Here is a 72,089-nt window from a genome sequence, read left to right as displayed (position 1 = left end):
TGCAAATTTTTGTTATATGGAGTACAATGTATCTCAAATTCTACATTAGGAACAATTTTTTGTCAATTGCTGAATTCGTGGCTCTGATAGATTTTGGTCATATGAACTGCTACAAGATTGTAAGAAAAATGGTAGATGGATATAGTTTGGATTAGATGTTTAACATTCTGAAGATGTATCTCAAATATTAGGTAAATTAGCTTGTGCTTGAGTTAATGATGGATTGTGTTTACTGCTATCATTGCTGATGAACGGCTTCTTCCCCTTCTTTTTTGTCTATTCTCAGGTAGTGTCATTATAACAAGTTTACAGCATATAATAAAAAATGACGGTTTGAAGGGGTTATATCGTGGACTTTCACCAACAATACTTGCTTTACTTCCAAACTGGGCTGTAAGCAACCTTTTTATGCTTAAAGCAATTAATTGGAAGCTACTTGTTGAAATAATGCAATGCGCCATTTGATGTAATTTTGATTTTCTGCTAAGTAACAGAAACTGTCATTTCATATGTAGGTGTATTTTACACTTTATGAGCAACTAAAAGGCCTACTCACTTCACATGGTTGGTTCTTTTTCTTGTGATTTTCTTAAGAGTTCTTACTTTACATGTGTTCTGCCAATCCAGCTTCACTTGTTTTGATTTCTATTAAAAAATATACACTTTGATTTGCAGAGGATAATGGTGGGCAACTCACAATTGGGGCAAACATGGTCGCTGCTGCTGGTGCTGGGGCTGCCACAGCCATCACAACGAACCCTTTATGGGTTGTCAAGACGAGACTCCAAGTAAGTTTGTTGTTTATGTGTCAGGATGTAATGTTTCTTGTAAAATGTATCAGTGGTTGTCTCATATTTTGTTTTTTTTTTCTTTGCTTAAATCATTATCATTTGTTTCTAAAATGTAATTATAAGTAGTGACATAACCTTGATTTTGATGCACACATACACTTAGAATTCAGAGTTAAGTAGCTGTAGTTACTAAGTTTTGGTTGTTGGAGTACATTCTCTTGTTGCAACAGAATATGCTTCTCTACGTTGCAGTCTTCTGGAAGTACCCAAACCAAGGTTTATGACTGGGTGTTTGGAGGATCAAACTCCTTATCAATGCTTTGACAGAAGCATGGGGCCAAGCTGGCATATATTTTGAACCATAAAAGTAAGCCTTTTCTGGCAAGTGGATGAGAGTGATCAGTTGTTCTGAATTTGTATCAGAACATTTAACTTCCTTTGAAGTTTCAATGTTGAGTAAGGCCTACTCTGAATTTTTTTCCCTAGTATAGATTTTACCTCCGATAAAACTGGAAAAGTAATTATTTTTCTAACATTTATAAATGAGTGAGCATTGATTTGGCTTTCCCATTTCTTTGTGAGTTGGGACAGCGAGACTTTACCTTCTTTTATTATAATCAGAAATTCTCTACTATGTGATTATTTTAATGTAATAGTCACTTCCAAGGACATATAATATATTATCTGTTGCTTTGCTGCACCTCCTTAAATTGATATTATTGAAGGATATATTATGACAAATTGTACGGATGTTGACTGCTTTCAATAATCATTGGAAGTTTTCTTCTTCTTTCAAAGTAGTAATCCTTGTCCAAGAATTTTGGAAGTTCTTATATAAATTGTGACTGGGTGCCCTTGACAGTGCATGTTGGAAGAAACACAACTTGCACTAGGCCTATTGGAATTGGCATGGTAGTACCCCAACTTTAGAAATTTGCAGTAGTCCCTGAGAGTTCAGAGTTTGGCTATAGTTCATTAGATACAACCAGTGCTAAATTCTTGTCAGTTAAATTTCATATACTTTGCTGACATCTGCATGGAAAGCATGTTTGCAAAAGGGTTCAGTGTTTAATACTTGTCACAGGGTGTTGGGCATCATAATTTTACCTTTCTTTCCCTCTTGGCATCAATTTCCCCCGTTAATTTTTCAATTAAATTTATTGCCTGATAAATGATAGCAAGATGTAGATTTGTTGCTTACCTTCATGTGATACTGCCACTGACTTGTTGAAGCTGCCTTTGATGCTTTAAAACTTACAAAATCGCCCTGCCCCACCCTCCTCCCCCTCACCCCTAGTGGGCTCAATGAAGGGGGGGAAATGAATAAGGAGTAAGATACAGCAAAAATCTGACTCACTTGGTTTTAGAATGATTTGTAAGCGATGCAGACACATTAACATTTCAATTTTTCATTGTCTTGCCTGCAAGGATGAATTTCCTGATTCAAAATTGGAATGTTGGATTCAATATCTCGCATATAGTCATGCAATATTTTGATATTATAAACTATCATGCTTATCATTGTGGATATATCAATATGGTTATTCTTTATGCATTCATTGTTATTCTTTTTGCTCGTTGTTTAGACACAGGGAATGAGGACCGGTGTGGTTCCCTATACAGGTGTACTTTCTGCTTTACGAAGGATTGTACATGAGGAAGGCTTGCGAGGGTTGTATAGGTCAGTGGTTGAGTTCTACTCTGCTGGGAATAATTTGCAGGATAATTGCTTCAATTGTAATCTGAAAACAGATTTACTTTTTGCTTTCTATTTAACTGTTGGTGTCCTAATTTTATTTCCATTGTTGGAAACAGTGGAGTTTTGCCTTCTTTGGCTGGGATTAGTCATGTTGCTATTCAGTTTCCAGCATATGAAAAGATCAAATCCTATATGGCAAAAAAGGGTAAATGATCAATATTATCTCATTATGTGATTTCCAGGTTGTAGAAATAAGATTCTCTGAATCCTCTATTGTACAATTTAGCATCCGTTTGGTTGATACTTCTGTTTGTTGTTTTTTGGTTTTTTTTCTTTTTCTATTTTAATAGTAGAAAGAAAAAAAAGCAAAAAAATAGAAAATGAATAGAATATCAAAGACAAATAGTAAAAAGCAAAAAGAAAAATGAACCAAAAGGAATATTTGTTTCTGATTGTAAAAATTTATCTTTTCCTTTTTGGTCAGAAAATACAACTGTTGACCATCTAAGTCCTGCTGACGTTGCAATTGCCTCTTCAATATCGAAAGTGCTTGCCTCTATTATGACTTACCCACATGAGGTATGCTTTGGTTGGACTTGCTCTATTTACTCAACTGCAACGGAGACACCATCATTGCAGAAACTCTCTTGTTCATGGATCGAATACAGTACATGCTTATTTTTCTTCATAAATTTATCTTACATTCCAATTTCATATCAACAGGTCATTCGATCAAGGCTTCAAGAGCAAGGGCAGGTCAGAAATTCCGAGGTCCATTATGCAGGGGTGGTTGATTGCATTAGGAAGGTGTTCCAGAAGGAAGGTCTTCCTGGCTTTTACCGTGGCTGTGCAACGAATCTACTGAGAACGACACCATCAGCTGTCATCACATTTACCAGTTATGAGATGATTCACCGATTTCTGGACCAGGTTTTACCTCCAGATGCAAAGAATTCGGAGGCTCACCCTAAACCTGATGGCCAGGTGAAGTCCCAGCCAGATACTAGGGGAAATATGGAAGAAAACAAACAATCACAAACACACTCAAATAAGATAACACCTTCAATCCCTCTAGGAAACAAATAACAACTGACAAATCTGACTGTTGGTTTTTTTTTTTAATCTTTCTACCATTTTGTTAGAGGAAATTTTCCCTAATAAGAAAAATATGAAAGTGTGTTAGTCAAATGTTAAAAGTGAATAAAAGTGTAATTTTTTATTGCTTTATTTGTTAGTGCAAATTGTACTTGACTTGTTGGGGAATAAACCAACGATTTTGATCCTGTTAACTTGTTTCCATTCTTGTTCGATGATTGATTAATGGGTTTAGACGACAAGTTAATAAGAAAGGTGCAATCTGGAGAAGGATTGACCATGGAATATAAAAAGGGTATAAGTTTTCCAAAACTCGAATTTAAGAGCTCTTAAATCGTGTTAAATTGGGATGATTAATTGTCTTGAAAACTTAAAACTCATACAAAATGGTTCAAGTACTATATTTATGTTGTAATATTAGGTAGAGGGGAGTAATTTTTTGGTTAAAACTGAATTAATCAAAAATTTTCAGTGAAAATGGTTTGGTTAATTTGATTAATGAGCTTGATTAATTTGGTTGATTTTGATTTTAAAATTTTTTTCGAGTAACTGAATTAGTTCACCTATAAATGACTAATTAAAAAGCATAAATTATGGGAATTATACCCAAAACCACTTAATTAAAAATCAAAACCAAAGTGAATTTTTTTGACATCCAAACATTTAACTCATTGATTATTGCATGATCTCGTTTAAAGAGTATGGATTTGAATCTTTTTTTTTAAAAAAAAATAAAAAACAAAACCAAGCACTCTACCAACTAAACTAATGTGTTTTTTTTTTTTTTTTTGGATTTGGAGAAAGAACCTTACTTTTTAAGTAAAAAGATCATGTACCAATCGATAAATCAAGTGCGAATAAAAAAATTATGCACTAATTAATAAATTCAATGCTCAAGTGCAACTAAACTAAGGTATCTCGTTTTGTTTAAATTGTTGTAATTTAACCTTTGTAATTAATTAAACATCAAATAAAGTTTGCAATTAAGAAATAAATTTTTGATTATATTTAATTAATCAAAATTTTAATATAATTTCCATATAATTAGTCCTTATTATGTTTATCATGTAATCAAAATATTAGATAAATACTTTTTAATTTAAATATCTTGAAAAAAAATATGAGAGAGTAATTACAGTTTAGGTCAATATGTGATTTAAAGTAAAAACAAGAAAAAACGAAGTAATGAAAATAATAAGAATATAAACTCTGAAAGAACTTTAAATTAGATTAAATTAAAAAGTAAATCATTTGAAAATCTAAAATATTTTATTGAGCTTGGCACCAAATCATATGCTAACATCTTAAAAACAATAAATTCGAATGGGTGATAATGAAAAAAAAAAGAAAATTTTTTTAATTAATTTGTAATTGTATAATAAATGATCTTGTAGTTAAAGTATTTATGAAAATTATGAATCATGTTCTAGAGATTCAATTATTACCATTTATATTATGTATTTTAATTTTAGTATAGATCGTGTAAAAATTATTAATAAATTAAATAATCAAAATTTTGTCTCTTTTTTTTTCTTTTTTTTGTCTGTTATTGAGAAATAAATTTATTGATACTTATTATCTTCTTTATAATCTACTACTAATGCGATTTCTTTTGAAAATTTTGAGATTGATAAGCGAGGAATGAAAAATAATTAGGAAATGATAGGAGAAAAAAAATACATAAAAGCTCAAAACAATTTTAGTTATTTGTAGTCGAGTTGTTGTTGTTGAAATTTTTTAAATTTTGTAGTTGTTGGAAGTTGGAAATTTGGAACAATTTCCTCGCATATCTTTATTAGAACACTTCAGTGTATTGTTATTTATATTTGTTAGAACATTTTAACGTGTTTAACTATATTTGTTGTAACATTTTAATATTATTAGGTTTGTTATATTATTAAGATTTCATAATTTAATTTTATTTACCATGTGATTAGCCTAAAATAATGAAAATAAGAAAATTGGGTTTGACTGTATTAAGGCTCTCGTGGTTAAAAATTTTTTTGATTAATTCAATTTTTATCCAAATTAATCAATCTAATTCAATTAAAATAGAATTTTGATTAATTCAGTTAAATTTTTATGCCACATGTTATGACCCAAACTCGGGAGTCCGTGACAAGCACATGAGCGAAGCAGGCAAAGCTCGCGAGACCCAAGTAAGCTTCAGAAACTTGAATCTAATCATACATCATTAGCCAAGGGTTTTTCGCCTAAAATATTTTCATAATATGATTTAAATTCAAATATATAAAATTATATTTGGCACATTATTCATACTATTGGTCCTATTTAAGTGCTAGAGGGGGATGAATAGCACTTAAAAATTTTAAGATTAGCCTCTTTTTGAATTGTAGATTTTCTAATCAATTGGAGGAAGAAAGATTTAAGACTTATATAGCTAAAAAACACCTAATAAGGAATGGTAGAGAGAAGTGGACAATGCAACAGTATTTATAGTGGCTTGATCCTTTTGACCTACATTTACTATTTTGATCTCTCAATCAAGGATTTTCAACCTAATTTCACTATACTAATGGAATTAACAGCTTCACTAAGCTTTTACAAGGTGAGTTTCTAACCCAAACTCTAATCCCTTACAATGATTTTTTAGAGTACTTCCCACACTCTACATTTCTAAGAAAAAGAAGTACAACTAGAAGTCTTTACAAATCTAGAAAAATTACTAGCACACTCAAACACTTCTTTTGGAATAAGAGTGAAGAACAAATGCTTTTGATGAAGGATATTTGGCTTTTTGCTTAAAATGGCTCTTTTCTCATTCAATCTATCTTCTTTGACCGTTAAAGCTCATTTTATATTTAGGGAGTCAAATTTTTCTGTTGAAGATAGTTTTTAGCCGTTAAATCAACTTTGATGCCATTCTAGCTGTTATTTTGTCCACGAGTGTTTAAATTCAAATGGACAGACAAAATTCAACTAACAGGTTACAAGCAGCTCTAATCGATTACAACTCCTCTACCTTGTACTTTGCGTTAACCGATTACAGTAGACTCTAATCTATTAAGAGACCTCTGTCTTCAAGCTTCTTTACTTCAGTAAACTTCTTTTAATTGGTTAATTAGATCTTCACGTCCTTCAGCCATAACCGATTAACACAAGCTCTAATCAATTATAAAATTTCTGAATTTGAATTTCATCATTTTGGCTCCCTTCATCGGTTAGACTTATTTCAAATTTGAATTTTGGCACTTAGAGGTTCTTCAAACCTTGTGCTCTAACCGATTAATCCCATGCCTTAACCAATTAGCACACCTCTGTTTTTCTTTGTCCAACTAAACCGAATGCAGAAGGTCATGACAGACTTAGCAAAGTGATCAAATTGGATGGTGACCTACCGGATACCAAAATTGGTCTGTTAATGGACGACCTTTGCCACTTAGTTCTATGGTCTATTTATTTACACATGGTACAATAAAATGGGTGAGTTATCTAATACTCAGTGAGAGGTGCAGATAAATCAAATAAATATAAACATATATATATATATATATATATATATATATATATATATATATATACTTTAATGCACTATCAAAGCAACCAAATATTTTAACAAGCATCTCCAATGTTAGGGGCATACCAATCATCCCTAAGAATCCCCACAAATAATATATCACTAAGCTTTTACTTAAAGCCATTCAAAGTTATACTCCATAGGCACACTCTAGTTGACAGAGTGTCATATCAAATCAAGTCTATTTTTCCTCTTAGGGGCTATGTCACATTATCCATGACTCAAATCAAATTTTAGAGTGGTTCTTCCCTAGACATCATCAAATCACACACAGTGGCCAATTGGAAGAGTCAAATCACGCTTAAGGCTAAGCTATTGGTGGAGAATCAAATCACGTGCATGCCAAAGCAATGGGTGGAGAATCAAAGTCATCATCCAAAGTAATCTCCCAATGTACGACATCACTCGAAGTAATCTCAAACGGGTGGCATCAAATATAAAGTCATTATCTAGAGTAATCTCAACGAATGGCATCAAAGCATCATAAATGGGATTAACACCACCATCCCTGCTTATCACCATCCTTGTAGGCACACATAGTCTCAAGGCATAAGACTTTATTCTGTTGGCTTTATTAGTTTTTGATGATAATAAAACATTCTCATTTATGTGTGTCTAATGCCTTTACTTGAGTGTGCAGGAAAGTAATATATGAAATTAATTTATTGACTCTTCAAAGAGTATTTTTTAAAGAAAAAAAGGGATAAAATCAACAAGATGTAACTAAATAATAAAGAGGAAGCTTACTGGTGAAACAAGGAAGAACATTGGTTGACCAAATTTCAAATTGGAGAAATGACGGGTTGAAGAGTTTGAGAAACAAAACCAATTTAGTCAACTAAGTCAGTCGACTAAGTGCTCTCTGCCAGAATCTGCAAACCAGAAACATAACCAACTTAGTCAACCAAGTTAGTCGACTAAAAGCTCTTTGTCTGCAATTTGAACTAGAGCACTACAAGACAGATTAACAGCTAGAACTCATCTTCAATTGTTTTCAACGGATATGAACTGCTAAACTGCCATCAGTTTCATCTTCACGTATAAAAGGGTCTTCCAACAATAAGAAAGAAGTTTTTGAAGCCTTGAATGAGATTTGAGCTATCAAAAGTAGAAAAAACCAGAAAAGCCTCACTACACCTTACTGCACTTAAACACCAATCTTTGTAATAGAATTCGGCACTTCATCTTGTACCATCTAGATCAAGTAAGTGATCATAAGTACTTCTTTATTACTTCTCTTGTATTCTTAGAGTAAGGGAGTCACTCTAAGGGGTTGTTCAAGCTTGGGATAGTTTGATTGTTGTAGGTTGTGGTTGAGCCTTAGAAAACCACATTGGGTTTTAGTTGAGCTCGTGAAAAACTAGTGTAAAAGGTTGTGACTGAGCTTGGTAAAAGCCATTGTTAAGCTTGGTGAAAGCTTGTGAATTTCACCCGTCCATAGTGAATTTGTGGGAAAACCCTTGGTTGGATAATCAAGGTAGTGGATATAGGTCTTGGACCGAACCACTCTAAATTATTGTGCATTTTATACTCTGTTTTTGTTTTCTTAAGTTCTGGAAATTAGTTTCTAATATTGTCAAAAGCCAAATTGTGCTATTCACCCCCCCTCTAGCACATATTATCGAGACCAACACATTCAACCTCAAATCAAATCAATGTCTAGAATTATCAACATTGGTTGACCATCTATCGATAGATTTCACAGATCTATTGATAGATTTTGCGAATCTATCGATAAATGCTTCTCACTTCGGTTTCCATTAATTTTGTATGGCTATCTATCGATAGATTCGATAGATTCCGTAAATCTATCGATAGTTTCTAGGCATCTTTGCTTTACAAAGTTCTCAAGTAGTCATCTGTTGATAGTTAAGAGAATTTATCAATAGATGTTCATCCAACTTGTTTTTCCAAGTCTTTTATCTTGCATCTATCGATAGATGTAGCCGAGTTTCCAAATTTTCACTTCTCTAAGTCTCCATATTCACACCTAAAGCCCCCAATTCATTTTCCATCTGATATCCACATCTCAAACATTCACATAACTCAAAATTCATTAATCATATACTCAAATAATTGATCAAATCTTGATCCAAGTATCAAACTTTAAAATTGGCCAAATATATTATTAAAAATTTGCCTAAGTGTCAATAGGCATATTTTCATATACTCAACATTTTTAATCTATCATTGAAAGTCCTTAAGACACAATATATTTCATAAATCATTCTCAATTAACTTAGTTTAGACCAAAAATTGCAAGTGTTACATTCTCCATTCCTTATAAGAAATTCATCCCAAATTTAAATCGTACACCACATATTACAAATATCTTAAACTTAAAAAAGATGGGGATATTTCTCTCACATTTCCTCCTTGAGTTCACATGTATCTTCCTCAATCTAATGGCTTTGCCATAACACTTTCACTATAGCAATATCCTTAAAGCGAAGCATTTTTCCTTGCTGATCCAATATGGCTATAAGTTGCTTCTTATAATTAAGTTCGTCTTGTAACTAGACCTTATCATATTGAATCATATGCAAAGGATCGAGAACATACTTCTTAAGCATAGATACATGAAAAACTGAATGAACATCGAACAAATTTAGCTATAACGCCAAATGATAAGCAACAGCGCCTATGCGCTTTAGCACCTCAAAGGGTTCGATGTATTTAGGGCTCAATTTCCCTTTCTTTCCAAATCTCCTACCTCTTTTGGTCAATAAAACCTTTAAGAACACATAAACTTTAACCTTAAACTCCAAAGGTTTTCTCTTATTATCAACGTAAGATTTCTAACGACTTTGAGATGTTAGCATCTTTTCTTAGATTATGTGGATGCCTCGTTCAACTTCTTGGACCATTTTTATTCCTAAGAGTTTTCATTCCCCAGCTTCAAGCCAACCAGCAGACGATCTATATTTTTGTCCATATAAAGCTTCATATGGTGCCATATCAATAATGGCTTGATAGCTGTTGTTATAAGCAAACTCGGGGAAAGGCAAATAATGATCCTATAAGACTCCAAAGTTGAGCACAATTGCTCTTAAATTATCCTCGAGCATCTGAATGATGCACTAGGATTGGCCATCTGTTTGTGGGTGGAAGGTTGTACTAAAATCCAATCTGATTCCTAAGGCCTCTTGCAATTTCCACCAAAACTGACTCATGAACTATAGTCTTTTGTCGGACATTATCGTTACTAGAACACCATGTAGCCTTACAACCTCATTAATATAAATTTAGGCGTATTAAGCTACTCCATACTTGGTCTTGACTCGTAAAAAGTGGGCTAACTTTGTTAGCTGATCAATTATCACCCAAATAGCATCATAACCTCTCTTAGCTCATGGTAAACTTGTCACAAAGTCCATAGCTACATGTTTCCACTTCCACTCAAGTATCGATCACGGTTGTAATAGTTCGTAAGGTCTCTAATATTCAGCCTTCACTTGCTGACATGTCAAACATTTAGAGATGTATTTAGCCACATCTCTCTCTAATCCTAGCCGCCAGTAAACAAACTTCAAATTATGATACATCTTGGTGGCTTTGAGGTGTATTGCATAGGTTGCAACGTGAGCCTAATTCAAAATCTCATTTCTTAAACAATCCATATTCAGCATGTAAATTCGTGCTCAATATCTCATTAAACCATCAATACCGTACATAAAGTCCCAAGCTCTATCTTCGCTCATGTCTCCAAATATTTTAACCAAATATTCATCTTGGTCTTGAACAATTTTAATCCGATTTAATATCATTGGTTAGACCCTAAAATGCACCAACAAGGCATCCGAATCATTAACCTTAAAATGAACTTTGCTCCAAAGATCGTTTCTCTACTGTCACATATGCTAAACTCCCCATTGATTTCGGACTTAAGGCAACCGCCATCACATTTGCTTTGCCGAGATGGTAGAGTATGGCGCAGTCATAATCTTTCAATAACTCCAACCACTTATGCTATCTCAAATTCAAATCCCTCCGCTAAAATATATACTTTAAACTTTTATGATCGATATATATTTTACAGGTTTCACCATAGAGATAATGGTGCCAAAATTTTAAAGCAAATATAATTGAAACCATCTCTAGGTTGTGTGTAAAGTAGTTTTGTTCATGCCTCCTTAATTGTCAGGAGGTGTATGCTATAACTCTCCCATATTGCACCAACAAGCAACCCAATCCAACCTATGATGCATCGTAATGCATGGTACAGCATCTGGATCCACACGACAGGTTTAACACAGGCGTAGAAGCGAGATAGGCCTTGAGCCTTTGAAAACTAGCCTCACATGCATTGGACCAATCAAACTTAACTCTCATATGAGTCAATCTTGTCAAAGAGGATGCAATCTTAGAAAAATCTTGCACAAAACGTCTGTAATACATAACTAAACCTAGAAATCTTTTAACTTTAGTTATAAATGTCAACCTTGGCCAATTCTCCATAGCTTCCACTTTACTGGGATCAACTTACACCCTTTGTTCAGACACAATGTGTCCCAAGAAACTAACTTTATTCAACCAAAATTCATAAGTAAAAAATTTAGTATATAATTTATGCTCCTTCAGCGTCTGTAACATGATTTTCAAGTGCTACACATGTTCTTTCGGGCTTTTAGAATACACCAATATGTTGTCTATGAATACAACCACAAATTTATCCAAATATGCCCGAAACACTCTATTCAGTAAATTCATAAAGGCTGCAGGGGTGTTAGTGAGTCCAAATAATATCACCAAAAACTTATAATGTTCATAGCATATGCGAAACATTGTCTTAGATATATCACTTTCTCGAATTTTCAACTGGTGATACCCCAACTGTAGATCGATCTTAGAAAAGCACACTGCACATTGCAACTGATCAAACAGATAATCGATACTCCATAGTGGATATTTATTCTTTATAGTGACCTTTGTAAGTTGTCGATAGTCAATGCACAATCGAAAGCTACCATCTTTCTTCTTAACAAATAGCATTGGACCTCCCTAAAACGAACCATTCGGGTGTATAAAGCCCTTGTTCAACAAATCCTCCAATTGCTCCTTAAGTTCTCTTAATTCAGTTGGTGTCATCCAATAAAAAGATATAGAAATTGGCTTCATATCCAGAATAAAATCAATACAAAATTCAATCTTCCTCTTGGGAGGCAATCTAAGCAATTCATTTGGAAATACATCCGAATGGTCACCTACTATTGGTATGTAATCCACACTCCTATCATCCATTGAAGCATCACTTGCCATCGTCAAAAACCCTAGGCCTTCTTACTTTGGCATTTGTCTAGTGGCCATATCCAACATAACTCTCGTAGACATTGGACTATCATGTCCATAAATCACAATCGAAGGTTCCCATGGGAACTAAAATTTCACAAGTTTATAGTGGCAGTCCACCTTGGCAAAACAAGATGCTAACCGGTCTATTCCCAATATCATCTCAAAGTCCAAAGTTAGCAGCAACACTAAGTTTGTTAACGTATCCTTGTCCTTAATACGAACTACACAGGACTTATATACATACTCATCCACAAACACCTCTTCTAGACGGGTAGTCATAATTAACGGTTCATTCATACTACTACAAAACGTATCCAGCATTGGCACAAAGTGTGGTGACACAAAGGAATGTGTTGATCTGTGATCAAATAAAACCAAAGCTTCAATACCACAAATAAAAAGTGTACCTATGACCACTGCATTGAAAATCTGAACATCTTGCAGTGTCAGAGTAAACACCAACGCTTGACTTTCACCATCATTACCCGGTTGTGCCGATCTACCTCAAAATGATGAGGCTACACCTTTGCCTTTGTCACCTCTAACAGTCCTCCCAGTTGGTGCCATTTTAAGCAGAGTATTTGCCAATTGTTTCATATATCTATAGTCAACCTCTACTGACGGCCTTTGCATAGGGTAATTTCTCATCAAATGCCTAGATTGGCCACATCCAAAGCACAACCCAGTTGCTTTGTGGCACGGTCCACCATGTGTCTTTCCATAGTAATTATATAAAATACCATTTTGTCTAAGGCCCATGTTAGATGGTCTGCTAGATTACTCTTGTCTAGAAGGTGGGCTAAATGAATCACTATTCTAAGGTGGCTTGTGCGTAGGAGTGGTAAACTCTGATGGCAAAAAAATGTTGGACTCTTAGTCGAGCTAGAATCTCTATGACCTTGTTAGCCTTGTGTTTGAGCTCTTTGACCCCTACCTCTTTCCAATTTGGATTCTATTCTCTTGGTTTCAATCATTCTAGCAACATCCACCACTACAGCATAACCTCCAGGTGGCAAAAACTCTAAACAACGGCTTAATTAGTCTCATAATAAATCTTTTAATCCTTTTTTTCTCAGTTAAAACCAAGTTAGGAGCATATCTAGAAAATTGGGTCAATCAGACATCATACTCTGTCATCATCATGTCAAGTCTGTATCAATGTCTCAAATTTCTGTGCCTTTTTGTCGTTCATGCTCTCAAGCAAGAAATGGTATAGAAAAGCTTGGACAAATTCCTTCTATGTCATTAGGGTTGAACTAAATGGTCCACTCCTTTTGAGTGACACAAACCATATTTTGGCCACATCTTTCAATCTTAATCCCACCAATTCAACTGGCTGAGTTGTGGAGCATCCCAAAATTGAACAAATATAATTCATATCCTCCAAAAATCTTTGCGGATCTTCCTCCACATCTGAACTAGTAAAAGACAGAGGCTTTAACTCCATAAAATCCACCAAAATAACCTTAATAGTTGACAACTCTATGATATGGAGTTATTTGGACTTAATGTTTATTATAATTTAACTTAATTCTTGCAGTAATGCATAGAAATTAATAAGGTTTTATCTAATTATTTTAAGTTAATTAATTAGGTGAGTCAATATAATCTTAGTTAAACTTGTTCTTAAATTGGTGTTAATGTGCCTAAGATAAGTTATTATTAATTTATTTGTGCTTTTGTAGGTGTTTATTAAAGAACTTTTAATGGAAGAAGGACTTTTAATGGAAGTAAGAGAGAAATTTGAAGGCGTAGACTTCTATTGCATATGTCTCGATATTTTGATCATGCCTTTCGCTACAAAACTCCAAATGAAATGATTCTTAGACTATTAGAAAGCTAAGAGAGAAAGAAACAACGTTTATGTTTACTACTTTGCCCAATTCGGCTAGAAAAATGGTCAAAAACTTTGTTGAAGTTGACTCATTATAGTAATCCTAGAGATAAGCTACGTCTAACATAGTTTGATGAGGAAATCCTAGCTAGAATTGACTTCTTTCTTCACTCAACTTGGCCCAACTTCAAAAACCAATAAAAGGAACTTTTTGGAGAACTTTTGGAGGCACGAAACACTAAATTTAGAGTGAGATTCAAGCCATAAAATCATTGAGAAAAGTGTCTTTGAAGTTGAGAAAAAATCAAGGGATTCAAAAAGATTTGAATATCAAGATTGCAACTCTTAGGTTTTTTTTATCTTTTTGTTGTTCTTTTATTTTCTTGGTTTTGGTTTTGATGATTAAATTTAATTTGATAATGCTGTGTGACTTAGTGGGGGACTAATTTAGTTATCTAAGATTATAATTGAACTCAATACGTAATCTGAATTATTTATCTCTCTTTTCCTTATGTTTTGATGGTTTTAAGTTGTTTATTCTATTCCATTCTTAATGCTTCTAGTTGATTGGCCACCAATTAAATTGATCTGGAAACCTAGGTTAAACCTTGACAAAGGAAATTTAGGTAGACCTTGAATAGAATAGCATATGATCAAATACATTTAATTGATTAGGTGGTTTGATTTGCATATAGGGTAAACATACACCTATAAGCCATACGTAGCCAAGATTAGAGCTTGAATTTAATAAACCTTTCTTCAATTTAATTTGCATAGTTATATAGTAAGTTAATTAAGAAAGATATTTTTATAAGAAATTCGACAGAGACTTATAAATAATTTAAGACTTTAGGTTAGCAACTTAATCTATTAAAGTAAGTTAAGAGAGAGAGACAATATTCAGATTAAGTATTGAGGGATATCATAATCTTAAGTCTAAAAGTCAATCAAGTCTAATAAAGTAATTTTGCTGAGTAAATTTAGATTAGTTTTAGTTTTTAAGTGGATTTAATTATTATTTTTAATTCAACTTTTATTGTTGGATAAACTTAGGGTGTATCAATTTTAGCAATTAGAAATTAGGAATTAAAATAATTCTTTGAGGGAATGATACTCTACTCATTATTATATTATCTTTTCGATATGTATACTTGCGTGGGTAAAAAATTAAACAACAATAGCCCCTCTCTAACATTCACACTAAGGCACGTAGTCCAAATCTTGTGAACTAGAATTCACCTATTCCTCAAATTGTGCTTGTCTTCTATTGCGAAACTCAGCAAATTCATTAGCCAAATTTTGTAGCCCTATTGTTAAATTTTCTAGGGTGACACCTCCTCTAGGAAGGTAGTCATCCCCAACTCCAATATTCTCTTCACTTATATGCATATAATTGTGTTCCACATCTCGAGCGCATCTAACTGCTCTACTTTTGCCACGACTCGTTGATGTGGACACTCATGGTTGTTCCATAGGCTCCTCTGAGGCATCTTGCTCTCTTATGGCCTTTAAGGTAGCTTTCCTATTAGGCAGCATTCTATACCTAGATGAAGCAAGACCAAGTTCAAAATCCCAAAATTCATGGTTCAAAGGGCTAACTTGCTAAAGACTTAGGAGTTCATGTAACCTCTCATTTATAATCTATGTTGTAGTCACAAATCATTAACAAGACTCTACACTAATCTCGTTACTCTGCTGACAGACATAAGATGACCTAGGACACTATAAACTTAGGTGCTTTGATACCAATTTTGTCACGATCCAAACCTGGGGATTCATAACAGATGCACGAGCCCAACAAGTAAAGCCCACGAGACCCAAGCAAACCTCAGAAACTTGAATCTACTCATATATCATTAGCCAAGGGATTTTTGCATAAAATATTTTCATAACATAATTTAAATTCAAATACATAAAACCATCCTTGGCACATCGTTGATAGACCATACTTAGTACAATATTCAAAAGGCCATACATTGGCCAATAAACAGGTTTGCATTTTGCAACCTTTACACAAATTTAAATAGCACGTCGTGCCTACGTACACGATAGCTAAACCTAATGTGGAAACTCATGACAAACTCAATGAAGTGACTAAATAGAATAGGGACTTACCATATGTCAAAATTGATTTGTCGATGGATGACCTTTGCCACGTAGTCCTGTAGCCTATTTGTTTGCACATGTTACAATAAAAGGGGTGAGTTATCTAATACTCAATGAGAGGTGCAAATAAATCAAATATATATAAACACATATATATACTTTAATGTACTATCAGTGCAACCAAATATTCTAACAAGTGTCTCCAATGTTAAGGGCATTTCAATTATCGTTAAAAGTCCCCACAAATAATATATCACTAGGCTTATCCTTGAAGCCATTCAAAGTTATACTCCATAGGCATACTTGAGTTGCTGGAGTGTCATATCAAATCAAGTCTATCTCTACCTTTTCGGGGTTATGTCACATCATCCATGACTCAAATCAAATCTTAGAGTGGTCTTTCCTTGGACATTATTAAATCATGCATGGTGGCCAACTAGCTAAGTCAAATCACACTCAGGGCTAAGCCGTTAATTTAGAATCAAATCACACGCGTGCCAAAGCAACGTGCAGAGAATCAAAGTTATCATCTAGAGTAATCTCTTGACAGATGGCATCACCCGGAGTAATCTCAGACGATGGGCATCAAATACAAAGTTATCATCTAGAGTAATCTCAACGGATGGAATCAAAGCATTGTAGGCAAAAATTACAGGTGGGATAAACACCACAGTACCTACTTACCACCATCCTTTCAAGACACATGATCTCAAGGCATAGGACTTCACTTAACCTCAAATCAAATCAATGTATGAAATTATCAACATCGAATGAAACACAAATCTACAATGAGGTCATCATGCCTTAGTTATCATCAATACCACATTTCATATCCAAGATTTCTCTTTTGAGCTTTAGACTTTTGTAGCTCAATCTCATCTAGATGCCCTTTAAATCTCTAAGGCATCAACTACTCAATATCCTTAAAAGAGTTATTTGTCTAGAGTAACCTACTCCTAGATGTCCATATTATTCATTAAACTTCCTAGTCTAGGCACAACCAAACCTAGGCCACTGAGTGACTTGTTCCAAGGCACACACATCACTGCACATATAATGACACACATATATATACACATATATAATTTGTTCTCTTGCCTAGGTATGTTTATTTAAGCCTACATATATATTCTAAAAATCTGTTTGGAAATTTAAGGTTTTGGAGGGTGAGAGAGAGAAAGAGTTTTCTTTTGTTTTGGGGCTAAAATGGCAATCCCATACTTTTTATTTTTGTGTTTTCGAGGTGATCTATCGATAAATGGGAGGCATTTATCGATAGATCTCTCTAAAAATTTTTGGACGTTGACCTATCGATAGATTGTGTCCTAACCCTTTTTTTATTTTTTTCTTATTTGACCATCTACCGATAGATTCTACGGATCTATCGATAAATGCTTCTCATTTCGGTTTTCATTAATTTCGTATGGCTATCTATCGATAGATTCCACGGATCTATCAATAGTTTTCGAGTATTTCTGCTTTACAAAGTTCTCAAGTGGTTATCTATTGATAGTTAAAAGAATCTATTGATAGATGTTCATCCAACTTGTTTTCCTAAGTCTTCTATCTTGCATCTATCAATGGATGAAGAACATCTATCGATAGATCATGCCTAGTTTCCAGATTTTCACTTTTCCAAGTCTCCAAATTCACTCCTAAGACCCCCAATTCATTCTCCATCCAATATCCACATCTCAAACCTTCACATTACTCAAAATTCATTAATCATATACTCAAATATATGATCAAATCTTGATCGAAGTATCAAACTTTAAGATTGACCAAATATATTCTCAAAAATTTGCCTAAATGTCACTAGGCATACTTCCATATACTCAACATTTTTAATCTGTCATTGAAAGTCCTCATGACACAATATGTTTCATAAATCATTCTCAGTTAATTTAGTTTACACCGAAAATTGAGAGTGTTACAACACATTAGATTAATTTGATAAGATAATTTCTTAATCGAATTAACTGAATGCATGTCTTGAATACCATATCTCTTGTTTAAAGAGACCGGAATCAAACTTTTTCTCCACGAATAAAAAAAAAAAAAAAAAGAACTGGGAGGATTGAGAATCTGATGGTAGGAGCATTTTGTGCGTTGTAACCAAATGGTCTCAAAGAGCGGCGAATTCCAGGCTTATCATTACCAAAAGTTGAAGTTGACGCTCCTTTCTGAAGCAGTGGGACACGTTGGAGGTGATAGATTGTAGCCTGTTTGACACTAAACCATTCTTCTAACTGGTGTCTCTGTAAACTTCATTGACGGTGAAAGGCTGAGTATCCAACATGCTAATGTTTGCATGGGCCACGCCCACCTGTTTGCTGGATTCTTCTTGTTGCTTTGTGTAGGAAACCAGCCAGTAGGAATCTAACGCTCAACCAAAACAATAAATTGTCAAGTTGATAACCTTGGTATACATTCTTTATTTGATAATAATTCATATTATCAATTATAAACAATCTTGTTATTAAAAAAAAAACATATCAATACGCAAAGTTTGCTTTGAGAAACATCTTATAAATGCACTTTTCTTTGGAAAATAAAGTCTATCAAATGATTTTCAATTGTTATACCTCCGTCTTTATCAAATTTTTTGTTGTTATCATGAAAAATTTATCAAAATAGAAAATTTGTCTGAAAAATCTTAAAATATATGCTTTTTTTTTTTATAAAACCTATCAAAATAGAGAGTTTGTATTGAAAAACTTGATTTATATGCTTTTGTTTATTACAAAATTAAGTTTTCTTTATGATTTTAGATTACTATTGACTCATCCGTATCAAACACTTTGTTATTGTCGCTTAAAACCTATTAAAATCGACATTCATAGTGAAAAATGTGAAACAGATATTTCCATTGATACAAAACAACATCATATAATGATTTGGCATAAAAAAAACTTGATTATTATCCCAAAAAACTTATCAAAATACTAAATTTACATTGAAAAACATGTAATAGATATTTTTGTTTTACATAAAATTAAATATTCTTTATGATTTTAATTACATATTTATCATAGACGTTACTCACTATGCTCAATAATTAAAAAAAAAATATGTTTGAAGCATGAAAAATTTTGTATTATATATATATATAGCAATTTAATATTCTTTATTCTTTTAAATGAAAAAAATTCATGCCACTACACGGTGTATTGATTTTTGGTTCTAGTTATAGTAGAGTATACAAAATACAAATCCTAATTCCTAATATGTGAAACACAAAACCCCCAATTAGCACCATAACTCATGCCCTTGTATATAAAACTCTCAATCTTATTTTTTTTAAGGGTATGTATTCCTCGAGATTTAAAATCCATTTTTTCTCAAAAACAAAAGTACTCTCGATAATTGAGTTGTCCATCAAATTTTTAACATGTCTATTAGTAAATTACCGATAATATTACATTTCAAGCATGTAATTCAATAATAAATATATATATAATTTAATTAAAGAATTGAGTTTAATATTTTCTTCACTCAAAAGTAGTGGAAAAAAGAACTAACAAGAGTATGTGCAAATTTTGAGGATGATAATACAAAGGCATATTGAAAATTTTAAGTAATAACAAAGAAAGAAAAAGTTGGGATGGGGAGGTATCCAGCCACAATAATATGCGACTTTTCGGAGATTGGTCCACCCCATGATGAGTGGGCCATGCCCGCTCTATCTTTCCACGGGATATCAAAAGCATTCAACAGTCCAAATTCCCAAAAACATTTGAATAATTCGGTTCTTTTGGTGAAAAAGAAGAATAAAGTTAAAACAATCTAATCTATTAATAATAATAATAATAATAATGATAATAATAACAAATACTCAAATATTAATTCATTAATTGATATATGATTTTGTTTTCAAAAAAAATTGTATAAATCAATGACAGATGCTCATCGGGTTAGAACAAAAAGAGGAAAGGGTTTCTATTATGTTACTAAAAGAAAAAGAAAACAATAATGATAGATTAAAATTTTTGTAATTTATCAAGTAATTGCATTGTAATTGTAATATAACGTTACGTTAAATTAATTTTTTATCAAATATTATAAACTAACTTTTTCATTCACATTACAAAAAATGTTGATTACTTCCCTTGTACACAAAACCTTCTAACTGTAATGGATGACAACACATTTAATAAATTCTTTTGGAAATAATATTTAAATGAGTCTTTGTTGATGCTTTAAGCATTAGGTGATTGGACTTATAATAACACTAATCAATTCACTTAATTATAAAATGATGTGGACTTCATTTAATGGCAAAATGTTTTGGATTATTTCGTGAAAATTCAGTCTTACATCACTCTTTGGATATTAAAAAAGAAGAAATAGAAAACTAGAAAGGAAATTTTTAAAAAAGAAAAAAGAAGAAAAAATAATTTCCTTAGAAATTTCGACAAATTAAATATCTCAAAATTACTCAGGGATGGTCACAAGCATGGGACGCCAACCCCTCCTTAATAGCATCCTATGCCTGAACCCGATCCAACCGGCCCTCGGCGAACCCGGTTCACCTCCCAATGCATTAAGACCACTAAGTTTCGACGCCAAAACAACTTCGCTCTTCCCGCCATATTTCTCCTTGACGACGTTGCCTTCATCATCATCTTCTTCTTCTTCTAACGTCGGTGATGATACAAATAAATCCTTTAAAGTGCGACCGCTCAAATCCTTGTCGCCCTTCTTTTTCTCAGGTAAGTTTCCGACGAAACTCGGTGGGTACGACATTTCCCGACAGGTTGATGATTTGCGGCTACTGGTTCTGGTGAGAAGCATTCGCAGGGTGGTTTTAGGTCGACGGAAATTGACCAGGGGACTCGTCCTTGGACTTCTTGTTGGACTCTGGGTGACGCCGCATTGTGTTGCGAATAGCTTGAATTTCTGCAACGTCGCCATCTTTTGTTCTTCTTCTTCTTCTTTTTTGTTTGTTTGTTAGGTTTCCCTCTCTACGTTTCTCTGCTGATGGAGAAATTTAAGTGAAGTGAATGGGAGGATTTGGAATTTGAAACTTGGCAAAATGATTGTGAGGTGATTTCCGTTTTGTATTGGTTGCTTCAAAGCAAGAGAAAAGAATCTATAAGGGAGTTTTCTATGTTCCTTTTTTGCTTTGTGTTTCTTCTTTTTTACAGTTTCAAAAGTGGACTCTTTGAATGGAATTTTCTTTTGTCTTGGAAGAGATGAAAAGGAACGCCCTGGGGGGAGAGAAACAGCGTGTTGGGTGCATTTTCCAAGAAAATTCCAAAATCATACAACTGTAGAAAACTGGGAATGAAAAAGAATGGTTAGTGAGGGAGCTTGAAAAGTCTTTATTGACCTTCCCTTCCAGAAAGAACAGAACCAATATCCTAGTGGTATCACAGTCAAGAGTTTGTCTGTTTTTATTACACTCTATGTTCAATGGTGTGAGCATGTTGAATTTCAGAACATGCCATTTTGGTCCCCGGATGTGTTATGATCACAGTATCACCAATATATAAAATGGTTGTTGTCCCTACCGTATTCTATAAGTTTGGAGCATTATTAGGAACAAGGGTTTTATATCTGTAGCCATTGACATTTGCAATCGATTGTTCAAATTTAGAGTTGGGCAGTGCTCAGAGTACCTGAACCTAGTTGAGAATGAATTCTTAGGAAATGCATTTTGCTTTGCTCAACACATTTAGAGCAGGATTCCACAAGCATCATCTCGATGAACGTTATAGTATAATATTGTGGGGTGCAGAAAGGAGGAAGCCAGATATAAGATCTGCAGTATATGAACATTATAGTATAATAATAATGATTGCTCCATTTACTATGTACATTCCCTCAAGAAAAGCAAATGAGGAGAACAATGAAAATCTTTTGCCCTCTATTTGCAGTTGGCAATGACACTTGACTGAAATTTCATTCTCTACCTTGAAATTTAAACCAGAATGGTCTAGAAACTTATCCACTGGCATCAGGTGTAGTACTCCGACTGGCCCATTTATCTGTCACAGAAATTGGTGAAGGTGGCGGTCGGATGTTCTTCAACAATGCAATATGGTCACCGTTTGGTGGTGAAGGAGGCGGCTGTACACCCCCTGGCACCTCAGTATCAGTGTGCTCCTCCTCCTGCACATTCTCCAACCTGTAATCTTCACTTTGTATCCTCTGTAGTTCCTCCAAAACCTCTTCCATTGAAGGACGCATTTCTTTCTCTTGTTGCAGACATCGAAAAGCCAGCTCTGCGACTGAAGTTGTCATCCTTGTAACTTCTTCATCTGATTTGTACCCGAGATTAGGGTCAATCAACTCATCAAATGCACACTTTTGAATCTTGTTTATTGCTAAATTAGCCAAATTAATCTCTTGCCTATGCCTGGTGATATCAACAGCAGGCATTGATGAGATGAGTTCAATAAGAACAACTCCAAAGCTATAGACATCACTCTTTCCAGTAAGCTGGTAACATTGGTGATATTCTGGATCAACATAGCCAGGGGTCCCTTGTGGAGCAGTTGAGATATGGGTAACATCATGGGGGAACAACCGTGAAAGCCCAAAATCTGCTACTTTGACAGAAAAATTATCATCCAGGAGAATGTTGTTAGTTTTAACATCACGGTGTACGATATCAGAGGTATGGAGATAAGCTAATGCACTTGCAGTTTCTATGGCAATGCTCATGCGTATGGGCCATGTGAGTAAACCGGACTGTGCACGATCGCCGTGAAGATGATCAGCAACGGTGCCATTAGGAATAAATTCATAAACAAGGAGAAGATCCCGGCTGCGGCGTGAAGTGCAACCATAAAGAGAGACCAGATTTTTGTGGCGCAAGCGAGTTAAGATTTCAACTTCATTAATGAACTGTTCCAGTCGTCTACAATTGTGCTGGTAGAGTCGCTTGATTGCAACTTCTCGCCCATCTCGGAGTTTCCCTAGTTAGAATCAAAGAGAGAGAGAGTCCATATATCAAGCTTTTGGTTATTTACAGTTATTTATACTGTTGCTTAGCAGCTGTCTGATTCATATAGGTGATCGCTCAAATCTCAATGGTAAAGTATATGCAGTTTATTCTCTTACCATAGTATACAGTCCCAAAACCTCCATCTCCAAGTTCTTTCTCATCGTCAAAATTATTTGTAGCTTCCACAAGTTCACTATAGGTGAAGATGAGGAGCCCAAAGCCGATAGTATTGCTTCTTTCCAGGTCTGATTTTGAAGAGGGACTGGATAAACCGTTTCTTCTGAGAAAGTTTGAAGAAGCATATTTGTGTTTGTATCGATACCGGAAGACATAGATGGACAAGAGCAGTATTATTAGAGTGACAGGGCATCCGATTCCTAGAGCCAAATAAGGAGGGTGGTCAATTTTGGATTGAAAACCACGATGTATCCATAAGATGTAAAGAAATTCTTCTGAAATAATCAGCAATTGAGAGAGAGAGAGAGAGTGAGATTACCAAGTCCCAGCTTCAATCCCAAATTTTTATTTTCTGCAATCGAAATTACAAAGTCAGTTTTTACCCAAAAAAAAGAAGGTAAGTCATAACATAACCATTTACTTATTTTTTTTGTTTAGACAAATCACTGCGAGAAACTAGTTTAAGCTTCTCGAACGGAAAAACCTTCATGGGTCAGGTAAACATCTCTCAGGAGAGAACTAGTGGATTGTCGTATGATGTGCAATCAAGGAAAACAGGGGAAAAAATGCAGCAGCAGCCTCTGTGATGCGAAAAAGCAGCTACAAGTGGAGTACATAAATTTTGACATATACCTTTGCTACAATGAAATCTTTGCTTCTTAACTAGACATTGACCGCCTCTGTAATGACACTTCCGACACTTACGGGATACGGTAACTCCGACAGATACTTTGGCAGTTAACATGCGAAACAAGTGACTATTATGTTTCTTGTCAGGTGGAAGATGGGTAAAAGGGAGCTCAATAATTGGACAATTACACAGGCTCGACAATCGATCATATTGATCTTCGCCTGGTGGCTTTGGCATTCCCTGCGGTTGACTATAGTATATAGTGGAATTCTTGCATTTTGCGTAACTGAATTCTTGCATTTTGCTAGTATTCAAAGGGCTATTGCATTTGCACAAGGTTAGATTGGAAAGGATTTGGAAAGTGACATAAGGTAGATTGGGAAAACTCAAACTCAAATTCTTCAAGGATTCACAATCCTTGGTTTCTAACTGCTTCGCGAGCACTTCGTCATAAATGGTGACGGTGCCAGCTTGGGAGATTGAATCAACTTGATACCATCGCTCTCCCTGTTTTAGCTGGACCTTCTGAATGTTTCCCTCACAACCTCCAACTACAAACAACCCACACTCAGGGCGATCCCTTGGAGTATAAGGGAATCCAATCTCACCAAGTTTTCCGCAAGGGAAGGGTGGGCAATTCCGGCGATGGTGGTAACTGTTTTCTTCTTCAGCGCCAGCGAAGTGAAGAAGAACAAATTGCGAGAGAACAATCAAAACCAACAAGGATACAGCTGCCATCCGAAGATCCCCAAATGAAGAATAGAAACAGAGCCAAATTCTCTCACTTGCGAACAAATAACCAAATCAACCTATAACCCTTGGCTCGTTGGTGCAGGTTCAGCTTTTCTTATATAGTAAAACACCGTATCTAGGGAATTGAGCAGTGGAAATAAAAGACTTGACGAAATGGGATTGAAAAGACAAGGAAAGTGGGGTTAGCGTATCCAGGTATATTAAATTACACATGTAATGTGCATATAGGGAAGTCTTTTTTGATTGGTGGGTGTGTACAATTCGCTCAATCTCCTCTCCACTGACCAGCAGTTCAGTACTGGAAAGAATTGGCTTATGAGTTTGAAACGTCCAGGAAGTATGGATGATAGCCGAGCGATCTCAAAGTCGTCCGCTATACGGTGCTTAGTGGCAATTCCAGTTAATGACAAGATAAAGAGGAAAAAGGTCTACAGAGACTTAAGACTCATTTTGGGTGGGGAAAATTTAAAAATAAATAAATAAATGGCGTGAAAGAGAGAAAAGTGTAAGGCATCTATGAGGGGGGAAGGTTCAGATTGCGGCCCATAAAGAAACAGACAAGTCAACCTTGTGGAAATGGTCGTTTCTCAAGGTTGAAAAGCACGTTAAATTTCCCACCATTACTTTGCTTTATTTCTCTATCTCAGTGGCAACTTTTGGGAGGAGTAGGGAACGGGGTAGAAGAAAAATAAACGTTTTCATGCGTCTCCATGGCGGTTTGTTCGTCGTTAACAATTTAGTCATGATTTTTGCCGCGGTTTGCTGGACTTTTTGCTTCCCTCTCATCCCACATAGCCATCCTCCTTTCCTACTTCTACAGAGTGTCCCAGAGCATGGCGGAGTCAAGGTTTACACCCATTGACGGAGCAGGGTTCAAAGCCAAGATAGAGAGGTTTGTAAATAAAGGTGATGGTACCTAAATATTTTCAACCTAGTTGTCAATTTACTGTTGATTCGAATTTTTCTCCATTCTGACTTGACTTAGAGCTGAGAGGGACTCTGAATCTTTGAAAAAAGAACAGCTGAAAACAAAGAAACGATTGAGAGTATGAACCCTTTGAATAAAGAGTCCATGGGCTGATTGAATTGAAAGTTTTCTCCTAAACTCTACAGTACACTCTAGACAAGAGAACATAAACTACAGTTATGTTTCGTACATGTTTGACAAAGCTGCACTGCCCATTGCTTGTGACCACACTGGGTGGATTCAAAAATTTTTATGAACGGTATGATCATTAAAATAATAATAATAATAATAATTAAAAATATAAATATATTAAAATTTATTTTAATATTAAATTACAAAATATAAATTTAGTATATTTATTTAACATTTTAAAGTAAAAATATCTAAAATAATTATAATTGTCACGATGATTTTTTATATTTTGATAACGGTGTATGATAGCATCAATAAAAATATTATTGAATATATTTTTTTCAATATATATCACCAAACAATCATTCATTCATTTCGTCACTCATTCGATATAAGACTTGAATTTTTAAAAAAGGAAAGTCAACAATGCAACCAAGAACCAAAAAGAGGAAATGTCAATGAGAGTCTCAAGAGTGGGAGTAGAGTAGTTTAAGTTTTGATTTTTTTAATAAAATTTTAAATTATAGAACAAAATTTTTTATTTTTTCATGTAGTATATAAATTATTTTTTGATAAATTTATTTTGATTTGGAATTTTTGACCCATTGTCTACAAAATTGTAAAAAAATTAGTAAGTTCATTAGCAATATTAATTAAATAAAACTTAATAAAATTCAATAAGGGTATACTTAGCTCGCGTAATGGAATAGAAGAGGAATAGAATAGTTATTCCATAAGAATAGAATAAAAGAAGAATAATTATTATATAGTTTGGTTCATGAGAATAAAATAGGATAAGAATTATTGTTATAATTTATTTCAATGATTGGTTAGTAGAAATATTTTTAAGAATAATTAAGGAATACATGCCAAATGACAAAAAAACCTTTTAATAGAATTAAAGAGTTTATTTTGTTAAAAGATAAAATTACTCTGATAATAGGCAATAAAATCAAAATACCTTTTACAATAATTAAATAATATTATCACCAAAATACAAACATATTTTTGTTATAATTTAATAATATTTGTATTAGAAGATAATTAAATCTTTTATTATAATTAAATAATATTGAATACTAAAAGACCAAATATATTCTTTATTAAATTTAAATAATACAAAATAATATTCTTTATTATATTATTATATTCAAATAATAATATTAAATAATATTCTTTATAATATTTATTATAGCTAAATAATATAAATATATTAAATGATATTTAAATTTTTTCATTTTTCATTTTTTTAAAAATGAAGTAAAAAATTCATTGTAAAGGGGTACTTTTGTAAAGTGGAGCGAAGCGATATAATCAGAAGCTTCGAAAATGGAATTGCTTTAGAGAGAATACGAATGAGAAAGAAAGAGAAAAAAGAATGGGTTTAGTATTATTTTATAAAATAATTTTTGAAATTGTAAAGGGATATTTTGGTTCATTCAATTTTTTTTCTTATTCCTAAAACTTGGGATAGCCATTATCAAGGAGGCATTGGTAATGGCTATACAGACTCTTTTTGGAATGGTCATTTCGAGAAATAGTCATTTTATTGAACCGTAACTTTATCTCAAGAATAAGAATAAGAGAGAAATGACTATTTCATTCCCTGAACCAAATATACTATAAAAGTTATATAAGAAATAAATTTTTTTGATAAATGAGGGATGTAATGTGGCATCACTCTCTTCTCAAGGTGGGTCAGCCCAGGAGAAGGCATGAACGCCTAACATAGACAAGGACAAATCTAGAGATGCAAGAGTATAGTTTGAAAGAACTATGTTAGCTAGATCCCAGATTTGAAGCAGAATGTCAAGCTCGACCTTATAAAATACTTGTCATATCATTCATGTGATTGACAATATGCTTGCATACTTGGGAAGCCCCGAAAAATCGTCAAAAGATAGTAGTGTACTACATGGTACAACTAAGTTAAATTAAGCCTCAAACTAGACCAAATAAAGATTTTAAGATGATATTTAAAATTTTAAATTTTCAGAATGATTTAATATGGTGATTCGGAGTTTGAGAATCGATTTGGAGTCAAAATGGAATTTTCATGACCCAAGGGCAAAATGGTCATTTTACCACCCGAGGTTAAGATGTGAGTGTTGGATGAAATTTTTGACTAAGATTGATCATTTGGAGTATAATTTGAGTTTGAGAAGTGAAAAATTTTAATTTCGGCATTTTTCGGGGGATAAGGGCAAAATAGTCATTTTGCCACCCCAAAGGCAAAATTGTAATTTTACACCACCCAACACTTGTCATGCCCATGGATTTCAGCCATTAGCATTTTATATCAAGGATAATTGAAGGGTTTTATGTTGTGGTGGAAGAAAGCTTAATTATTAAGTTTTTAAACATAGACCAATGGTATGGTGACAAGTGGCAAGCTTATATTTGTTTATAATTTACATTAAAAACCAGCACATAAACCCTCCCAACTCATTTCTCTTGGTCGGCCAAAGGAAGAAAAGGGAAGAAAAGAAGAAGAACAAAAACCTAGCTAAGAAATTTAAGAGAAATTCACAAAATTTCAAAGAATCAAGTGACAAAAGGTAAGATTTTTCAATTCTAGCTTGTGATTTACCTTTCCTATGCATTCTGTTTCATTTTTCATGGTTGGGAATCAAGTTTGCTTAAGGATACCTTTGCTGGCCGGACAAGGGGGGAGGAGTTTTGAACTTGGATTTGGTTAGATTTCAATATATTTTAGTGTTTTTAGTTAGTTAGTGATGTGTAGCATGAAAAGTAAACAAGAAAAATTCATTTTCTTCCATCACCCTCCATTGGCCAAATCTTCCCTATGGTGTGTTAATGGTGGACTTGATTTTATTTCAAGTGATTGGTTAGAAATTAATGAATTATGGTGTAAAAATCAAGTGAGAAAAACCATAGTGTTCATGCACCCACCATAGCCGAAATTTTCAAGAAGAAATGTGAAGATGATCTTGCTAAATTTTATGTTACTTGACTTGAGTTTGATGATTTGGAGTATTGGGAGGGAAATGGAGTTATTTGGAGTTAAATTGGACATATTGGCCAATTAATCGGGGGATAGATTGAATTAGGTCAATACCGTTTTATTTAGGTACACAATTGAATTTATGTAGAACACCGTGTTTAGACGATGATCCGAACAATTCGCATTCCATTTCATGCATTCATATAGAGCCTAGATTAGTTTTATAACGGTTTAGCACCAATGTGGTAAATTGCTTGATTATGCATTATGTTTAGGTGGTGAATCCTCTGGTAAAGACAAAGAAGTTGTACCTGAAGACCGAGACTAGGAGTACTCCAACTCCCGATATTGTGAGTAACCTTATTATTGTCTTAATTATCTAAAGTATGTTTTTATCCGATTTTGTAAATTTATGAAAAATGTGTTTCAATGAAATGATTTTATAAATTGTTTTGAAATTTAATGATGACTTGAAAATGGAGTAATTGGAGACTACTTGCTGTATTGTAAATTATGTTTTGAATTGAATGGCTTATGATAATGTGGGCATGAATGGCTGAATGGGTATTTGTGTTGAAAATGCATAAACTGTTATTTACCTTGATAGGCTAGATAATGATAAAATTGCCATGTCATGCTGTTGAATTTTATTAAATTGGTGGGTTATAGACTGGTCACTGCAGTGGCGGGTTCTGTGGGCTAGCCTATTAGAGGGGCACGAAATCTGGTTATATTCTTACCTCGATCGGAGAGGTGTGTAGGGTATCTCTTAGGGTAAAGTTTAGAGTTCACTTCACGCCGAACCACCACGTGAAAGTGAATTCAGCCAATGCCAAGGAACGACCGTGCTTTTAAATGTAAAAATGTGTTTTGTGCGTATATGACTTTTTAACAACCTTGGCGGACTCAGTTAGATGCCTCGGCCAAGGTATCTCCGAGAATGAGTTTTAGCACGAGTCAAGTTTTTAAGAGATTCATAAGCCTCGTTGTATATTTTGGATGAAATGTAACTAGCTTAGATGATTTGAAATATGTTTTGATGTTATGAACCATTTTATGATGATCTATTTTAATCGTCTCCATTTACTCGGCTTTAGATATTGTAGATGATATTTGTTTACTCACTGGGATTATATAATCTCATCACCCTCCTTTCCACCCATTTCAGGCTCAGAATAGTTTGTAGATAGCTGATATCGTCGAAGGCTACAGTTGGCTTTACTTCCTCAAAAATCATAGGTTCACAGCCTTCGTTCACTTTTGTCATTTGGGGGCCCACGTGTTATTGTAAATTAAATTACATACCTTGACTATCTGTATTACAGTATGTATGAATTTATTTCGCTTTTACGCTACAAAAATTCCTTACAGATACTCTATAAAAATTGTTTTAAAGAAAATAGAATATTTTATTAAATATTTTTATTATATTCAAATAGTCATAATTTCACTTTAAATGAATGTTTTAGACATCTAAACTTATTTTTGATTATGAAATATGTGTTTTGCACTCGCATACTACATTATTAGTTGGTTTCGAAATTTTTAAGGAAAAATGACCAAAATACCCCCGAGAGACGAAAATTATTTTTTTTTATTGTTTTGGTTTGGAAATAGCTTATAATCTTTTAAAATATGATATTAGCAACTATTACTCGCAAGGGAGGTGAGAAAACTGATATTAAAGCCTTGCGAGGTTTCGGTTGGCATTTCGGGTAATGAATGTCTATCGGGGATATCGCGACGGTTGTCACGGGCTCGAAGAGAGTACCGAGTTATGACAATTATATTGGTATCAGAGCCTTTGATTTTAAAATTGTTTTAAAATTTACAGTGTCAGTATGACCCCAAGTTAAGTTAAGTTAAGTCAGGTTAGGTTGAATAGAATGCATGTGTCTGCATATAGAGCCTGAGGTTACCTAAACTTGCTTGTTTCCTCTTCTAGATTATCATGCCTCCTCGACGTGAACACCCACCTCTTACTAGATCGGTTGGGAGGGGAAGAGGTCATTCCCAACATCGTCAGATAGATCCTATGGAAGAGGAATTAGCTAGGTCCACCATTCGGGTAGCACCTGCTGCTGAGCAGGCTGAGACTCCTCTACATCCTCCACCTCCTCCGCCACCTACTGGTATTCCTGTCATGCCTCATAAGGCGGTTCAAGCATTGGCAGCCTTCTTTACCGTTATTGTTGGCCAGGCTCAAGTTGGTCAAGCTCTTCCTATAGTTCTTCCAGCTGCTCCTTCAGTACCACCACCCCCACCTCCTGTTCCACCACCAGTGCCCGATGTCTCTATTTCTAAGAAGCTTAAGGAGGCTAGGCAATTTGATTGTGTTTCTTTTACGGGTGATTTGGATGCAACTGTAGCCAAAGATTGGATTATTCAGGTTTCGGAGAAACTTTCGGATATGAGGTTGGATGATGATATGAAGTTGATGGTAGCCACAAGATTACTTGAGAAGACGGCCCGCACGTGGTGGAATTCAGTAAAATCCCGTTCTACTATTTCTCTGACCTAGTCAGACTTTCTAAGAGAATTTAATGGTCAGTATTTCACTTATTTCCATCAAAAAGAAAAGAAAAGAGAATTTCTGAGTTTGAAATAGGGGAACTTAACGGTAGAGGAGTACAAGGCTCGTTTTAACGAATTGATGTTATATGTGCCGTATTTGGTGAAAATTGAGTAGGATCAGGCCAGTTATTTCGAGGAAGGGCTCCGTAATGAGATTAGAGAGCGGATGACAGTGACAGGCAGAGAGCTGCATAAAGAGGTGGTACAGATGGCTTGAAGGGCTGAGAAGTTCGCGAATGAAAATAGGAGAATGCAAGCTGAGTTTACAAAGAGGAGAAATCCGAGTGTATCTTCCAGTCACCCACCAAAAAAGGGCAAAGACTCATCTGCTTCAAGGAGTATTACCTCTATTTCAATGACATCTCCCCGACCTTTATTTTCACAGACACAGCAGAGGCCTCCAAAATTTAGTAGGTCTACGATGACTATTTATGGGAAAAGTTTCAGAGGTACTGATAGATGTAGAATGTGTGGGAAATATCACGTTGGGCTGTGTAGGGGGCCTGTACGATGTTTTCATTGTGGTCAGTCGGGTCACATTATGAGTGATTGCTCACAGTTAAGACGGACTACTGTAACTGCTCCATCTCCACCAGTTCTCATGGATATGCAGAGGAGAGATTCCTCTAGGTTACCACCGAGATAGGGAGTAGCCATACGGTCCGGTATGGAGAGTAACGCCCCGACACATCCACCTTTTAGACCACAGACTCGTTCTTCGACAAGAGTTTTTGCCGTGACGGAAGACAAGGCATGAGTCCGACCTAGAATAGTGACAAGTACTATGATTTTATTTGATAAAGATGTATGTGTCTTAATAGATTCTAGCTCGGATAGGTCTTATGTGAGCACGACATTTGCATCATTTTCTAATAGAAATCTGTCACCATTAGAGGAAGAAATTGTAGTTCACACCCCTTTAGGAGAGAAGCTAGTTAGAAACACTTGTTATAGAGACTGTGGAGTAATGGTTGGTGATGAAGAATTTAGGGATGACTTGATTCCTCTAGAGATCCGGGATTTCGATTTGATATTGGGTATGGACTGGTTAACTGTACATCGGGCTAATGTGGATTGTTTCAGGAAAGAAGTTGTTCTTCGAAATTCGAAGGGAGCAGAGATTGTTTTTATAAGAGAACGTCGAGTATTACCGTCCTGTGTAATCTCGGCCATCAAAGCTTTGAAACTAGTGCAGAAAAGGTATCCAACTTATTTGGCACACGTGATTGATACTTCAAAAAGGGAACCTAAGTTAGAGGATGTCCCAATAGTAAGTGAGTTTTCTAATGTATTCCTTGATGAGTTACTAGGACTACCTCCTGATCAAGAGCTCGAGTTCCCTATTGAATTACTTTCGGGTACCGCTCCTATTTTTATCCTTCCGTATCGAATAGCTCCGATGGAGTTGAAAGAACTGAAAGTCTAGTTGTAAGATTTGATGGATAAGGGTTTTATTAGCCCTAGCACTTCTCCTTGGGGAGCACCAGTCTTATTTGTAAAAAAGAATTATGGCACTCTTCGGTTATGTATCGATTACCATCAGGTGAACCAAGTGACCATCCAGAATAAATACCCTTTACCACGGATCGATGATCTTTTTGACCAAAATACCCCCGAGAGACGAAAATTATTTTTTTCATTGTTTTGGTTTGGAAATAACTTATAATATTTTAAAATATGATATTAGCAACTGTTGCTGGCAAGGGAGGTGAGAAAACTGATATTAAAGCCTTGTGAGGTTTCGGTTGGTATTTCAGGTAATGAATGTCTATCTGGACATCGCAGCGGTTGTCACGGGCTCGAAGAGAGTATCGAGTCGTGACACAGAAGGTCTATGAGAAAAAGAGAAAAGAGATCTACCACTCCGTTGAATGATGTTCTACTTTTCTTGTGAGTGTAAACTGAATGTTGGACAATTTTGGGCACAAAACAAGAAGAAAGAGAGATAACGCTAAGCAAAGCAATTTTTGGCCACCTTGGCATTATTACAACTCTGGAATGAGGTCCATCAGGGCAGAGACAGACACTAGATCCCTCATCGAATCCACAATGGGCACCACTTCTTTGGCACTTAGCACAAGCATATCCATTCGTCCAGTTGAGAGTAAATCCATCGTCAACAATTTTATGTAGTCAACACTTGTTATTGTTTGATTATTTTCCCTCTCAAACTGAACAGGTGAAGCAACTAAGCTCACAGGCTGTTGTTCAAATTCATCCCAATGGACTAATGCAACCTAAGAATTATACATCACACTGGAGGCACTTCTGAATCTAGTTTTTGTATAATTAACTCAAAAGGAGTCTGTGATGGATCAAAGGAGAAATTGTTAAGAGGAGCAAAGCAAGCAGTGCTATTCACCTTTAAATTCACTAGTCGAAGGTCTGATTCTCATAAGAGATACCTTGAATGAGAAAGCGACCACCGGAGGTCTTATAGATAGGTTTAACATCCTCACAACCTATTTTCAAAGCCTGGATGACCGCTATTATAGTCTGCTCCAGCACCCTAAATACAGCATGGATAGCCCGTGTCTAGACCATTACCACCACTACCACTACAGCTTCATATTTTGATCATTCCACCAGGAGTGACTCTTCCAGGAAGATGATGATAAAGATTTCAATCAAAATATACAAGAATATTTTGAGCGAGTTGAGCAAACCTATCTGAGGAACCGGTTAAGAAACAAGACTAACAGAATACTAGAGTTATAGGCACCTAGGACAGATCAATGATCAACACTGATCACCTTTGAAATTTTCAATTGAGTTTTCTGGGTGCGTACTTTGACTTGATTTTGCATTCTTTCTCAAATTTATTTAAGAAATAATCTCTCACCTTCTTCAGTTGGGTTCAAAAGGTTTAATATATATATATATATATATTTACAGATCACATTATACTTGGTTCTACACTTGTAAAACCTATACTTTATTGCTATGAAGGAAACTACAATACTACAACAGGTTGCAGAACGTATAAGCTAAATGCTAATAATTGTCCTCTCTGACATAAGCAAGAGTAAAGTTACCTGCCAGGTTTTAAAAATTATGCCTCTGCATACGTAAAGGTTGTTTAACTAATTAAAATGTAGGCAGCTCATTGATGCAACTCAGGGTAATATATTAATCCCTTGTTTTATATTTTATTATAGTCTTTGATCAACCAGATTAAGACGTGAATAGACTTTAGAGTTTAAAACATGTATGATAATCTCCTACACAAATCTTAAGGAGTCCAGTCAACAATCATCATTAATTAAAAGAAAAAGAGAGGATTGTGGGGTTTCCTCTGGAACTAGAAGTAAATGCTTAAACAATTGGCAAAATCCTTACAAGGTCCAACAAGGATGTATTTAAGCACCTTAACTACGTTGCCTGGTGCAGCTGGCAGAGGTTTTCTCACACTGAAATCTGAAGGAAGCTGGCCAATTAAAATTTGTGTTGCAGCCAAATGGCAACTCAAGTTGTTTGTCTAACAAGGAAGGCATTCAACCCTGCAGGGTTAAGACTGTCTTTTGGCTGCACTTAATTACTAGTACATGGTTTTAAGTTTTGACCAACAATTTGTTCATTTTGCAAATGACCCCGCAAGAAAAGGGCTTACAATACAAGGCCCATCTCTACAAGCTCGCAAATTTTAACTGCATCTACATCTTATGCAGCAGTTGGCATGTTGTATCTTCACTTGTACCAACCTACTTCGATTTCAGGCAGAACCAACCACTTGAAATTATCCTACCCAAACCCCAATCAACATATGTCATCTAGAATTCTTCTGTTACTATCAAGTTGTGTAATCTGTCCTACCCCAAAGACCAAATCTGAGCTTGAGAGACTCAATCATCTCTCCATGGCCATCGGGGACATTCTTGAGTTGGATGGATTGAAGCCATTTGACGATTTACACCAGAAAAGGATAAGAACAGAACAATCAAACAATGGTGTAGCGCATCGGGTAACTGGGTAATGCCATTAGACGGTGGAACTCCAGAGAGGACCTAAATATCATACTGTGTCTTCTCTTTAACCAATTTCAGTCGCAAACCCAACACAAAAATCCAAAAGAGTATTATTTCCATACGGTTCGAAGGGGATTTTTGTTGTGGAGTAAGTACTAGTGTTATCTAACTGGATACCAAATTTGAAACTATCCAACGAGTAGAAGATGTTTTTGTGATTTGAGAATTACTATGCCTATTACAATGACTAATTCGGCTAAGTACTCAGATTCATGTATGCTCCTATCACTTTTTACTTTCTTATCCAAAAAGTTTGAAATTAAATGTCGTCCATGTGGAATCCACCTAACGACTCGTGATTTAATTGAGTGGGGCTAGAAACAGACAATTAAGCAGCCAGAGAAGAACCTTACCCTTTCGGACGAAGGGTGGACCAATGAACAGAGCATGGCATATCAATTGCCAATGGCAGCTCTTCTTACACAGAAGATAGAGAATTCCCAAGACGACGAAAAAGGTTTCTTGTTTGAATTGTTTAAACTATGCATTAACAAGAAGAGAGAGAGAGAGAGAGAGATGCATACCAGGACGACAGTGCCAAGCGTGAGGCCTATCAGGGCAAAAGCACTTGAAATGGTAGGTACTATAATCGAATCCACACTTGCCCCCACTCGCCTCACAAATGCTACAGTTGCTCGCTATCCACTTCAGCACAAACCCTCTATTCAGCATATTTTCAACACCTCGCTCTCCTTCATAAAAAGCCACAGGCGCCACCACCGTTTTTTTACAAGACTTTGAAGCAGAATTCAGCTTAGGATCATTATTGAACAGTGCCAACGTTGCATTAGTTTCATTTTCAGCAGAACAATAAACCTTGTACTGTGAAAGTTCCCAGGTCCATGGCATGGTTAAGTTGCAATTGAAGAGAAAAAGTATTTCTGTTTGGTTTGGGGGCAGAGAAAGCCGGTCTTCAGGAATGGATAAGTTTGCGATTGAATGGCTGCAAACGGCATCTCCATCGAAAGCAACAGCTTTTGACACGCGAAAAGATTGGTTCTGATAAAAGATATCATGGATGATATAGTCGCCATCAGGCAAGCTAAGGATTGGGTCTGTGCTGTTTCTGCAGAAGATGTTGAATCCGGGATAACCACATCTACGTTCCTGGATGAAGAATGGGAACTTTATGTTATGCCTACCACAAGTACTTGGCTCGCTGCAGATTGTGAAGTTCTTGTCCACGGCCAAAGCTTTTTTTGCCAGGAAAAAGGAACTGAAGATAAAGAAGTGTATCACTGGAAAGAGAGTTGATGAAAGGTTCAACAAAAGGATCTGATTCATTTGGGGATCTTGATGGTTTGGAAGAGAGAGATGGTGGGGAAGACGATAAATAGATTATTACGAATATTATTATCTATGAGGTACGGTGGCTGTGGAGGGAATTATAATACTGTGAGCCATGGCCTTTGACTTGGTTTATTGCGTCTTTTGTCTCTGACACTTACTGGAAGGGTTGTCCATATTATCTGCCTCATATCTTAGACTGTTGAATTTAAGGGAATTGCCTAATCGGGGCCACTTTCCGAAAGTTGCACAAGTTGACCAACCTAAAGTGTAAATCCTTCTGCCTTTTTCAACCATTTGAAATTGCCTTTACACTTTGCACTACAGGCAAGAGGCTTAGATTGATTATATTGTTATTACTTTAGTTATAACGGAATTTTCATTTGCTGTAGAAGATTTAACAGTTTCACATCAAGCGTATAACCATTCACTTCCGCTGGAAAATTCTTCTTCTTAGATCAAAGCAGGAAAAATCTTCTTCAGTAGCTCACCGTTGCCATTTTATTAACACACGTGCATATTTTGTTACTATTTCATTTCATTGATTGTTCTCCGAGCACTACCCAACCCATCGCTTTACTTTCCTATTTCATAACGGCGAGACAAGTCGTAAACCTTCGGTTATAACAAATTTGAGTTTTAATTATCCTTCTTTAAATAGTATATATTTTTTATAGTCAAATTTTAAAAAATATACTCATTTAAATATTTAATTGTATTGTTTTCATATTTAATAGTAATATAAAAAATATAATCTTCCTTAATGTATACAATCCATATAATTATATTATCAAATAAATTTTTAATAGCACATTTGAGAAATGTGCAGCCCTAAGTCAAATTTGTTAAAATGCTCAAACTCTTCCCCCATAAATTACCAACTTGACTTGATTTTTAAATTGTTGCATTGAATGCTAATTAAATGCTAAGAACCTTTTCATGATAGTACATAGCACACACAATTTTGAATTTAGGATTATTGATGTACACTAAAATCTCAATAAATTAATATTCTATAAATTAATCATCTCGATTAAATAATATTTTTGACCGATCTCAATTTGAGACCAAGTTAATAAATTAATAATTCGTTAAATTTATAAAATAATACATTTAAAAAAAACACATATATCCCACTTGATATATAAATTAATAATCTCCTTATACATCAAAATTATATATATATATATATATGACTCAATTAGGAAGTTTTTGTAAAATATGACTCGAATGTTATTTGTTTCTTCTTGAAATTTATGTCTCTTTGGACCTCATCTCTAACTTTTCTTAATGTATTAAGAAGCTTTGGTGTAGTGTTTCGAAATGCAAGAGAAAATTATGCAATGTCATTGTTGTTTTGAATGTGTCTTTGTACGAGACAGGCTTCAGTACAGAAGTATCATTTTCAACTTCATTTTCTTTGTCATTTTCCATAACGTTCTCAATAATTTACTCATCACAAATAATGATATTCATAATTCAATAATTAGGTAATATTCGTATAATCATAATATACAATACATGTATTAAGTTCAATATTTTAGAAAAAAAATAAAGTTGATAAATTAATTTTTTATTAATTAATATATAAATTAATAAATTATTAATTTATAGATTAAATAATATCTCAATTAATTAATAAATTTTCATGATTCAAAGGTATTAATTTATATAAGTTTTACTATATTCGATCTTCTCAATCAATTAAACAAATCAAAACAAAATAACCATACCTTGTCTTTCATTAATTAGTATGTGCCAGGTTTTTATGTCACTAGTAATATAGTAAATCAATTATCTAAGACATTTTAATTTGAGTTACTAAGATAATGGTACCAACTTTACAAAATGCACGTAAGAATATATTTAATTATTTAATTTGCTAAAAATGCACTCCCACAAAATAGAGGTGAAAACTGTTTATGTTGAAACTTTCCAAAACCTTAACACATAATTTTACCAATTTAAGAAAATTTAAATAAGTCTTTATTCTTTTATTACATTAGGTGGCCAACCCAAGAAGTATCATGAAACTCCTGTATCAACTTCTATCTCAACTCTTTTCTTTTTGGAACAAACATTTGTGGCCTCTTCGTCAATAGGACTTATTTTCCACCAAAAAGTCTTTAAAGTTCTTGTCTTCCACTAATTTCATGAGGGCAATGGCCTAGGGGTCTCGCTTTAAGTTTCTTCAATCAATTTGTGAACGTTTATGGGGTAATCAATCTGAGGGCAGCAAATTCGTTTTTTTTGCTGATGGCGTCTTCCACTTGGTTAGTTCTCCCTACTTTTATGCTCGAAGTGAAAATCAAACTCGACCAAGAACTTTTGCCATCTTGCCTACCTGACTATAAGTTTTGGTTATGTAAAGAATGACTAGCTACGACGTTGTTTGACTTTACCACAAACTGAGACCTTAGCAAGTAAGGTCGCCACATCTTTAAACAATGGATCATTGCTAAAAGTTCTTTTTCCTTAGCCATATATCTCTGCTCAGCTTTGTTTAACTTTCTACTTCTAAATGCAACTGGGCAGCCTTTTTGCAGTAGTACCTTTCCGAAGGCAAAATCTGACACATCTGTTTGCACTTGGAAAGATTTTTTTGATTTCTAGAAGCTCTAAGATAGGGTCTTTCATCATTGCTTCCTTTAAGGCCTTTAAAAGCCTCTAGGTGTTGAGGTGTACAACTCCATTTTTGTCTTTTTTTCTGTAGTTCCATAAATGCTAATGTCCTTTTTGAATGCCCTTCCACAAGTAGTTGGCTAACACTAAGAAAAAATGAAGTTCGATGACATTCTTAAAAGTCACCCATTCCTTAATGGTCTTGACTTTCTGCATATCCATTTGAATGTGACCTTGCTCAATGATATGGCTTAGGATTCCATACTTCTCTCTTTTAACATACTATTGATTATCTTGTAACCTTTGGCACACCTATCACAAGTGCTTTTGATGCTCCTCCATTGTTGAGCTATACACCACGATGTCTTCTAGATAATGACCAAAACATTGTTCAGATAGTCATAGAAAACCTGATTCATTAATGTGCAAAACATGATGGGAGCATTGGTTAGTCCAAAAAGCATAATTAGAAATTCAAATGCATCATACTGAGTTACACAAGTGGTATTCAGTTCATCTTCATCGATAACTCTTACTTGATGGTTCCCGGACTTGAAATCTAATTTAGAGAGATACTTTAGATGACTCAGATATTACGACTTTATTCAAAGCCCGATAGTCCATGTATAATTGCAAGCTCTCATCTTACTTCTTCTGGAATAATAATGGGGTCCCAAAGGGTGTTTTTGAGGGTTTGATGAACCCAACTTGCAGTAACTTGTCTATTTGTTTCCTTAGCTCGATTAGTTTTAGGGGAGCGATCCTAAAAAGCTCCTTTAGAAGAGTATCCTCAAATTCTTTCAACATCATCTTCACTTTGACTGGTATTGGATTTGTTTTATCTCTATTTTTATAAATGGGCATGTCCACATAAAAGGGTTTGATAACTTTATTATATGGAGTTATTTTGACATAGTTTGGGGGCTTAAATAGTTAGATCTTTGAGATTTTAGATTCAGATCGTAGCATTTTAGTTGTTTTTCTAGTTTAAGTTTGATTACATGTTGAGTAGTTAATTTAAGTTATTTTAGTTAAATTTTATGTTATTTTGTTTTAATTACTTTAAGAGTAGTTATTGCTAATTTCTGTTATTGTTTTTGTAGGAAATTTGATGAAAAAGGCTCATTTGATGAAAATCAGTGCAAGTATGGTGATGACTACATTCATATATGTTTCAGTATTTTGACCATATCCCTCTCTACAAAACTCTAAATGAGGTGATTCTTAGACCACAAGAATTCCAAGAAGAAGGGCTATAATGTTTATTTACCAATTCACCCAGTTCTGATTGGACCGTGGTCAAAATATTTGTCTAAGTCAAAGCACTGTAGTAGTACACATGGACTAAACATGATGCAGTATTTGGAGCATATCTTTCAATCTAAAAGTTCAATTGACATGATTCTTAATCCATTGGAAAAGTAAGAGACAATGCTATAACTTTTATGTTTATCACTTTTCCCAGTTTAGAGTAGATCATGGTAAAAATCATGTTCAAAATTGATAGACTGCCATAGCACTAGGATAACAAGGTTGCAGCGTTGGTGAAATGAAATTCACCATATGATTTTCCAAAGAGCTTAGTGCTGAAGAAGTATCGCCACAGCGTTGGGTGATTTTCAAAAAATAAAAAAAGTTGATGGGATTTTGGAAATTAGGTTATTTAGAGCCTATTTAAGGGACCTTTTTAAAAGATTTTAAGGAAGAGGTAGCAAGCAACTATTCTAAAGATTTGGAGCCAAAAACAAGATAAAGAAACAAAAGAATTGGAGGGAGAATCAAGATCACAAAGCTCCAACTATTAGTTTTCTCTCTTTACTGTTGTGTTTTTCTTATTTTCTTTGACTTGGATTAATGGTTAAATTTCTTTGGATGAAGTTTTTATTAATTATTATGAGCTAAATTTATTTTTCTAGGATTGCAATTGAATTCACATGTAATCGAAATTTTTAATCTCTTTCTTGCTTATCTTTAATGGGATTTGAATTGTTTATTCCAATTTATTCTTAATGCCTTTAATTGATTGATCACCAATTAAATTGATTTAGAAACCTAAACAAACTTATACCAATTAAATTGATTTAGGAACTGAAACAAACTTAGGAAAGAGAGTTTAGTGTAGACTAAAATTGAGATAGCATATGATCATATTAATTGATTTGCATATAAGATAGGGATATACCTATAGGCTATATGCAGTCAGATTAGAGTATGAACTTAATGAGTCTATTTTAATTTCAATTCACATAGGGATATAGTGTTTGGGTTAAAATAGATATTTTTATAAGATGAGTCGGGAGACCCTAATAAATAATTGAGGACTCTAGATTAACAATTCAACCAATTGGAATAAGTTAAGGAAGAGAGGTAATATTTAGATGAAGTGTGAGGGATATTGTAATCCTAGGCTTATTTGATTTGCTTTTTACCCAATTATCTTGTTGCTTTAATTTTTAATTAAATTAGTTTTAGTTGAGTAGTTTTTAGTTTAATTAGAATTCAGATTTTAATTATTTGAATAAAATTAAATTGTTCCAATTTTAGTATTTAGTAGAATTTTAGATCAATTCTTTATGAGATCGATACTCTACTTGCTTATATATTATCTATTTGATAAGTATACTTGCGTAGTAGAATTTTAACTAACAAGTTTTTGGCACCATTACCGGGGAATTGTTTTATAGAATTTTTACTAATACTAATACCAAGTAATTTTAGTCTTAATTCAAATTTTTTTAATTTTATTTTCAAGTACTTTTGGTTGAGGTGATAAATTGTTATAACTATAAGTGGTCATCTAAACAATTTGTGCCTAGAAGGGTTGCTAGTGATTATGAATTGGCTATCAGTGTTTTGGCCTCTCAAGTAGATGCTTTGTCTCAAAAAATTGACAATTGGAGTGTTAATGGTTTTCAAAGTCCTTTTGTGACATGCGAACTTTGTGGAGATGAGCATTCAAGTGATTGTTGTCCAACTTATTATGAATCAATGCAATTTGATGGAAGCTTCAATGGGCAGAAAAACAATTAATACTCCAACAGTTACAACTCATGGTGGAATCACCCATATTTTTCATGGAGTAATGATTAGGGTCCTACATATTCATCACAGCCTGTTTTCCAGTGGGATTTCTAGTCACAAGTTAAAGCCCCAATACGTGAGAAGAAGCTAACTTTAGAGGATATGTTGATGCAATTCATGACAAAGAATGATGCCATCATTCAAAGTCAAGTAGAATCAATATGAAATCTTGAGACTCAATTGGGCAACCTTGCTAATTACATTAACAATAGGCCTCAAGAAATTTTACCAAATGACATTAAGCCTAATCCTAGAAAAGAAGAATATGGTAAGCATCTTGATAAGGTAAATGGCAAAATGTAGTAAATGATCAAGATAAAGTAGATTCAGGTAATACTTTCAGTAATCAAGTTCAAGATGAAAAAATTAATCAAGAGGAAGAAGTATCTACATTACCACAAGTCAAGCTATATGTGCGTCCCATTCCTTTTCTAGATATAGTTGATAAGTTACCTAAAGAAGTTGTTGACATGGAAAATCCAAAGAAACTGCTTGAAGCTTGTTTGTTTCAAGTTGTAACAACCAAGGACCAGAATGAAGAACTTACAAATGTTGCATATGTTTTGAAGGCTACACCAAAAGTGCATTATTTAAGAAAAACTCAATTTGAGAAATTGGGTAAAAGTTAGCTCATTTCACCACCTTGGGTTAAGCAAACACCAAATCTTGAGTTAAAGTGTAATGTCCCCTACTTTGATATGGTGACTAATAAAGCTTATCAAACGCTAATTGAGATTAATTATAATGTTTAAAAATGATGAAAGATGAAAGGAATAGTTTGGGATAAAGTATTTCGCATGTGAGAAAATAATAATAAAATAATAATATTTTTATCGAGGAAGAATTTGTGAAATAAAAAGTGATTCGGAAATGAATTGAGGCATAATAAGGTATTTTGGGTACCAAGGAGACAAGAGGAAATTTTTGAAATAAAAGAATATTTTATTAATAAAATAATATTAAATTATTAATATTTTATTCAGTGTCAAAATTTTCCATGAAGGAAGAGTATATGGTCAATCTAAGTGGGGGAGAAGAGGAATGAGAAAATTTCAGAGAAAAATGATGTTAATAGGGCCGCGTGTCTTTATTAAGTAAAGATAGCGCGGGTAAATATATATTTTAAATATTATGGGGACACCGCGTTGGAGTACAAACTTTATACTTTGTTTCTACATGTGTAGAAAAAGATAATAGAAGGAAATTTGAGTTAAGTGAGTGTTGGGAGGACTAAATTAAAAAAGGAAGAAACTTGGTGGGCAAAATGATAATTTTACACAAAATTTGGTTAAAGCTTCCATAGGAAGCTTTGACTCTCATTCTTATCAGCCCAAAACCATCCTTATCTCCTCCAGCAAGATGTTTCTTCTTCATTCTTGAAGATTCCAACACCATTCTCTCATTCTCCCATGGAAAGTTAATTTTCTTTCATTTTCTTTCCTTGTTTTCTTTTCATTTCCTTTCTCTTCTTGCTTCTTTCTTCTCCCAACTCCTTGTGCACCAAAGTTACAACTTCTAACCCCAATTTCCAACACTTCCAAACCCAAGGAGAAAGAAAGAAAAATCTCTCTTTCTTTCCTTTATTTTCTATTTCTAATTCACTTTCAACAACACTTGGATTTTTGGCTTCAAATCTTCATTTTCAAGGTTGAAAGGTATATATTTCCAACTTTTGGAATTTTGAATTTATGGTTATATTTTCAGATTTATTCCTTAATTTCTTCAAATTATTTTTTTGGAAAGATTAGGTTTTTTGTTGATTTTCATGCCTTCGAGCTCACTAAGGTAAAGAATCTTTACATTTGGAAATAGTTGATATGATGGGTTTGAGAATTAGACTAGAAATTTAGGTTAAATGTTTGGTTAGAGGGTAGATTACCTAATGTAAATTTATTAGAATTATTAGATTTAAATTTATAACTTAATTGAGGTTGTTATGGTTTATTGATAAATATAGGTTTAATGGTATTTCGGGACTACCTGGATTAGAACCTTGTCAGTGTTAGTTTTGTCAGGTGAGTGAACTTCCATTTCAAAATGTTTTGGGGAAATGTTTACGTGTTTCAATGAATCATTTGGAAATTTTATTAGTATTTGCATTAAAATTTCCTAGGAACAAGCCCTTGATAAAATGTTTGATGTTGTGAATTGTGAAATGTGTAAAAGGATGAATCCATATGTTTTTGTATGATGTTGATATATATATGTATACTATGTCATAAATGGTACCATTGTGTGACAAATGCAACCGTGCATGTGCGGGGTGAGTGTGCACTTACCGGTGATGACGGTGGTGAGGGAGATGGATGGTGATACTGTTTGGCTATGTGCACGATGTGGTGGGATGCACATGAGCTGGGTGAGATGGAATGATTGTTGGAAATTTCCTCTCTTTCAAATTTCATGGTAAATATGGTTCCTTCATCATTAAATGATTTAATAACCATGGGTTTAATAGAGGGATTTTAATAAGAACTTGAACTAAGTTGCATTGTTTTCAAACTTAAGTGCATCATGATTTCTAAATTTTCCTTGTCATTGCTTGTTCCCTTCCTATGTTCACTTATTGAGTTTGTACTCACATTTTTAAAATTCATGTTTTAAGTTTATTGAGTTAAAGGTGATTGGATCCTAGGACGAGGTGCTCTTCCCTATCCATTGCTTGGTAGGTATAACATGACACTAAACGTTAGCAATCGTGCCCAGAGTCATTCCGCTAACGGTCAAGGTCTAATTATGTGTATATGAATACTTGATGTGAAATATTAAGATTCATTTGTTAATCTATATATGTATGTAATGGTTGATGATGCCATTATGAATGCATGATTGGGTTTTATGAATTGTTTTCAAAAGAATTATAGTTGAACACTACGAATTGTGGATTTTAAAGAAATGTGGATTAATGTATAAGATTATATAAATAGGCTTGCTTGGGCTTAGTGGGCTCAGCCCATTGGGCCTTTACGTCGGTCATGGCCTAGAAATTGGGCTGTGACATAAAGCCATTACAACCTTATCTTAAGAGAAGGCTACTTTCACACCTCAAGCTTTTTCCACACAAATTCAAGCCTCCTTAAAAGATTTCAACCAAAGTCAAGCTAGTGACCATAAAGAAGCACTTCTTGGGAGGCAACCCAAGCTTTCGAAACTTATATTTTCTCATTTCAGTTATTTTTATTTGATTTATTTATATGTTTACTTTAATCTTTATTTATTTTCTTTTTACAGTAAATAAAAAAAAGGCCTCCTACAAGCATTGATGACAATGAAGATGAGGAGGAAGGTTAGAGTTTCTTTGGATTCCTCCAACCACCAAGGGAGTATTTTTTACCTTTTCTTTATTTTTTCTAACATTGAGGACAATATTTAGTTTAAGTTTGGGGGGGGTGAATTTATTTATTTTTGGTGGTGAATATTATGTGGAAGTTTTAGATTTAATTTTAATTATTTGTATGCTTTTAGGATTAGTTATCATTTTCCTTGTTTATGATTTTTCCTTATCCTAGGATGATATTTTTATTATCTTGTGATTCTTAGCTTTTAGGAAACATATGGTTATTATTTAATTTTATGTGATATTCTTGTGTTAGCTTTATTTTAGAATGTGACTTCCAATACTTTGAGCATTATATTCTTTTACCTAGAATTTAAATATGATTTAGAGAGAGTTTATGTTGATGAAAAAGTATAGTGAAGTGCAAATTCTAAAATTTGTTTGATTCTTTCTTGAGGCAAAATCTTAGATAACACTTAGGATAATAAGTGATTTACGCCATTTTTGGATCGTTTGAGCCTTTTTGAGCTTACCTTGTTATATTTATCCTTAGTCACCCTTTTTGAGCCTAATTTATCTTTTCTTTGTAAATACACAATTGTGTTAGCCTTAACTTGTCTATTTAAATCCAACAATTTGAACCTTTCACCCTTTAAGTATTTAAATCTTTCTAGGGAATGGTTTGAGCTTAAAGATAAATTGAGGGAGAAGGGTAAAAAAAAAAGGCAATGGTTGTTAGGAAAATTACCCATTGTTATAATTGTCAAAAATAAGTTTGAGGGTGTAAAAAAAGAGAAGAAAGGAAATAAAGTGTGTTGTACAAAGAAAAGTTTACTTCAAGTTTAGGGGTGCTATACAAAAAAAATTTTGAGCTCTTTATATGTCCTAGATTGATTAAGTGCTTAGGGTTAATTTAAGCTTAAATATATCCTTTATCATACCTTGTGTGAGACCTCAACCCCTATAGGCTCATAGCTACGCATAGACGTAATAACACGGGTCAGGGGTAGTTTCGTCATTTCCTCTAAAAGGCTCCCAAAAGAAGGTTTTATGATATTTTAAGGTCTAAATAGGCATAAGACCAAATAAATAATGTGTAATGATGAAAACACGAAGAAAACTAGATGTGGCAATAGTTTTCGCAACAGGGTCAAAATGGTCATTTTGCACCCCGAGTCAAAATTTTTAAGTTTCGTAAACCCGAGCATGTCTAGACTATTATGGAGTTGTTTTAGCATCAAAAGAGTAAAATGATTGCACCAAGGATTGAAGGAGAACAAGTTAATGTGTTAAGGGCATTTTCATAATTTCAAGTGGAATGGATAAGCTTGAGCTATAAATATTTTTTTTTCCAGCAGCTTCTTCACTCTCCAGCAGCTTCTTCTCCTTCTTCTTCTTCTTCCATCTCACGTTGCTTCCATCCTCCATGGAAGTTTGCTTCGCAACTTCCATAACTTTCTCTCTCTAGCTCCAAATTTCATGCTTTTGCCCACTCTTCCATACGATTTTTCATGCTCTTCCACTTTTACACCTTAAAACCCTCAAAAAGTCTTTGTTCAACACTTTCCTCTCACTAGTTGAAAGTTTTAGAGAGAGAAAAAGAGACTTGCCATAGTAGCTTGGAAGCTTTTGAAAAGGAATTCAACTACAAAAAACAAAACCACCAAGGTGAGAAATGAGTTAGAATTTGATTTTAAGGTGTTAGAGATGGCTAGAAATTTGATTTATGGGCTGTTATATTTTTTATAGTTATATTGTGGGTGATAGGTTCCAACAAGGCCTCACATGTCCGTTTGAAGTAATAATCGAAGTTAGAGTCGATTAGAAGTTCAACAATCCCGGTGAGTGAACTTGCATTTCAAAGTATTTTTGGGAATGTGAATGTGTTTGCACAAGACATTAAATGATTTTATTAAACTTTTCTTAAGAATGGGTGCCTTGGGAACAAGCCCTTGATAAATTATCTTTGTGTTGTGATATGTGGCTATTATGGAATCATATACTGCTACATTATGTTGATATTTATATATATATATATATATATGTATGAATATATTGATGTGTAATGATATTGACTCAGCTATGTGCGAGTTGGGAGTGCACATATGCCGATGATGACCTGGGTATGTGCGAGTAGGGAGTGCGCATAAATCGGTGATGACCCAGCCATGTGCGAGTAGGGAGTGCACTTGAGTTGATGATGATGGGATGGTGAGCTGATGATGATGGGATGGTGTGCATGATGATGATGGGTGTATATATATATATATACATATATAAATATGTGTGTTATAGGAAGTTTATGAGTAATGGTATATGGTTGTAATGTGTCACGACCCGGAACCTCCCTCAGGCCCATGATAATCGCCGCGACGTCCCGATTGACACTCATTATCCGAAATGCCAACCGGAACCCCGCAAGGCTTACATATCAGTTTCTTTCCTTTCCTGTGAGTAATCATTGTTAAATATCGAGTTTTTAGAGAATATATACTATTTTAGATCAAAAACAATCAAAATAAAATTTTCGCCACACAGGGGTATTTTGGTCATTTTTTTCTCAAAAATTTCAAAAACTGGCTAAAACATAATATACAAGTACAAAATACACAATTCATATTCAAAATGAGTTTAAAAGTCTAAAATCTTCATTTAAAACGAAATTACGGTTGTTTGAATATAATAAGAAAATAAAAGAAATATTAAGGGAAATATTCTATTTTCTTATAAAACAATATTTATAGAGTTATATGTGAATAATTTTTATAGCGTAAAAGCTAAATAAATTTATACATACTGAAATACAGTAAGCCAAAATATTTAATTTAATTTACAATAACAAGAGGGCCCCCGAATAAACAAAAGTAAAGAGGACTGTGAACCTACGGTTTGGAAAATACAGATCCAATGGTAGTCCTCGATGAGATCAGCTATCTACAGTCTATACTGAACCTGAAATGGGTGGAAAGGAGTTGGGTGAGATTTTGCAATCCCAATGAGTAAACAGACATTATCATAAATATTTAAAGGCGAGTAAAATGGAGGCAAGTTTAAACAACAAATTTCAACCCATTTCATAATGTTTCCAATTTATTTCTTAAACCACAAAATATTCGTAATTTACCAAAACAGTTGTTAAGGCTTATGTCTTTTATTAAAACAAGGCTCAAGCCAAAACTAATCCTCGGGGATACTTTGGCCGAGGTATCTAACCGAGTCCGTCAAGGGTGTTAAAATATTCACACGTGAAACACATTTTTATTTTTAAAAACCAGTCGTTCCTTGGCGTTGGCCGAGTTACACATTCACGTGGGGGTTCGACGTGAAGTGAGCTCTAATACTACCCCGGGAGTTACCCTCCTCGCCTCTACAACCGGAGTAACTATATAACTGGGTTTACCGTGCCCCTCTAATAAGCAGTCGACGGAAACCCGTCACTGCAGTGACTAACCCACCAATTTTAATAAAATTTCGACAGTATAACGTGGCTTTTATTTATTTATCCAGCCTGCATAGTAAAACAACTTACATAAATTTCCCAATGCATTCACAAAATATAGCCACATATACTCATTTCTCATAAGCCATTCCTAGGAAAATATATATTTTTCAAGTCAATTTGCAGCCTCCAATTACTCAATTTCATAATCAATACAATATATTTTTATTTATCACATTTATTCCTAAAACATCAAAAATCCCGTTTTCATTTCATAAAATACATAAAGGGCATTTAAAAATAAACTCTAGATAATTTACAATAATAACAAGTTTACTCACCGTTTGTACAAACTAAAAGCTTTCTAAGCGCCCCGATCACTACTCGTCGGGTATGACTTCTTTGCCTTTTCCGGAAGGCTCTCCTCCTAGACACATTACAAAAATTTACACAATTCATCACATTGATGCTAAATCACTATATAATTAACTTAAATCCTATACTAATGCATGGTATGAAATGCAATAGCCTAAAACGGCTTAAACGCGGCATTAACCTATTTTTGGCACTTTGCCCGATAAATTGCTAACGCGCTCTATTTTAGCTCTAAATCATCCCATTCTCTCTCCAACATTTCTAACCATTAAATATCAGCCAATAACCTTCTAAAAACAATAAAATCAGCTCACTTCCTTCCTTGGAAAATTCGGCCAAAAATTGGACATTAACTCGGTTAATTTTCTACTTTGTTTTTCTATCACGTTTAATCGTTTTTCATCATTTCTCTTCATTTTCCTTAGAATAAAATCAATTCATCATCATTGTACAGCATTGAGCATTCAGCCAAGAGTGGGTATTGTGAAAATTTAATGATTTCTTGCCCAATTTAATTTCTAAACACATTTAACTAACTAAAACTATCAATTTAACTAAAAATCAAAACCTAAAAATTTCAATTTCTCTCCCCTAGAATTTCGTCCAGCCCTTGATATCACTTTTTGATCTCTCTCCTCAAGCATGCTAAATGGAAATAAAGGCATAGGAAAGGTAGAAATCAAGCTAAAATCGAAAAATCTTACCGTTAGACGCGTAAACGGTCGAAAACCGCGAATTTCCCTTTGAATTTTCTTGTTTCTCTTTGGTTTTTCTTTTTTTCTTCCTTTCCTCTCTATTTCCTCTCTTGTTCTTCCTTATGGCCGGCCAGCACTCAAAATTTGGGTTTAAATGGGCTGACTTTTCATTAAAATAATATTATTTCATTAAAAAAATGCCACGTGTCACTTTCCCATTGACCCATTTTTAAAATTTCATCCATTTGTTTCCAAATTTTCACCATACACTTGTCCCACATATCCATAGCTTAGATAAAATTCTCAGACTTATCCAAAGTCTCGGTGGAGTAATTTTTGAAATTTACACTTTTGCCCCCGTAAAAGTGAAAAATTACATTTTTGCCCAAAAAACTGAAAAATTGCCCATAGACATATTTTTCATCCCTTATACTCATACCATTCTCCAATTTGTCAAATTTGATCTAAATTCTCTCAAAATCTCAAATTGTTCCGTGGGTGGCAAAATTACGATTTTGCCCCTACACTCTAGAAATCACCAAAATTAAACTTTTTCACTTCCTATCATTAAATTATACTCCAAATAGTTAATCTTGGTAAAAAAAATTTCACTCCATGATCAAATTATTATCTTAGGTGGCAAAATGACGATTTTGCCCTTGAATATCAAAATTTCCAATTTTACCCCAAATGAACCCTCGAACTCCGAACAATAATTTTTAGTCATTCTTGGACTATAAAATATTAAATTTCATCCTACAATTCCTATTTGAGCTAGTTCGAGGTTAAATCAATTTAAGTGTACCGTTAGGTACAATATCAGGTTTCGTCTATTCTTAGGTGCTTTTTTAGCGTAATAACATGCTACTCAATGCATGTATGTCATGACATGTATTTATAGGGTCGGGTTTTACAATTCTACCTCCCTTAAAATAAAATTTTGACCTCAAAATTTCACTTACCAGATTCGACAAATAGATGCGGGTATTGGTTCCTCATCTAATGCTCTACTTCCCATGTCATTTCCCCCATTCGAGCATTTTTCCACAACACTTTGACCATTGAAATACTCTTGTTTCTCAGTACTCGATCCTTTCGATCCAAGATACTCATAGGTTGTACCTCGAACTTCAAATCGTCATGCAACTCGATCGGAGGTGCTTCGAGGATGTGAGAGGGATCTGGTACATATTTCTTAAGCATGGAGATATGGAAAACATTGTGGATCCGATCTAACTCCGGAGGTAATTCTAACCGATAAGCCACTGGTCCAATCCTTTCAATGATTCGGAATGGTCCAATATATCTCGGGTTGAGCTTTCCCCTCTTCGCAAATCGAATCACACCTTTCATTGTCCAATAAAACACCATAATTTATCATGATAATATAATCAATAAGATTTAATACTTCAAAGTATTCAAATTATTACCTTTCCAAGGAGAAACTTTAAGAAAAACTTTATCATCGATCTCAAACTCCAAGTCTTTTCTCCGTTTATCTGCATAGCTCTTTTGCCTATCCTGGGCTACCTTTAGCCTCTCTCGTATAACCTTGATCTTGTCATTAGTTAGCTCGATCAATTCCACACTCACTAACTTTCTTTCACCCACTTCATCCCAACAAAGTGGAGTACGACATTTCCTTCCATATAAAGCTTCGTATGGTGCCATACCAATGCTAGAGTGAAAGCTATTGTTGTAAGCAAATTCCACCAATGGCAAATGTCTGTCCCAACTCCCAATAAAGTCAATGACACAAGCCCGTAACATATCCTCCAAGGTCTGGATAGTCCTCTCTGACTGACCATCCGTCTGTGGGTGAAAAGCAGTGCTAAATTTCAATTTGGTTCCGAGAGCTTCTTGAAATTTTGGCCAGAATCGAGAAGTGAATCGAGGATCTCGGTCTGACACTATAGAAACGGGAACTCCATGTAGCCTCACAATCTCATCTATATAGAGCTGAGCCAGCTTCTCAATAGAGTATGTACTATGGACAGCTAAAAAGTGAGCGGACTTAGTCAACCGATCTACGATCACCCAGATCGCATCCTTTCCCCTCTGTGTCCGCGGCAATCCCAAAACAAAATCCATAGTTACATGCTCCCATTTCCACTCTGGAACAGGTAAAGACTGAAGTGTACCTGCTGGCCTCTGATGCTCCGCCTTAACTTGCTGACATACGAGACACTTTGCTACGAATTCTGCTACGTCTCGCTTCATACCCGGCCACCAATAATTCTCCCTGATAGTCCTATACATCTTGGTGCTTCCGAGATGTAATGCATAGGCAGATGAATGGGCTTCTTCCATGATCGTTTGTCTCAACTGGTTTCCCTCAGGAACACAAACTCGATCTCTAAACATCAAGACGTTATCCTCTCCAAATCTGAACTCACTGACTCCCCCATCGATCAGTTTTTGAATTTCTTTTCTTAACTCATCATCAGACCTCTGAATGTCCTTGATCTGATTAAGTAACGAAGGTCGCACAATGAAGTTTGCCAATAAGGATCCATCCTCACCATTTCTCAACTGGACCCTAAGAGATTTCATCTCTATTAATGCTGAAAAATAACAACTCTGAAGTGCTGCTAAAGACGATGAAGACTTACGACTTAAGGCATCAGCTACAACGTTCGCCTTTCCCGGATGATAGTCTATCACCAAGTCATAATCTTTTATCAACTCCAACCATCGCCTTTGCCTCAAATTAAGCTCTTTTTGGGTGAGCAAATATTTTAAACTCTTGTGATTCGTAAATATCCGACAATGCTCACCATACAAGTAATGCCTCCAGATTTTTAAAGCAAACACCACTGCTGCTAACTCTAAATCATGGGTAGGGTAATTTGCTTCATGCCTCTTTAGCTGTCTAGAAGCATAAGCCACAACTTTTTCATCCTGCATCAATACGCACCCCAACCCCAACTTTGAGGCATCACTATATACTACAAATCCCTTACCATTAACAGGAAGTGTTAAAATGGGAGCGGTGGTTAACCAGTTCTTTAGCTCTTGAAATCGATTCTCACAAACATCATCCCACACAAACTTAACTCCCTTACGAGTTAGACGGGTCAAAGGAGCTGCTATTAAGGAAAACCCCTAAACAAACCTCCGATAATAACCGGCTAATCCGAGGAAACTACGAATCTCCGTCACTGTCTTAGGTTGCTCCCATTGTAAAATTGCCTCTACTTTCTTAGGATCAATATATATTCCAGTTCTCGATACTACGTGTCCCAAGAATACCACTTCCTGTAACCAAAACTCACACTTCGAAAACTTTGCATACAACTGTCTTTCCCGCAAAGTTTGTAATACTATACGCAAGTGGGCAGTGTGCTCATCATTATCTCTCGAGTAAATCAGTATGTCATCAATGAACACAATAACAAACTTGTCCAAGTAAGGGTGGAACACCCTATTCATGAGATCCATAAAAGCTGCCGGTGCATTAGTTAACCCGAAAGGCATGACCAAGAACTCATAATGACCGTACCGAGTCCTGAACGCTGTCTTGGGTACATCCTGTTCTTTAATCCTCAACTGATGATACCCAGACCTTAGATCAACCTTGGAAAACACTGTAGCTCCCTGTAATTGATCGAAAAGATCATCAATCCTCGGTAACGGATACTTGTTCTTAATGGTCATTCTGTTAAGCTGTCGGTAATCGATACATAACCGAAGTGTACCGTCTTTCTTTTTCACAAATAAAACCGGTGCTCCCCATGGAGATATACTAAGGCGTATAATACCCTTGTCCACCAACTCTTGCAATTGTACTTTCAACTCCTTCAACTTTGCCGGAGCCATTCTATATGGAGGGATAGAAATAGGTGCGGTACCCGGAAGTAAATCAATAGGGAACTCAAGCTCTCGATCAGAAGGCAGTCTCGGTAAATCATCAGGAAATACATCAGAAAACTCACTTACTATCGGGACATCCTCTAACTTAGGTTCCCCCTTTGAAGTATCAATCACGTATGCCAAATAAGCCGGATACCCTTTCTGCACTAATTTCGAAGCTTTGATGGCCGAGATTACACAAGACGGTAATACTCGACGTTTCCCTACAAACACAATCTCTGCTCCCTCCGAATTTCGAAGAACAACTTCCTTTCGGAAACAATCCACGTTCGCCCGATGTGCAGTTAACCAGTCCATACCCAATATTAGATCAAAATCCAGGATCTCTAGAGGAATTAAGTCACCCCTAAATTCTTCCTCGCCTACCCTTACCCCACAGTCTCTATAACAACTGTTTCTAACTAGCTTTTCTCCTAAAGAGGTGTGAATTACAATTTCTTCCTCTAATGGTGATAAGTTTCTATCAGCAATTGATGCAAATGTGGTGCTCACATAAGACCTATCTGAGCCAGAATCTATCAAAACATAAGCATCTTTATCAAATAAAGACATAGTACCTGTCACTACTCCAAGTCGGACTTGTGCCTCATCTTCTGTCACAGCGAAAACTCTTGTCGAGGTACGAGTCTGTGGTCTCGAAGGTGGATGTGCCGGGGTATTACTCTCCACACCGGACCGTATGGCCACTCCTTGTCTCGGTGGCAACCCAGAAGAATCTCTCCTCTGTATATCAGTGCGAGCTGGTGAAGATGATGCAACTACCGTGGCTCGTCCTAACCGTGGGCAATTACTCCTAATATGACCCGTCTGTCCACATTGGAAACATCTTGTTGGCTCTCTACATAGCCCACTATGATAATTCCCACAATTTCTGCATCTGTCAGAACCTCTAAAACTTTTCCCAGAACCAGTCATAGCAGATCTGCTAAACCTCGAAGGTCTATGTTGTGATGGTGGAAATGGAGGTCGAGGAGATGTCACAGAAACAGAAGTAGTACTCCTTGAAATCGCTGAGTCCTTGCCTCTTTTTACTGGCTGACTAGAAGACATACCAGGATTCTTCCTTTTTGCAAACTCAGTCCGAATCCTTCTATTCTCAATCACGAGCTTCTTAGCCCGTAAAGCCATCTGTACCACCTCCTTATGTGGCTCCCTACCAGTCACTGTCATTCGCTCTCTAATCTCATTACGGAGCCCTTCCTCGAAATAGCTGGCCTGATCCTGCTCAGATTTCACTAGATCCGGCACATATAACATCAACTCGTTAAAACGAGTCTCGTACCCCTCTACAGTTAGATTTCCCTATTTTAAACTCAGAAATTCTCTTTTCTTTTCTTTTTGATGAAAATAAGTGAAATACTGACCATCGAATTCCCTGAGAAAATCAGACCATGTCTGAGGAGTAGCGGAACGGGACTTCACCGAATTCCACCAAGTACGAGCCCTCTTCTCTAATAATCTCGTAGCCACCATCAGCTTCATGTTGTCGTCTAATCTCATATCAGAGAGAGTCTCTGAAACCTGATTAATCCAGTCCTTTGCCACAGTGGCATCCAACTCACCTGTGAAAGACACACAACCGAGCTGTCTAGCCTCCTTTACCTTCTTGGAAATGGATACATCTTGTACCGGTGGTGGAACTAAAGGAGTAACTGGTGGTACTATAGGTGGAACTTGACCAGTCGGAGCTCCACCAGCCATTGCGGTAAAGAAAGCTGCCAATGCCTGTGCTGCCTCAGTAGGCATGGCGGGAATACCCGTAGGTGGCGGAGGAGGTGGAGGATGTGGAGGACTATCGGCCTGCTCAGCAGTAGGTGCTGCCCGAATGGTAGACGCAGCCGATTCTTCCCCTACTGCATCTAGCTGACTACGTTGGGAACGACCTTTTCCCCTCCCAACCGATCTAGTGAGAGGTGGGCGTCCACGTCGAGGAGGCATAATAATCTATAAGAGAAAATGAGCAAGCTTAGGGAACTTTAGGCTCTATATGAAAATGCATGCATTCTATTCAACCTAACTTAACTTAATCCGGGGCCACACTGATATTGTAATATTTTAAAACCACTTTAAAACCAAAAACTCTTATCTTTAAAACCAAAAGCTCTTATCTTTAAAACCAAAAGCTCTGATACCAATAGAATTGTCACGACCCGGAACCTCTCTCAGGCCCATGACAATCGCCGCGACGTCCCGATTGACACTCATTATCCGAAATGCCAACCGGAACCCCGCAAGGCTTACATATCAGTTTCTTTCCTTTCCTGTGAGTAATCATTGTTAAATATCGAGTTTTTAGAGAATATATACTATTTTAGATAAAAAACAATCAAAATAAAATTTTCGCCACACAAGGGTATTTTGGTCATTTTTTTCTCAAAAATTTCAAAAACTGGCTAAAACATAATATACAAGTACAAAATACACAATTCATATTCAAAATGAGTTTAAAAGTCTAAAATCTTCATTTAAAACGAAATTACGGTTATTTGAATATAATAAGAAAATAAAAGAAATATTAAGGGAAATATTCTATTTTCTTATAAAACAATATTTGTAGAGTTATACGTGAATAATTTTTATAGCGTAAAAGCTAAATAAATTTATACATACTGAAATACAGTAAGCCAAAATATTTAATTTAATTTACAATAACAAGAGGGCCCCCGAATAAACAAAAGTAAAGAGGACTGTGAACCTACGGTTTGGAAAATACAGATCTAATGGTAGTCCTCGATGACATCAGCTATCTACAGTCTATACTGAACTTGAAATGGGTGGAAAGGAGTTGGGTGAGATTTTGCAATCCCAATGAGTAAACAGACATTATCATAAATATCTAAAGGCGAGTAAAATGGAGGCAAGTTTAAACAACAAATTTCAACCCATTTAATAATGTTTCCAATTTATTTCTTAAACCATAAAATATTTGTAATTTACCAAAACAGTTGTTAAGCCTTATGTCTTTTATTAAAACAAGGCTCAAGCCAAAACTAATCCACGGGGATAATTTGGCCGAGGTATCTAACCGAGTCCGCCAAGGGTGTTAAAATATTCACACGTGAAACACATTTTTATTTTTAAAAACCAGTCGTTCCTTGGCGTTGGCCGAGTTACACATTCACGTGGGGGTTCGACGTGAAGTGAGCTCTAATACTACCCCGGGAGTTACCCTCCTCGCCTCTACAACTGGAGTAACTATATAACTGGGTTTACCGTGCCCCTCTAATAGGCAGTCGACGGAAACCCGTCACTGCAGTGACTAACCCACCAATTTTAATAAAATTTCGACAGTATAACGTGACTTTTATTTATTTATCCAGCCTGCATAGTAAAACAACTTACATAAATTTTCCAATGCATTCACAAAATATAGCCACATATACTCATTTCTCATAAACCATTCCTAGGAAAATATATATTTTTCAAGTCAATTTGCAGCCTCCAATTACTCAATTTCATAATCAATACAATATATTTTTATTTATCACATTTATTCCTAAAACATCAAAAATTCCGTTTTCATTTCATAAAATACATAAAGGGCATTTAAAAATAAACTCTAGATAATTTACAATAATAACAAGTTTACTCACCGTTTGTACAAACTAAAAGCTTTCTAAGCGCCCCGATCACTACTCGTCGGGTACGACTTCTTTGCCTTTTCCGGAAGGCTCTCCTCCTAGACACATTACAAAAATTTACACAATTCATCACATTGATGCTAAATTACTATATAATTAACTTAAATCCTATACTAATGCATGGTATGAAATGCAATAGCCTAAAACGGCTTAAACGCGATATTAACCTATTTTTGGCACTTTGCCCGACAAATTGCTAACGCGCTCCATTTTAGCTCTAAATCATCCCATTCTCTCTCCAACATTTCTAACCATTAAATATCAGCCAATAACCTTCTAAAAACAATAAAATCAGCTCACTTCCTTCCTTGGAAAATTCGGCCAAAAATTGGACATTAACTCGGTTAATTTTCTACTTTGTTTTTCTATCACGTTTAATCGTTTTTCATCATTTCTCTTCATTTTCCTTAGAATAAAATCAATTCATCATCATTGTACAGCATTGAGCATTCAGCCAAGAGTGGGTATTGTGAAAATTTAATGATTTCTTGCCCAATTTAAGTTCTAAACACATTTAACTAACTAAAACTATCAATTTAACTAAAAATCAAAACCTAAAAATTTCAATTTCTCTCCCCTAGAATTTCGTCCAGCCCTTGATATCACTTTTTGATCTCTCTCCTCAAGCATGCTAAATGGAAATAAAGGCATAGGAAAGGTAGAAATCAAGCTAAAATCGAAAAATCTTACCGTTAGACGCGTAAACGGTCGAAAACCGCGAATTTCCCTTTGAATTTTCTTGTTTCTCTTTGGTTTTTCTTTTTTTCTTCCTTTCCTCTCTATTTCCTCTCTTGTTCTTCCTTATGGCCGGCCAGCACTCAAAATTTGGGTTTAAATGGGCTGACTTTTCATTAAAATAATATTATTTCATTAAAAATATGCCACGTGTCACTTTCCCATTGGCCCATTTTTAAAATTTCATCCATTTGTTTCCAAATTTTCACCATACACTTGTCCCACATATCCATAGCTTAGATAAAATTCTCAGACTTATCCAAAGTCTCGGTGGAGTAATTTTTGAAATTTACACTTTTGCCCCCGTAAAAGTGAAAAATTACATTTTTGCCCAAAAAACTGAAAAATTGCCCATAGACATATTTTTCATCCCTTATACTCATACCATTCTCCAATTTGTCAAATTTGATCTAAATTCTCTCAAAATCTCAAATTTTGTCCGTGGGTGGCAAAATTACGATTTTGCCCCTACACTCTAGAAATCACCAGAATTAAACTTTTTCACTTCCTATCATTAAATTATACTCCAAATAGTTAATCTTGGTAAAAAAAATTTCACTCCATGATCAAATTATTATCTTAGGTTGCAAAATGACGATTTTACCCTTGAATATCAAAATTTCCAATTTTACCCCAAATGAACCCTCGAACTCCGAACAATAATTTTTAGTCATTCCTGGACTATAAAATATTAAATTTCATCCTACAATTCCTATTTGAGCTAGTTCGAGGTTAAATCAATTTAAGTGTACCGTTAGGTACAATATCAGGTTTCGTCTATTCTTAGGTGCTTTTCTAGCGTAATAACATGCTACTCAATGCATGTATGTCATGACATGTATTTATAGGGTTGGGTTTTACATAATGCATGTGAAATTTGGCATGATTAATCTTGAGAAATTCCCATTTTCTTGCAAATTGAACTTTATTGCAGCACCAAATGGTTTTTTTTTGTGCAAATGAGGCCCTTTTTTCACTTAGGTGCCTTGCTTCTCACTGCAGCGAGCATGCTTTCCTGCTCCAGCAAGAATGCTTTCTCGCTGTAGTGAGAAACATTCTATTTTGACAGTAGAAACTCGCTACAGCGAAAATAAATCTCGCTGCAGCGAATATAAATCTCGCTGCAGCGAGAAACTCTTAGGTTCTGATGCAGTGTCTTCACTTTGATAAAGATTTTTACCACCTTTTCGTCCGAAATGAGAAAAGTGGTAAACATCAAAGTTGTAGCCTTGCCTCTTATCTTTCTAATGGTCTAAAAATCAGGTCATTTGGACTTTTGTAGCTGGAGATATTCTAGAAAAGCTTAAACACATGCAAACTGGTACTGTTTCTCGCTAGAGCGAGAATGAACTTCGCTGCAATGAGAAACATTCTGTCCTACATGCTACCCTATTCGGTTTTTGACATATCTTTCACTCATTTAACTTCATGGATTGATCATGGGTTGTTGCAACACTATGAGGTTATTAATCAAAGTTTGAAATGAGGGGTTTTTAGTAAGAAATTAAATCAATTGCATTGTTTTTGAAACAAGTGCATCATGATTTCCAAATTCTTCCTATTGATTGCTTGTTCCCTTCTTATGTTCACTCATTGAGTTTCGTACTCACATTTTTAAAATTCATATTTTTAGATTTGGAGGCAGTTGGGACCTAGATTGAGTAGCACACATATGCTCATCTTCTTGGCAGGTACTATGGCATCTCAGTAGCTGTATCTTCACCTAAAGTCACTCCGCTGACGGTCTCGAGTCTATTACTTGTGAACATGTATATGTAATGTAAACTACTAAGAGTCATGTTATAAATGAAGTATGTATATGTTGGATTGGTGATGACAGTACTTTGATATAATATAAATATGAATATTTAGTTGTTATAAAATATTATTGGAACATTTACTTTTGAGAGTTACAACACTTTATTTTAAAGATGATGGATGGGAATGATAATTGGAATTTGCATAAAGAGGCTTGCTTGGGCTTAGTGGGCTATGCCCATTAGGCCCATGCGTCGGTCATGGCTCGGGAAATTGGGTTGTGACACCTTGACCCTAACCTTATATTATAAGCTTAATAAATATCTATCGATCCTTGAATAAGTGTTATTCTACATTAGTGAAGAGAGAGATGAAAAACAAACTCATAGGATCCCAGTGTTAACCTATGTTTAGATTTGGCATAAACTAATCTAAATTGCATGATATTCTTTGTAAAAGATTATACACACACACAAGAAGTCCATTCGAAAAATAAATTTTCACTTGAATTGATGCATGACTTTAAGGATTAGTTGTATTTTACCTTAAGTTAGAATTGGGATAAATTTTGAAGAAAAAATTAGGAAATCATGATTTTGTAATCTATCTCTATTTTTATGTTCAGTTTTCTTTATTTTCTTTTGCTTGAGGTCTAGCCAAATCTTAAGTTTGGGGGTGTGATAACTCTATTATATAGAGTTATTTTGACACATTTTGGGGGCTTAAATAGTTAGATTTTTGAGATTTTAGGTCCGAATCGTAGCATTTTAGGTGTTTTTCTAGTTTAAGTTTGATTACATGTTGAGTAGTTAATTTAAGTTATTTTAGTTAAATTTTATGTTATTTTATTTTAAATTACTTTAAGAGTAGTTATTACTAATTTCTCTTATTGCTTTTGCAGGAAATTGGCTGAAAAAGGCTTATTTGATGAAAATAAGTGCAAGTATGGTAATGGCTTCATTTGTATATGTTTCAGTATTTTGACCATGTCTCTCTTTACAAAACTCCAAATGAGGTGATTCTTAGACCATAAGAATTCTAAGAAAAAGCGCTACAATGTTTATGTTAACCAATTCGCCTAGTTCTGATTGGATCATAGTTAAAATATTTGTCTAAATTGGAGCACTGTAGCAATATGCATGGATTGAACATGATGTAGTATTTGGAGCATATCTTTCAATCCAAAAGTTCAATTGACATGATTCTTAATCCATTGGAAAAATAAGAGACAGGGATACAACTTTTAAGTTTACCACGTTTCCCAATTTGGAGCAAATCCTGGTGAAAATCTTGTTCGAAGTTGATAGACCGTCGCAACATTGGTGAAAGGAAGCTTACCATACGATTTTCTAGAGAGCTAGCGCTGCAATGCTAGAGAAGTATCGCCTCAGCATTGGGCAATTTTTCAAAAATAAAAAAAGTTGATGAGATTTTGGAAATTAGGTTTTTTGGAGCTTATTTAAGGGACTTTTTGCAGAGATTCTAAGGAGGAGGCAGCAAGCAACTATTCTGGAGATTTGAAGCCAAGAACAAAGTAAGAAAACAAGAGAATTGGAGGGAGAATCAAGATCACAAAGCTCCAACTATTAGTTTTCTCTCTTTACTTTTGTGTTTTTCTTATTTTCTTTGACTTGGATTAATGGTTAAATTTCTTTGGATGAAGTTTTTATTAAATATTATGAGCTAAATTTATTTTTCTAGAATTGCAATTGAATTCACATGTAATCTAAATTCTTAATTTCTTTCTTCCTTATCTTTAATAAGATTTGAATTGTTTATTCCAATTTATTCTTAATACTTTTAATTGCCTGATCACCAATTAAATTGATTTAGGATCTTAAACAAACTTGGGAAAGAGAGTTTAGTGTAGACTAAAATTGGGATAGCATATGATCATATTAATTGATTTGTGTATAGGATATGGATATACCTATAGGCCATATATAGCTAGATTAGAGTATGAACTTAATGAGTTTGTTTTAATTTCAATTCACATAGGGATATAGTATTTGGGTTAAAATAGATATTTTTATAAGATGAGTCGGGAAACCCTTATAAATAATTGAGGATTCCAAGTTAGCAATTCAACCCATTAGAATAAGTTAAGGAAGAAAGGTAATATTTAGATGAAGTGTGAGGGATATTGTAATCCTAGGCTTATTTGATTTACTTTTTACCCAATTATCTTGTTGCTTTAATTTTTAATTAAATTAGTTTTAGTTGAGTAGTTTTTAGTTTAATTAGAATTCAGATTTTAATTATTTGAATAAAATTAAATTGTTCTAATTCACTTTTTAGTTAAATTCTCTATGGGATTTATACTCTACTTGCTTATATACTATATATTCGATACGTATTCTTGCATAGTAGAATTTTAACTGATAAGATTCTCCCCCTTTTAATCCCCTTTTTGAATTATAGTACTTTGAAAAGTACTCAACACATCCTTAGTCTCTTTACTCAAGGTATTCATCATATCAGATAGCTCACGTTAGCTATTTTGATATCTCTTATTTGATCAAGCAAGACCATCTTAAGTTTTAATGTGGCCATCGTAGCCTCAAGCTCCTCAATTCTCTAATGGTCCTCAAGCGCACTTTAAGTTGTCACCATGCTTGCTTTTTCACTTAACACGTCTCACCCGTGCTCCGATATCACATGTCACAAACTAAGCCCCCTGTTTTTATTTTCAAGCTCACTATAGCTCGCGTAACACTTAAGAGGACATTTCCATAGTAGCCAGCTAAGAAATTGATTATATTTGAGCAAGCACACATTATAGAAACAAATTAGTTTATGAAATGCAATAGCAAAATCATAGGGCATAACAAATGCCATGTACGCAACCATTGATCCAAAAAAAAAAAGCAAATGTTTTATTAATAATCAAAAAAGTACAAAGGGATTGAGAATAGAACAATGCCATTGTTGGGTCATAAAGTACAACCCTGAATGGTTATGTATTTGTACTTATTCAGAATTGTTGATCATTATTGAAACTCAAACCTCTTCATTTCCATTCAATTCAACACTTTCAATTAAACTATTGCAGTATTGCCATGACCACGATGTAGTGTGGGCATTTTCGAATTATAGATAAAAGTTGAGTTTCAGATTTGTAAACATCCAATTTCGTAACCTTCTTAATGGTGGCTGTCTAAGCAGATCATTTGAGGTGGCTGTTGGACAAGTTTATGTGGGCTTGGGTCAAGCTGTATTTTCTCTGATTCAAGTGGATTTAGGTATGTTTTGAGTCACTTTGGAATTCATACAAGTTATAGACATTTTTTTAAATGCGAATACAATAAATAAGTTTGCTTTTTTGCAATCATGTCAAGTCAAATCATTGATTAAATTAATAAATTTAAGGTAAAAATATGATAAGGATTGAAATTTAAAAAGTTGATAAATATTTATATTTTAATAATGTTATGTAAACATTCACCACTAGTATTTTTGTGCTTTTTATTTTTATTTTTTAATTATTATAATTTTTTTATAGTGTTTTAATTTTTTTAGTAATTTTTTTTTATATTTTTTTGTCTAACATAAATTATATACATTAACATTAGATATAGTCATATAGACAAATGTCCAATTGAAGTGCTTAATATTGGACATTATTAAAAAGAGTACAAATTAATACTAATTTATTAAGAACACTATGCAGTAGTACAGTAAAATCTCGATAAATTAATACTCAATAAATTAATAACATCGATTAAATAATATTTTTGATTGGTCCCAACTTAGGACCAATGTGGGAAATTTATAATTCACTAAATTTATAAGATAATGCATTTTTTAAAAAAACATAGGTCCCATGTGATATATAAATTAATAATCTCCTTATACATCAAAATTATAAATATAAACGACTTAATTAATATGCCATTGCAAAATATGACTCTAATGTTACTTATTTCTTCTTGAAATTGATGTCTCCTTGGACCTCATCTCTAACTTTTCTTAGTGCATTAAGAAGCCTTGGTGTAGTGTTCTTATATTGTAAGAAAAAATTATGCAATGTAATTGTTGCGTTGAGTGCATATTTGCATGAGACAGGCTCCAATATAAAACTATCATCTTCCACTTCATCCTCTTTGTCATTTCCCATGACATTCTCAATAATTTGCTCGTCACTCAACAACTTTGAAGTTGTCTTGTTTTCTCTTGGGTAGTTCATAAGGTACTCCACATCTATTATATCACGACACTTCAATTTTTTCGTTAGAACATACAATTGTTAATCACTCTATCATCTGAATGTTGATCCAAATTCTTTGAAGCCACATTATCCATAGACCTAATTTTACAATGTCGAAAACAATTTGTAATTACTTGCTTGAACATCTATTGTCTAAGTCGAGATTGCAAGATTCATTGCATCTAAAACATTTATCTTCTCTAGGTTTGGGATCTCAAGTTCATAACCTTCCAAAAGATTTCGATAAAATTGATGAAGATAATGCATCTTGAAAGCTTGTATGATTCTCACATAACAAGACTGAATCTTTGATGTTGTGTTGGGTGGCAAGAAAAACAATTCAATATTTTTCAAACCTTTAATAGTTTTTGGATGAGCAAGACAATTATCAACGAGCAAGAGAACTTTTCTACCATCCATTTTTCTATTAAGTTGTCGCACATATTCTTGGAATAAAATCCTAGTCATCCATGCTCGTTTGTTGGCATGATACTCCCAGTTCGTACTACTTAAGTTCACATTCTTGAAACACCATTGTTTAGCATATTTGACAGTGAACCATAAAGGAATTTTCTTAGAACCATTACCATTAGAGGAAGTAATAATTGTAAGTTTTTCCTTGTCTTGTTTCTTACCTTTAAGTTGCTTTGTTGCAAAAGAATGATTTGGTTGTAGCCAAAAAAACAATCCTATTTTATCCATATTAAAAACATATTTCATGGGAAATTGATCTAATTTCTCTTTTATGAACTGCAAATTGCTCTCCATGAGCTCTATATCAATAGACCTCCTTTCACCGAAACAACGATATGTCTTGATTCCATTCTTGATTTAAACTGCTTACGCCAACCTTGAGAAAAATGGAATTCTAGCGTATCTACAAGGTGCATCTTTTTCATAAACTCTTTTTCCTTCTACGTGATTAGATCTCCGATCATATTCACACATTCTTGGTATTGAACAAACCACTCATAGAGAACTTTCTCTAGCTTCGAGAATTTTGTAGTTTTGTGTCATTTGACATCACATTTTTCAATGTTGGTTGATAAATGCTCTGATGACCTCTTAATCGTATTTTATATTGTTGCTTGGCTCACTTGCAAGTTAAACTTCTCTAACACCCATTATTGCAATTGTTTTTGGGTGCAATTTAGATTTTCTATGTTGTACTCATATAATGTTTTACGCATTTCATCTGTTATTGTTGATTTCTTTACACCTTTGAAATGAGAAGCCATTGTGTTTAGTTTTATCGTTTGTGATACTTTATATTCTTTTATAGATGTTTTTGCTTGACTTAATGTACCATAAACCCTAAACCTTGATAAATTAATTTTTTATTAATTAATGTATAAATTAATAAATTATTAATTTATCGATTAAATAATATCTCGATTAATTAATAAAATTTTGTTGTCCCAAGAGTATTAATTTATAAAAGTTTTAATATATGATATTTACTAGTTTGGCTTGCTAAAGTAAGATACAAAAATCTCCCTACACCCTTAAATTACTCTTTGACCTTTCTTATTTCAAAATGCATTATTTTCCCTCTTAACCATTCACTATCAATAGTCAAACAGTTAATAAAATGTTAAAATCCTAAAATTGCTCACTAACTTTATTATCTTCTAAATTCTCTCTCTTTACACTTTCTCTGTCTTTTTAACTTCTCATCAATATCAATCACCACCTCCATCTTTACTTTATTTTTTCTTTTTGTTGAATGTAAGCCCCAACAACAACAAAATTTAACAAAACTTTTAAAACAAAATCGCTACTCTAATGAAATGAAGAACTCAATAAATTTGAAGCGAATGACAGTAGATCTAACTTCATCGATAGTAGATGATAGATCTGATTTCAATCAAGTTCTTGAGAAATCAATTTTAACTTTAAAACGTTCTAAGGTGAACTTTAAAAACAAAGTTCTAAGGTGAACTTTTATAAGATTTAAGTTATTATTTTTGGTAAAATATTGTAAATATATTAAATATTTGTAGTTGTTGGAGAATTCACTATATGGTGTTGATATCTTGGTGATGATGATTTTTTATTGTAGTCTTGGTGGTGCATGGAGATCAAAGGAGTGAGAGATCAAATTAGGAGAGATAAAGGAAGAAGGGGAAGAAAAAGAAAGGAACCATTATGGTTTTTGACACTAACTAGAAGAGAACAAGAGGAAAGGAAAGAACAAGAAGAAAATTCAAAAAAAAAAAAAGAAAGAAAACAATTAAAAAATTATACCTAATTTAATTAGAATGTTACTACTTAATTTTTCTAGATTTTTTTCACTTCAAAATTATGAATTTTTTTGAATTGTTTAATAAAATAATCCTAAAAAAATATTTCTTTCTTTTAATTTTTTCTTTCTCACCATTATGTGTCTCTTTTTTTATTTGTTAAATTGATAAACATTGAACAAAAAATAATTTTATTTTTATTTTATCAAATTAGTTATTTTTCAATTATTTGATGGTAATTATGATTTTTTCATATTTGTAAATAATTGTTAACTAATGGTAATGAATAGTCAAGGGGTTAATAATGCATTTTGAAACAAAAAGGGTCAAAATGTAGTATTAAAAGGGGTTTTTGTATTTTACTCAATTTACCATAATACAAAATCTTCGTATTTGAAACTAATTGATATGGTTATTCTAATTTTGACATTTGATCACATTAATATTTTGGTATTAATGAAACATAAAACCTGTCAACGATGATTTTGGTTTGTAGGCCTAAGAGCTACCATGTCGTACTTGAGAGTTTAGCCTCTCAGTAGTGATTCTAGATTGTGCGTCTGAGAGCTGTTGTTTACTTCAACAATAAGCTTTGTAATAGTAACTCGTGGATTGTGTGGTTAACAACTGTTGTGTATTTCAATGATACAGCTCCCAATGGTGATTATACATTGTATGGTTGAGATCAATTGTTACCTACTTCAAGGGAAAGCCTTCCAACAACAAAGCTTTCAACCCTAAAATATTTCAAGAATAAAGTATTTTGGCCATGGGTATACTTTTCAGCTGTAATAACACAAAGCGTAGGAAAGTCTTCAAGTGGTAGGGTATATTTTTCACCCCGTACTTTGATATGGTGGTTAATAAAACTTATCGGATACCAATTGGGGTAATACCCCATACTTTGATTTGTAACACCTTAAATTAGTCTGATGTATAAGACTCTGTACTTTGATAGACTAGTTAATAAAGCTTATTTGATACCAATTAAGGTTAATTAGAGTATTTAAGGGTGATGAAGGGTGAAAGGAATAGTTTGGAACAAAATATTCTGCACGCGAAGAAATAGTAATTAAATAATAATATCTTTGTTGAGGATGAATTAGTGAGTTAAAAAGTGATTTGGAAGTGAACTGGGGCATAATAAGACATTTTGGGACCCGAGGAGACAAGTACAGAATTTTGAAATAAAAATAATATTAAAATATTAATATTTTATTAATTGTTGAAATTAGTTAGAAAGAAGGGTTATATGATTAATCTAAGTGGGGGAGAAGAAGTAAGAAAGGATTTTGAAGGACAAACAATGTTACTAGGGCCCGCGTGTTTTATTAAATAAAGCTAGCGCGAGTAAGTATATATTTAAATATTATGGTGATACCGTGGTGAAGTGCAAACTTTATATTTTGTTTGTACATGTGTAAAGGAAGGAAAATAGAAGGAAATTGGAGTTTAAGAAATGTTAGAAGGACCCAATTGTAAAGGATGAAAGTTGGAGGGTTACACGGTAAACAAAGGAAAGTTTGAGGACTTATGTTCAAATTTTAACATTTGAAGTTAAATGGGAATTTACTAACCAAGGAAGGTTAGTTTATGTGGAATATCATATATGTATATGAAATTCACTATTTCATGCAAATCATTGCATGCAAGAAAGGAGGAAGTTAGTGGGAAACATGTAAGACGCCACAATGTGAAAGTGGACAAGAGAAAATGAATAAAAAGATATTTAATTGGAGAAAACCATGGTTTTGGCAAAGATAGCCCATGGTCAACAAGTAAGAAAGGTGATGTGATTTGAAAAGAAAAAGGCACAAATATAATATTTAATAGACAAAAAACAAAGAAAGGTAATTGGATGGCATGACATGTAAATAAGAAATGAAAAAGAAATGAAGAAAGAATAAAAATGCAAGTGGCGGATGGGAGGGTGGCAAGCTTTTGCCATGTGATTTTATCACATAAAATAAGTGAAAAAGAATCCAAAAGAACCATTTAACCTTGGGCAATCCGCCCATGTAAAGAAAATAGAGAAAAAAGAAAAGAAAAATAAAGTAAAAAGGAACGCATTGGGCAATCCGCCCATGTGAAGGCAAAAACAAGAAAAGAAAACCATTTTTCAAGGCTCGGCCTTGAGGAGTCCATCCATTGCAAAAGAGGAAAGAGAAAGGGGAAGAAAGAAAGAAGAAAGGAGAAATAAGAGGAAAGGAAAGAAAAAAAAGGATAAACACGGTTTGCACAAAATTAAGAGAAACCATGAGGTTTTATCCCTCACCTTGTAAATTTGTGTTGTTTCATTAATCAAAGAGTCTTCAAATTCAAGAGAGGGAACTCGTGAAGTGTCAATGGAGGTATTAAGCTCGATTTTGTGATTCAAGCAAGGAAAGGTAAGGATTTGGTTTTTAGCTTGAGTAATCTTTGAAAATGAGTTGATGACTAAGAGAAATGTATTGTGGCAGCAAAGATCGGCTAGATTTGGAGGAACTTTGGTGACATGCAAGTCACCAAACTCATGGGTGTTTAGTGGATTTAAGGTGAAATAACAATGGTAAGCTTGATACTACATTTTGAGGCCTACGGTTAGTTTAATATTGTGAGGAATAATTGTGCAATTGTTGGCAACATATGAATGTAAATTGTGATGCATGCAAACTTAGAAAAATGCTTGATGAAAGTAAATTTATAATTGCTACCAAGTATGATTGTGTAAGCCTGAATTAACTATGGAAACCTAGTTAAGAACTTATTAATTGATTTATTGCCATGCATGAGTACATAAGTGAATTGGCTTTGAATGGTTGCTAGGAAGCGTGTAAATAGAGAAAGCGTGCTGTGGTGGCGTGTCGAATGAGGTGAGGAGTAACCATCAAGTAAGATTAGTTATATACACACACGAATCAATAACAACGTAGCATCTTGTTATTGTGAGGTGAGTAAGGGGTGTCGATTTCCAAACTTCCATAACATATATATGCGATGATTTATTTTAAATGCAAATTTGTGGAAAGCATGAGCTAGTAAAATCCTAGGTATTTTGTGGATGCAAGTTGTTTTAAAAGTTGGTTTGGATATGCCTATAGATAATCTATATATGTAAAGTGTTTTAGAAACTAGGAAACAAGCCTTTTTACGAAGTTGGCACCAAAATTCGTGCCTTATTTTTTTGTGTGATCTGCATAGGTAAATGCATTTGTTAAAATGATTTAAATACAAGTTTTGAGTGTTGGTTTCATTCTAACTTTTGTACATGTGTTTACACCATGCCAATTAATGAGAAATGAAATTTGACGAGTTATCAAACCTTAATTTCAAATGATTTAAAGGAAAAAGTCTTGAAAAACTTGATTTGATTTTGAAAACGGTGTTGACAAACCGAGAACGTCAAGAGTAGGTAGGATGTCACTTCGGTTAAGTGTGACCCTTGTACACAAGTAAGCTCTAGCTAGAGAACCTTTGGGTCGTCGACGGGCTGTTAGACATGGTTGGGGCCATGGTCTGTGATATATGTGGCAAGGCCACGGGTTGTTATATGTGGCTGGGACACAAGTGATATTCGTGGTTGTGACCGCTTGATTCTCTGATGTCGGCCAGCATTGTCGAGATTGCCATAGCATGTGGGAATCTGATGGCAGCGATGCTCCTAAATGTTATAACGTGCAAATGGGTCCATGTGTTGATATTATACTTTCTTAGTCTAGAGCTTTGTGAATTTTTCGACGCTTACTCTTTTGCATGGTGGAGAGTTACGATTTTCTCTATAGTTCCCCTTATTTGAATAAAAGCTTTTAGTGCTTATTTAACGATCATGAATTGGTTTATGTGGCTTTATAAGTTGATTTGTTTATATGCCACACATTCTGGGAGCATGCATACTTTTATATTGTTTCTTGTACTTTGATAGCAAGTGATATTTTCAATGATTGAACTCTGTTTTGCTATATGTGATTTTGGCATCATTTTGCCAAGTGAAATATTGCATAATGATTTTACGGCATCATTTTTTTTTACAAGGCATAAACTCTCTATTTGCAATTTGATTTATCTAAGATTACTAATTTTATTACGGTTTTATCATTTAAATGATCTGCCTCAAGCTTGTTTCCCATCTACTCCCTGCTCACGGAGCTGATGATCATTGAGTCTATGAGACTCACCCCCTTAATTCCCCTTTTGCAGACAGTGATCGGCCTAGCGTCCATTCATTGATGTTTATTGTTTACCGTGGATAGGTAAAGGCATCTCATAACATCTTATTCCGAGTCGCTCCGCTGCTAGAGGCCGAGTCATTGTACTTTATTTTTCTTTTGTAAATGAATACGGGTCTCAATATAAATATTCAATTGGAGATTTTAGACTATGATGTATTTACATATGATCATATGGATTAAAGGTCAAATTGATTCATTACGTCTATTGTTCAAATCATGTCACGAGAGTGTATGGTTTAAGGCAATAACATGGATTGGTGAACAAGAATAGTGAATTAACGTGAATTTCTAATAAGGCTTGTTCGGGGACTTGGTGGATTCTCTCGAAGGTCTCGGACACCGGTAACTATCGAAGAGCGGTCGTAACATGATCGTGATGCCCATTAAGATATACTAGAGTATGACCCATGTGCTGCACACGGGCCTCTTTGCACCTCGTTTCTTTCTCTTTCTTTGCTTTAACATCTTTTCTCTTTCTCTTTCTCTCTCTGTCCTAAAATAGAGGAAGAGGAATTATCAAAAAGTTGTGGATATCTCTCTCTATCTCTCTTTTTCTCCAAGACTGAGCATTTGTTGTTGTTGTTGTGTTTCACAAAAGTTTTACCTTCTGGCTAAAAAGAAAGAGAAAACCTGAGACCAGCCTCATTTGATTTTGCTCCTTTTTTTTTTTTGTTAGAAAAGACCCAAGAGAAAGAACAAAGTCTAGCCCTTTTGTGAGGATTTATTGTAAATTCATCTTCTTCTTCTGTATTTTTTTCAAATTTTTTACCAACCTTTTTTTTTTTCCTTTGTTTCCACTAATGTAATATGGTAGAAATGTTCAAGAGCATTTTTTATTTTGTAGTCTTACTCACACGCATGGGCAATCTGGGATTTCTCTTGGAAACCTGTTTGAGCTTTAAAACCCCCTTCTTGAATCCTCGTGACCACTCTTTAAGTTTACACGTGGCAAAATGAGGTATGTTGTAGATGTAAGATGACTCTGAGGAGGAAAGAGAGACGTCTTCTTCCATGAGCCAAATTGGATGTGAACTGTTGTGTGAGGGCCTACCAAGAAGTGAGAATTGCGTTTGACAAAAACACAAAAAAAAAAAAGCTCTAATAAACGAGGTTCAAT

At 34.4% G+C, this 72,089-nt stretch overlaps 4 protein-coding genes and 1 long non-coding RNA gene across 5 annotated transcripts in view; 1 reads left to right on the top strand and 4 right to left on the bottom strand.

Annotated features, from left to right (window-relative positions):
• Positions 1-3,779, top strand: part of NDT2 (NAD+ transporter 2) — a 4,836-nt gene extending 1,057 nt beyond the window's left edge. The window contains exons 3-9 of the mRNA XM_007044186.3: positions 287-393; positions 516-564; positions 676-788; positions 2,378-2,472; positions 2,607-2,695; positions 2,975-3,069; positions 3,214-3,779. Of these exons, the coding sequence (XP_007044248.3) occupies positions 287-393; positions 516-564; positions 676-788; positions 2,378-2,472; positions 2,607-2,695; positions 2,975-3,069; positions 3,214-3,576 (911 nt within the window). The 3' untranslated portion in view covers positions 3,577-3,779. The remainder of the gene's footprint in view (positions 1-286; positions 394-515; positions 565-675; positions 789-2,377; positions 2,473-2,606; positions 2,696-2,974; positions 3,070-3,213) is intronic.
• Positions 3,780-20,625: 16,846 nt separating this feature from the next.
• On the bottom strand, positions 20,626-21,656 carry LOC18609175 (uncharacterized). The gene has a single exon (XM_007044185.3). The coding sequence runs from the start codon at positions 21,267-21,269 to the stop codon at positions 20,790-20,792; it is 480 nt and encodes a 159-aa protein (XP_007044247.3). The 5' UTR covers positions 21,270-21,656; the 3' UTR covers positions 20,626-20,789.
• Positions 21,657-22,097: 441 nt separating this feature from the next.
• On the bottom strand, positions 22,098-36,977 carry LOC18609174 (LEAF RUST 10 DISEASE-RESISTANCE LOCUS RECEPTOR-LIKE PROTEIN KINASE-like 1.1). Its single transcript, XM_018116261.2, has 4 exons — positions 36,056-36,977; positions 23,804-23,836; positions 23,424-23,684; positions 22,098-23,278 (listed from the first exon to the last, which is right to left on the bottom strand). Exons 1-4 carry the CDS (start codon positions 36,813-36,815, stop codon positions 22,302-22,304), a joined length of 2,031 nt encoding a protein of 676 aa, XP_017971750.2. The 5' UTR covers positions 36,816-36,977; the 3' UTR covers positions 22,098-22,301.
• Positions 23,843-26,078, bottom strand: LOC148764182 (LEAF RUST 10 DISEASE-RESISTANCE LOCUS RECEPTOR-LIKE PROTEIN KINASE-like 1.1). Its single transcript, XM_088803674.1, has one exon. The coding sequence runs from the start codon at positions 24,851-24,853 to the stop codon at positions 23,993-23,995; it is 861 nt and encodes a 286-aa protein (XP_088659800.1). The 5' UTR covers positions 24,854-26,078; the 3' UTR covers positions 23,843-23,992.
• Positions 36,978-48,713: 11,736 nt separating the features above from the next.
• Positions 48,714-58,615, bottom strand: LOC148764181 (uncharacterized). The gene is made up of 3 exons (XR_016024850.1): positions 58,512-58,615; positions 57,774-57,859; positions 48,714-48,750 (listed from the first exon to the last, which is right to left on the bottom strand). It is a non-coding gene; the product is annotated as an uncharacterized LOC148764181 (long non-coding RNA).
• Positions 58,616-72,089: the final 13,474 nt, after the last annotated feature.

Source organism: Theobroma cacao, chromosome 2 (assembly GCF_053813885.1).
Source record: "Theobroma cacao isolate CCN51 chromosome 2, ASM5381388v1, whole genome shotgun sequence".
In the NCBI taxonomy this organism is placed as follows: Eukaryota; Viridiplantae; Streptophyta; class Magnoliopsida; order Malvales; family Malvaceae; genus Theobroma; species Theobroma cacao.
Note: the sequence above shows the minus strand (reverse complement) of the source record. Positions and strands in the feature narration are given on the sequence as shown.

Coding starts and splice junctions, on each gene's coding strand:
- LOC18609175 (XM_007044185.3), bottom strand. CDS start 21,269: ATGGCGACGTTGCAGAAATTCAAGCTATTCGCAACACAATGCGGCGTC.
- LOC148764182 (XM_088803674.1), bottom strand. CDS start 24,853: ATGGCAGCTGTATCCTTGTTGGTTTTGATTGTTCTCTCGCAATTTGTT.
- LOC18609174 (XM_018116261.2), bottom strand. CDS start 36,815: ATGAATCAGATCCTTTTGTTGAACCTTTCATCAACTCTCTTTCCAGTG. Junction 23,837..36,055: donor CGCTTGGCACTGTCGTCCTG/GTATGCATCTCT, acceptor TTTCGATTGCAG/AAAATAAAAATTTGGGATTG. Junction 23,279..23,423: donor TTTTGGGACTGTATACTATG/GTAAGAGAATAA, acceptor GATTCTAACTAG/GGAAACTCCGAGATGGGCGA.